The sequence below is a fragment of the Xenopus laevis genome, chromosome 1S, assembly GCF_017654675.1.
Source record: "Xenopus laevis strain J_2021 chromosome 1S, Xenopus_laevis_v10.1, whole genome shotgun sequence".
Lineage (NCBI taxonomy): Eukaryota > Metazoa > Chordata > Amphibia > Anura > Pipidae > Xenopus > Xenopus laevis.
Window position 1 is genome coordinate 117,441,642 of NC_054372.1, and position 72,089 is coordinate 117,513,730.

Sequence of the window (72,089 nt, forward strand, 5' to 3'; positions counted from 1 at the left end):
ATACCACAGCAACCTTTAGCAGTACAGATCTGGTGCCCCCAAAGATGCTCAAGTATCTCCCCAACGTGATGCGTTCCATCTGGGTTTGGCACTTATGTCTGTGTGAGTACTTCCCCGTAAGAAAAAATGAATTGCATTTTGTCCTGAACTCCCTTACGGTGGAATGCTTCAGAACTGACCATAGGAGACTGTAAGATGAAGCAAGCACTTGAAGGAGAACTAAACTTAATTGAAGAAGTAGTCTAGAAATGTTGTACATTATGTTTTGGGTTTCTGTACCAGCCAAAGGCAACCACACCCCTTTAGCAGTAAAGATCTGTGTCTCCAAAGATGCCCCAGTAGCTTCCCATCTTCTTTTCTGCTGATTCGCTGCACATGCTCTGTGTTGCTGTCACTTACTGAGCTTAGGGACTGACTCACAATATACAGTACACATAGAATATAAATGTCACAATATAAGGCTGATTAGTAATTAATACAGATAATGACTACATGGCAGCTCAGAAACCAGTGCAATTAGCATCAGAATTTAATAATCAGCCCTGTAGCATCAGCTTATATTACAGGCCAACCTCATTTTCTGCTGGATAATTTGTGACGACCCCTAAGCTTAGCTTCTCAACAGCTGATCAGAGCCCACTGAGCATGTGAGTGTCACAGACACTTGCCAAGATGGTGACCCCCTATGATAAGTTTGAAGTCCTGGATCATTGCTGCTATTGACAAGCTGAAATATATATAATATGGCATTTTTAGCCACATTCATTTCTAGAGTTTAGCTTTCCTTTTAACAGCCCAGAGCAGAGTACAAAGCAAAGTGGAAATAATCTGTAGTATAAAGAAGCAAGATAAATGAATTCAGATCTTACTGGTGCTATGGATTAGGGAACCCAGAGAAACCATGTTATGTAATGTATTTGCCCCCTTTCCATTAGCCGATAATAACCAACCAATCATTTGCTCTTTATTGGTCAGAATTATAACCTCTTATTTCAACTGAGCCCATTGCCGCAGAAGGACCGCATTTTGTTATAAAATACGTATTTCTATTACTGCTAAAGTAATGAAATGACCAGACAACTACACATTGGTTTATAGTCTTTGCATCATATATTCAATACTGAAAAACTTACAGATTTACATAGCTTTATTGTTTTTTTTTACAGATGTACAATCCATAGGCATGGTATATTTATAAAACGTATTAAAGGAATGCTTTAAGCAAAAGGGGGAAAAAAAATTTGGCACAGATTCAGGATTTCCCATTAATCGACATACAAAGCTCAGATAGCTACGGGTTTGCTTGAGATCAGATCGACATATTATTTCAATCTTTGGATTTTCTTGCTTGATTCACTATTAACAAAGCACAAATAGAAGTCCCAATAAACCATTACATTAAAAAATTCCTCTGGAAAAACTGTCAATTAAAATTCCAGTTTACAGAACCTTCATTTTTTTTTGTTTTCCCTTTTTTGAGGGTCTAAGAGATGAACATATTGTATATGAATATACAGTACATAATTCTTTTGATTCCCCCCGAACCTACAGTAAAGACTTTTTTGGCTCAGGTTGCAGTATATTACCATTGTTTAAGGTGCCATTGTCTTTCTAGTGTTTCTGGCACAACCTCCCTATTATTTCCTACAGCCCTCCATTTGTATTATAATTTGTTATAATGCCCTAGCAGAATCCAGAAGGTTATGTGGCCTAGTAAGCCAGGATAAGACAAATAGGAACATACACTGATCTCTCCATAGCAGGGGCAAATCTCACCATTATCTTGCAGGCTGTCCTGTGATATACCCTGAAAAGCAGCATATTTATTCCTCTGTACTAAGCACAAATCTGTGGGAAATTCTGAGAACATATAGTATCATTATGGCTTTTTATACAACAGTTCTATATAAGATGAGATGTTAAGACCATCTAACACATGCACAGAAAAGAAAAATAATCTTGGTATATTGGTTTGAGATTCAGAGTTGGCAATAAAATCTATCATTTTAATATTAATAATATCAGATATAAAAGGAAATAAAACAGGGGGACAATTGTACTGAACTAATATGGCTTAAAATGCCTTTTAACTATATCATACGACTGCATGATTGCACATCTGTGATATCCAAAGACGCACAGCTGATCATACCTATGTTGGGTAGTGAGCCCTCAGAGAGAAAGTGGGCATACCTGGGACAATCGCAGGCAACAGAAAGCATAACAGAGGCCACACACTGTATGGCTGACAGTGGCGTCACTAGAGTGTGCAGGTCCCCCTACAAAAATATCTTCAGAGAGGCCCAGCGCACTCCAATCCCCATCCTCCTGCCCACTTTCCACACTGCCTCAATCCTGCCCATGTGCCGCCCTGGCTCCACCTACTCCCGCCCAACTTGCTTCCCCTTTCCTCGCCAGTAAGAGAGAGCAGCAGGGGAGGAGGGTGTTTTCTTATTAGCTATAGAAGAAGCAGACAACACAGTCCGGGCAAACCCTGTTCCCCAGCCCCCCTGTGACTGTGGGGTCTGCTTCCTCTATAGTTACACCACTGATGGCCGACATCTAACAATGACTTGTATCTCAGCCTTCACATTCTATGGTCAACACGCTTTTCTCCATTTCACAATCTGTTAAACACTTTTTTCAGTTCAGTTGGTTTCAGATAGATCACCAGAAATAAACACTTTTTCCAATGACTTTCTATTTTCTACGTGTGACCGTTTATCTAATATTGAAGTGTAAAGTCTAATTTTTCACCTTCTAAAGCAGCTCTGGGAGGGGGGGGTCGACGACCCACTGAACTGTTCTAAATTGATACATTTAGTTGATACATTTCTTATCTTTATTCCTGCTGAGCAGAATCCCCGAGTTTCATTACAGGCAGCTGTTAGAATTGATACAATAGTTGCTAATACTCCAGAGATGCTGTTGAGAAATGTGTCAACTAAATATTTCAAAATTGTAACAGTTCAGAGTCTGCACCTGAATTACTGAGCTGTCAGATTCCAACACCAGAGACATGAACATTTAACTTTAAGCTTTGATTTTGGAAAAACGGTAAAAAATAAATAATGGAAAGTAATCGAAAAAAGTCTTTATTTCTGGGGAACAATCTAAAAACAATTGAACTGAAAAAAATCCCTGTCAAAAATCCCTGTCAGTGAAATCATTTTTGAATTTTATCATTCCAAATACTGATTTTGATCACATTATATACAGTACATTAGGAATGGGGTTCGTACTGGCTCACACGGACTTATCGGATTGCTTGCTCAGTTCTCATGCACTAACTCCCTGGCATAATCAATCAATAAGAATGACGACAGAATGATACATAATTTGTATGATCAAGGTTCAGTTGCTAGAGAAAAAAACAAATATTAATGTTAACAATACAACAATGCACAAGAAAGAAAGTTTTCATTAAAAACGTCATATGTTTTCAGTACAGGAAGCAATTACTAATTCATTATAAAAGTACATTCGTTCTGAACATTCAACCTTCTGACCTGCCACTTGTTAAAGAAAGCAGCCAACCCCTGGGCACAAGCAGTTTATTATTGATAATATTGGTGTGTAGGCAGCCATCTCAGGTCATTTTGCCTGTTCATGTGCTTTCATAAAGAGCCAGTGCTGCTTTCTGACAGGCTGTTGTTTCTCCTACTCAATGTAACTGAATGTGTTGCAGTGCGACCTGGATTTTACTATTGAGTGCTGTTATTAGATCTACCAGGGGGCTGTTATATTGTGCTAGGGAGCTGCTATCTGGTTACCTCCCATTGTTCTGTTGTTAGGCTGCTGGGGAAAGGTTGAGGGAGGGGGTGATATCACTCCAGCTTGCAGAACAGCAGTAAAGAGTGACTGAAGTTTATGAGAGCACATGACTGGGGGCACCTGGGAAACGGACAATATGTCTAGCCCCATGTCAGATTTCAAAATAAAATATAAAAAAAATCTGTTTGCTCTTGTGAGAAATGGATTTCAGTGCAGAATTCTGCTTGATCAGCACTAATAACTAATATGTTTTGAAAAAAACATGTTTTCCCATGAAAGCATCCCTTTGAGAATTCTGGATAACAGATGCCATCCATGTACGCTAAAGAACACAGTGACAACAGGTTTACACTAATAGCATTCTGTATTTGCAAGACTGCAAATCTTTCTGAGGTTTCAGCACCCGCTTACATATTGGCCTGCAGTTACGTAGTTCTTCCAACCAAGAACAAACAAATGTGTCATACAGGGAAATCTGTTGCTATGTGTGTTTTAGATGGGCTGTTACGTTCATAATGGCTACTCATATAATCTGTTATGAGAGGTTTATGTGATAAACAAGCTCATTATGAAGCAAGGGCTACACAGGCAATCGGCAAACCCAGTACTAGTGCTTGGGGCAGGAAGGGAAACGAGTGCAATAAAGTTATTGCTCCCCGCAATTGAGTGATGCTCAGGAAATGCTAGCTGCTATAGGCTTGCCACTCAGCCTGTATGTTACTCATGGCCAAGGTTAATAATATATTTAAAAAATAAAACAGATAATGAGGACAACAAAAGTATCAGATTTTGGAGCCCCAACTTGTAGCTCGCTTGTAAAAGGTTTTAATGTTTTCTGTAGAGCAGACTTTTTAGTGAAACTGTGAGGCCTAATGGAATCCTTGTTCCCCATACAAAGAAGAGTTCCTATAAATAGGTTCTAAATAGGTAAAAACTACAGCTGACCCACAATTTCATACAAGAACTGTGAATCCAAAACAGTTTCTTTTGGATTTCATACATAATAAAATAAATCCATCGCATTTGTTTTTGTTTTTGTTATATTATTTCAAGTAAAAGCAATGTAAAAACATAAAACCTCCTTGAAGTCAGCTACAAGCAGTCTGAGGTTGCTTACTATCAGTAAGGCAATAATCTTAAAATTGGCATTTTAAAGCTCAGAATTAGGCACAAAGAATGCATGTTTAGAAATAAAGTTTTCACTATAATGCTGGTTGTGTTTTATGGATAACACTGAAATACTCAAATATTCATTTCTTGAGTGGTAAGGTACCTCAATATTCCTAACAGCAGTCTCCTGCGTTATTCATTATGAATAATGGACCTGTGTAAGCAGAAACAGCAGGAATGAGTATGTGATATATTAAATATAATAGGGCAGATTCCCTAAAGGGCGAAGTGACTAACGCTATCGAAAATTTGCCAGCGTGATGTCATTTCGGAACTTCGCTGATTTCCTAACGGGCGCAGGCATCACTTCGCTAGCAAATTCGCTAGCGAAGGAGATAAATGCTGGCGTAGCTTCGCACTTTAGTTAATTGTCGTTGTCCTAGCGAATTTACGCCTCGCGAAGTTTTGCAATGGCTGAGAAGCTGTTGCTGTCGAATTTGCGCCGCTTATGGAGTTTGCCCCTATGACTGCACAATAGTTTTAGCGTTTCTAGTGATTGCTATCCAAAACCCAAATGCAATGAAGGGCTGGAGCTTTCAAACTTTTCTTTTTTTATATGTGCATTTTGTATACATTCCACCTGTCAATGCATGTGTTAAACAGTCTCCTGCTTCATACCAACAAGAGGAGACATAAGTGATACTAACAATAAATATTAAATATTGTTTATAAAACATGTTTAAATATGTTTTTATTGCATCAAGCTAGTTCCTGTGTGTAAAGACACAGAAGATCCATTAACACATGCGTTACTGTGTGGTATAAAGTATACAAGCTGCACTGCAGTGAAACACAATTAAAGCCACAGTGTATCATTCATTAAAGCCTCACCAATCGATAACCACACTTATGTATTAAGACACTTTTCGTTTCAGACCCGCTAACAATTGGGATCGTATTCTATTTAAGTATAAAAGTACAGACAGAAACAGCCCTGCTCTGCTCCTTAGCTATGATGTTGATTTTATATATAATGCATTGGACTGTTACACATTTTAGAAAAGCATTAGTGAGGAAGGCAAAGTATTTGAATAGTTCTGATCTCCTATCCTTCTCTGAGATTTTAACTCAGTCAGATGATTTAAAGTGCCTAATGCTAATGTAGCTCAGTGTATAAGAACTATACATTCAATGTATATATGTATACATGTCATTTTTCTGTTTTATACACTATTGCTGAAGTCATGGGAGTACCATATATTTTTGCACCTATACAATCAGCCATATTCTCATACTTTATTTTACATGTTAACTAGGTAGGCCATAAAATAACAATAAAACAATGCTGGTTTATGATGTTTATGATCCAATACATCAGCAACCCCTGTGCTATCAGCACATTTCTCTTGGGTTCTACAAGTGCACATAACTGTGTTGTGATTCTGTTACTAAAGGAAGCTTAATTATTAAAAACACTTTGGAAGACCTCACAAAATGAACTTTTTTTTTCATATTCTCAGTGCATTCCAGTCAGTCGAAAAAAGTAGAAGCAACTGGCACAATATAAAGAGCACTGTTTGTAATGTTATAGTCTAAAAAACATTAAAGGCAACCAGATGTACAGTACTCAATTGGGAGGACATCTTTAAAAATGGTTTGATGCTGTGCTTGGGAAGAGCGAATACAATAAGATTTATCTGACTGGCTTCCATTTGAACATCCAGACTATGAGCATGCTAACAGTAAATAAACATTCCAAAACCTTGCTGGTAGGATGGCACAGCTTAGAAAACATAGGCAACATATTATACAGCTGCCATTTCTATTTAACCCGCTCACATAGAGTAGAATATTTGGATCCCAAGATGAAAAGGGCAGATTTCCCTTGCAGATTCCAAGCTCATACTCTCAGTGTTCTTCCGTATCTTTAGTTTGTGTGATTCTGTCCCACTATATGTCTCAGAGCTTCGGTACACCAGTCAATCAGAACAGACTCAGAACTGTGATGTTTGGGTAAAAGATATGGCATCTGATTTATCAACAGCAAAGCCTCCATTTACGTAGGATTTTTTGACCTCACCGTCATCCTCATTAACTAGCACAGTTGGTTCAATGGCAAATGGGTTGGCGATATTTACTTCAGATGTTACATCCATTAGCTCAAGTTCTCTTTTGGAGAGTTTCTCAACGATGCCTGTCCCAAATGCGTCTCCAAGCACATTAACCATTGTTCTAAACCGGTCCCTAGGGAACAAGAGAAGTTGGTCATAAATGAGAACATTACTTACACACATATGAACATACATTACATGGCCAAATGAATGTGGACATGCGCCTGTCTAACATCACATTCCAAAACAAAGGACATTATATGAATGTGGTCCTCTTTTTGCTGCTAAAACAGGCTAGGGCCACACAACACAGATTCTCCACAGGCCAAGAATTCGCTGTCCCACTCCCCCCTTCTCCTCCATGCCAGATTTTGGTGTGAAATGCAAAATATCAGATTTCGTGTCTGCCTGCACCCAAGTGGAGGTAATTATTCCAGGCAGCCTAGCAAAAGAGAAGCAGTGGGACCTGTGAAGAATGTTTATAAGATGTTTGCACATTTCTGGTGGGATCTGCTGGCATTCATACATAAGAATTTGAGGCTAATTTGAGGCTAGTCAAGCCTGTTGGGCTGAAACTTGCATCACTGTTCCAATACATCTCACAGGTTTTCAATAGGATTGAGGTCAGGGTTCTGTGCACGCAGAGAACACAGGAAGAGCCACAAGGGGACTACACATGCCGGCAGGGCCCCCATACAGAGATTGCCAAGTATACAGTTGTGTGTGCTTCAACCACCTCACATAAGTTCCTTTCGGGCAGAGTGCAAAGCAGTGTATAGGCCCTTGCCATGGGCCAATTATACAGCAAAAAAGGAAAAACTGCAGCACCTCTTGTTTGCAAATGTGAAAAATTTATTGCAATTGGTCAGTAACAGGCAACGTTTCGGGCCTTGTCTTGCCCTTTCTCAAGCCCATACAGAGATTGCAGCCTGTGTAAATACATATGTGTGATCGTTCTTCATACTAAATCTGACTGCAAATTTGTTTTAAAAATATTTTTATACTTTTTAATAAACGGTGTTGCACTATCCTGGATTTATATTTCTCTATGGGGACATGAGAAGCTGACAGGAGAAGGAGGGAGAGAGACCTGCTAAACACTACGGGCCATATATTACACCTACAGTTTGTAAGTAGGCAATTTAGCCAAACGATGGTGGAAAGATACTGGAGAAACTATGCATGTCACCAATAAGAATGAAGGTTTAAAGGGGAAATACACCTCCGAAAAAACGTAGACACTGCGTGGCGGTGTGATATTGAAACATATTGCACTATTTTGTGTTTCTGTTTCTTTCTCTGTTGCCGTAGGCACTGATATACATTTTTGTATACTGTTTTTTTGTACAGCTGAGAGACTGTGGAAAGATCGGCAAGAGAAAGCGATTTTAGAGGACTTTTTTGTTTTTCCTAAATATTTTCTGATATTTTTCTGTGCAGGCCAGTTGAGTTCTTCCAATCTCAGCAAACTGATTCTTTCTGGACCTATGTATATACATTTTACACTATTTTTTTGCCTAAACAAAAAAAGACTTTCCCCAATCGGTTGCCACAAAACACAAGCCACAGTGACAAGAATTACACTGTATGATGTCAGCAATGATAGCCATTACTAGAGTGTTTTGGAGAGTTTGTCACAATCCATTATATTGCACAGTAAAATAATTAACTTTAAATTGTCCCTTTATTTAGATGGAGAGTTATGATTTTTACTTATAATTATATTTGTTTTGACATTTTTATCTAAAAGACAAATGATTAGAAAGGGGGATGTTGTAACAAATGAATGTGGCTTTTTAGGGAATGCTATGAAAAATAATAGCTATTCTGTAGTCCTGCTTTTATTTGAAGCTTGTGTGTTCAGATGCCTTTAAAACTGTTTTCAAGCCTTTCCGTATCTGTCCTTATCAATAAGTGTATACTGTGGGTTGTAAAAGACACGTACAATAAATGGTATCATAAAAAGGCAGTAACTGTGGGCAACATAATATCTACAAGCCAGGGATGTTATAGGTGGCAATTAGCAGAATGCAGCACATATTTATCATTTACAAGTTCAATGTCTGTGTAACTTAATCAGCATTACCAAGAGCTAAATCCTTCTGGGCATTCCTCCATCAGAACACTCTGTGACAAGGCGCATATATGTTCAAGTACCACGAAGCACAGCACATAAATACATATATATATATATATATATGTATACTTACAGAAGCCAGTCAACTGCTATGATAAGTGTAACATCCTCAGCCGGCAGCCCCACAGCACTGAGAACAATCACCATGGTAACCAATCCGGCCTGCGGTACTCCTGCTGCTCCCACACTCGCTGCTGTAGCTGTTACACTGCCATCCACACACACAGAGAAAGGAATATCAGTACAGAAACCCCTTGAAATCTCAGGAATTAAAAATTAGGGCAGGAACGTTGCACCTGAAATCCTCAGTCTGTTGTTAAAACTACAGCTCCCGCTATAATGTGTCCTAGGGCTACTACAAGCTGACCATTGTTGCATTATGGCAACCTTATTGCTTATGAAATACACAAAGTTTAACTTTCCAGAATGTTTTTCATTGTTCGAGTTAAAAAAAAATTAGAAAGAGACTTAAAGGGGTATATTTATCAAAAAGTGAAGTTAGAGGTCGTCACAGTCCTCTAGAGTGAAATTCCGCCACTCTCCATTCATTTCTATGGGATTTTGAAAGGGGTATTTATCAAAGGATAAACTCATACTTTCAAGCATTGACAAATACTCTTTTAAAAATCGCATAGAAATGAATGGAGAGTGGCGGAATTTCACTCTAGAGGACTGTGGCGATGTCTAACTTCAGTTTTTTAAAAATATACCCCAAAAAATCTAATAAAACAATAGCTCTTAAGAAAGAGAACTTCCACTTTAATGTATTTTCAGCTCCATTACGTCTAACTGTTTAAATGAACCATGCTTTTTAAATGGACAAACCTAACCTTTGTAATACATGCGCTATGCAATTACTTTCTTTTAAAATTCTTTTTATTGAATTTTTTGATAAAATACATTGACTTGACAAAATAATATTCATATAATGTTTCCAAAAAAAAGAAAATTTCATATGACTAATGTTCAGAGATTTTTTCATGTGAACAATAAACAATAAACAAAACATACTATGCAATTACAATTGCTAGAAAGCAATAATGTGGCATATGGACATAATACAATCCAACCTGGAGACCAATAAATACATTTATTAAGTGCTAAATGCAGAGATTTACTGATGGGTCATAAATATGGGCCACATGACAGTCCCAGTATCATAAAATTGATTTATATTTAGGGAATAGCATATCTGCCCTGAAAGTCCAGTTGTGATGCAGTAAATACAGTAAAAGTGTGGGATCTTTAGGAAAGATTCACAGTGATGCAAGGATGCCACTTTTTAAGGGGAACTGTAATTAAAAAATATTTATTTTGCGGTCATTTAGCCCAATTTTAAATTTCCCAAAATAACATGTCAACATTCTGCAGCCTTTAAAATTATGCCTCTTTATAGGTCCCTGGTAAGGCCTCATCTGGAGTATGCAGTGCAGTTTTGGACTCCAGTCCTTAAGAGGGATATAAATGAGCTGGAGAGAGTGCAGAGACGTGCAACTAAATTGGTTAGAGGGACGGAAGACTTAAATTATGAGGGTAGACTGTCAAGGTTGGGGTTGTTTTCTCTGGAAAAAAGGCGCTTGCGAGGGGACATGATTACACTTTACAAGTACATTAGAGGACATTATAGACAAATGGCAGGGGACCTTTTTACCCATAAAGTGGATCACCGTACCAGAGGCCACCCCTTCAGACTAGAAGAAAAGAACTTTCATTTGAAGCAACGTAGGGGGTTCTTCACAGTCAGGCCACTGAGGTTGTGGAATGCACTGCCGGGTGATGTTGTGATGGCTGATTCAGTTAATGCCTTTAAGAATGGCTTGGATGATTTTTTGGACAGACATAATATTAAAGGCTATTGTGATACTAAACTCTATAGTTAATATAGGTATGGGTATATAGAATTTTAATTAAAAGTAGGGAGGGGTGTGTGTATGGATGCTGGGTTTTCATTTGGAGGGGTTGAACTTGATGGACTTTGTCTTTTTTCAACCCAATTTAACTATGTAACTATGTAACTATGTAACTATATCTAGGGGCTGATATATTAACATTTGACTACCCATAGAACAGAATGCAGAGACAGATAGCAGATTCTGATAAATGTTCTTGACTGTCTGATTCCCTGGCTCTGAGCATCAGATATTATCATGAACTCGGAACACTGTTTTGGTGTGTAGTGGTTATAGGAGGCAAATGCCCTGCTTACTGATCTGCTTGTCTCCCCCAAACAGCCTCCTCTTATTCACTTACATGGAAAATTAGACATTCATTACAATCTTTGCCTTAACATGACAAAAACTCAAGTTCTAAAGCCCCCCTTTCCAGTGCAAATGCAGGAATGACCTTACCTTATGGTCACTATCTGACCAACGTCAAGATTCATGTCATTAAGTTGTGCAATAAATACAGCGGCTACTGCCTCGTACAGGGCTGTTCCATCCATGTTAATTGTGGCTCCCACTGGTAAAACAAATCTGGTGATTCTTTTGTCTATGCGATTTTTCTCTTCTGCACAGCGGAATGTAACAGGCAAAGTAGCTGAACTGGAGCAAAAGAAAGCACAATATTTACAGACCACTGGGAAAGTTTTGGAAATAAAATATGAATATCAGAAAAAAAGAGCTTTGCTATTTGCACAAGTGACTGCAACATTTTCTGTGACGGGTTTTATTCTGTGTATGAATGTTGTTTTGTATTCTGTGAAACATACTAGCTGTAATAAATACAGCATAATTCCAACAAATGCAATATTAACTGGATTTATAGTGAACACAGATGGAGCACGGTTGTTTTGTTGACCCTTGAATGAGAACGAATGTATTCTGTAACTCTACATTGGCAGTGCCCAAGCGATGACTTTTTGTTTCAGCTCAGCATTAGTATGATTAATGTACTATGGTTTGCCACTTCAAGCAATACAATCAACTTCATCAGTCTATGGAATAAAGTTTGTGAAGGGATCCAGAGCTTAATAAATAAAGGTAAGATTTACCTTGATGATATCATGAGTGCAGTAAGTAGAGCCTGGGCCATGCCCATTGCAAAGTGGAAGGGGTTCTTTCTCACTATTATAAGGTAGATCAGTGGCAGAATGACAATGGAATGGATTGCAAGCCTGAAATAGAAGAACATACACACTATTATAAACACCATGTGGGAAATTACATTGGAAACTGCATAAGAAAGTTTTTTATATGTAGTTTTATAATTTTCTGAAGACACCATGGGGCAGATTTACTAAAGGGCTAATTGTCGTCAGCGACCGTTTCACACACATCGCACCACTTCGCCATGCACAAATTCGCTACCACTACGTTAATTCACTAATATGTGAAGTTGCGCCCTGGGTGCCAAACGCTGGCGGCATTTCAACAGTGTTACTTTGTCAGCGCAAGCATTTCATAGCGTTCATTTGTGCCTAGCAAAAATTCGCTAGTGATCTTGTGCTTAGGTCAATTTTCATACGGCGGGTAATTTAAAGTTGTATGGAGAAAAGGAAAAGTCGGCAGTATTTTTGGAACTATAATGCATTTTTCGGCACACAGGAAATTATGTAAGTGACAGAAGATTGAGGAAAATCTAGCTTCTTTTAGCACTTTGCTTGGTCTGAGGTGGCAAAGTCAACTCTGGCGAAAGAGGTAACGTTCAGTAAAATCCGCATTTTATCGAATTTGTGGAGTACCGCCTGTTCACCTGAGTGAAAATATGCCTGGCGATAGGGTCCGAAACTGCGCTAGCGATGGTCTGGGTCACTAGCGAATTGGCGATGTCCCTGCTGGTGGCAACGCTAGCGAATTGTTAGCCACTTCGCTCTTTAGTAAATCTGCCCTATGAAGGCAGCTATGTCAGCACAAACTACAGAGATTTGTACCTTTAGGAGTCCCTTTTTGCATTTGATTAACAAGTTACTAATGCTATTCTAATGGTTTGTTCCTCCTCGTGACAACAACATTAACTACTCCATTTAAGAATTAGTCTTCTCATTACAATAGTTATGACAACAAAATATCACATACCCGCTGAGAACTGTTGCCATATAAAGGCCAAGCTTCCGAAAGATTTCCCAGTCATTAACTTCAATAATCTTTCCAGCAATCAGAAATAATATTCCCACTGGCATGTACCTATAATATAGAATATATAGTGAATAAAGTACCCCCTCTTGTAAAATATAAAGATATTATAAGTTACCGAGGAGTTTCATGACCATATAAAAACACGAGGCCGAAGGCCGAGTGTTTTTATACAGGTCATGGAACTCCGAGGTAACTTATAATATCCTCATATTTTACAACTGGGGGCACTTTATTAATTATAATACACAAATTTTAGTGAGTCATGTGACAGAAATTACATCACTACTCACCGTTTATAACTGATGACATCACTACTCACCGTTTATAAGGATATAATTTACAAGATATTCATGGCTTTTGTGTATTATATATATATATATATTAACTTGTTTAGTCATGAAATTAAAAACACAACTGGATTAATTTACAAACTACCACAATGCAATCTAAAAAAGTCACTAGTTTATCAAAAAAGTGCTATTTTCATTTTTCACCATGTCTATGTTTACTGGGCCTTCTCCCTGCTATTGATGCAGGAGAACCATGTAGCTACTACAGTCTGCATCTATAGATACATTGCATTAATCCTAAAGAATCGTGTGCATGCGTTATTTTGTCACCAAGATATTCTGACGATGAAGATTACACTGAAGAGTAAGTGTGTCTAATTTGTGTGACAGTATATACACAAGTGAACATTTTTTAAACTTTGATTACAGTCACATATAGTGCACCGCCACCTCCCAGCTGCAATTAATTCGGCATTCTAGGATAAAAAGCTGCATTGTGGGTAAATAACATGGTGACTTGCACCCCAAATTACACTGTGCACACTCCACTTGCAGTTGTAAATGGTGTAACACCAGCCACTCTCTATTAATTATTCTTCTGGAGAGTACCAGTGTTGTACTTAAAGCCATCACAGATGTCCTTGCTCATCTGTCTGCTGCCTTAGTATTTAGTAAATTAAAGATTTGTCCATGTTGCTTAAGTGAAATATACAAGGTATTGTGACATAGTAAACAGTTATTTGTATAGTCTGCTTAGAACATTACTGACCCACATATAACATTGCCCTATACACCAAAATAGTACCAGCATTGAATTCATGTAGCAATGTTTAACACAAATACACCCACATTCTGCAGCTGAACTGCACAACAAGAATGCAAGATGCTTCTCTTTTCTTGTTTTCCACTTACCACATGATGATCTGAACTATCTGCATTGTAGCATCGTTTAAGGCATTGAAAAAATCCACCAACACTTGTCCCTTCTCTCCCATTTTCCCAATCACTATTCCAAAGACGAGGCAAAAGACGATGAGACCAAGTACATTCACTCCATCAGTGTACAGGCCGACTATTTTATATTCTTTTGATTTGTTCTGTGGATGGTTCAATGAAATATACAAATATGTTAAAGACTTGTTAAGAAGAGTGACTGAACAGGGATCTTAAGAGACAGTTTATAAGTTTATATTAAAGGAGAGCCCTTCAATTACAAAAATGTCTGACAATAAATTAGGACCAAATACATCCTTATGTTTAGGAAGGACAGTGATGGATTTGATTTTAAAGATCCATATAAATGTTAAAGAACATGATTATGAATTTCAAATGGGAACTTTACTTTTAAAAAAATGGATTAGTGTCCTGATACCCAGTTGACTGTAACTGGACAAATGTGCGGAAGTAAAAAAATTACTAAAGGTGTGATTAGAGAGACTTGGCCTTTGCATAACATGTGTAATTTAGTTCTACGTAGTCTTAAAAACAACACTGTAATAGTTATATAACTACAATAAATAACACTACACATGATACTTAGGATTACCTCCCTACTGTTAAAATTTTGGAAAACTTTGCTGTATTACTTGCTAGGTCTGGGGAACTGTGAGATGATAACACTACGGGGTTATTTACTAAACTCTGAATGCAAAAATCCAAAATTTGTGATTTTTTTTTTAATAAAATCTGAATTTTTTGGAATTTATTAAACCCCAAGGATTGAAAAGTCAGAATCAGAAAATCCGGCATCTCAGACCTGTCGAAGTTGGATATGAGTCAATGGGAAAAGTCCCAATAATTTTTTGATGTGAGCTGGGTTTCGTGCAAGACCCCTAAGTTTTCAGGCAAAAACCATAAGAAATTTGAGTTTTCGGTTATAAAATTCGAAAAAAAATCACGAAATTCAGATTTTTCCCCACAAAAAATGTAATAATAAATAAGCGTCAAAAAACCTGAGCGGATTTGATAAGAGTTTGAAGCAGTAAATGTTGAGATAAAATCGGACTTTGATAAATAACCCTACCTGTTGATCAGCCAATGGCAATAGAGCCAAATCTATTGTGTAGTTCCCCTCTACAGTACTGTTTTTGTCAGGCTCCTTTGATGGCTTCAGCTCTTCCCGCTTGGTCTTGTACTGCAAGAGAGTAATAGTTATATGCAATAGTTGTATATCTTCTAAAGTGTTAGCTAGCAAGTCTTGACAATTTATAGCCAGGTAAAAAGAAGAATATACTCCATTTATCATATACTCTATCCTAAGAAAACTACATAATATGTTTGCATGCAATGCTAGCATCTGAATGTTATAGAAGCTTAGGGGCTGATTCACTATGGGTCGAATATCGAGGGTTAATTAACCCTCGATATTCGACTAGGAATTGAAATCCTTTGACTTCGAATATCGAAGTCGAAGGATTTAGCGCAAATACTGCGATCGTACGATCGAAGGATTATTCCTTCGATCGAACGATTAAATCCTTCGAATCGAACGATTCGAAGGATTTTAATCCAACGATCGAAGGAATATCCTTCGATCAAAAAAAGTTAGGCAAGCCTATGGGGAACTTTCCTATAGGCTAACATTGACTTCGGTAGCTTTTAGCTGCCGAACTAGGGGGTCGAAGTTTTTTTTAAAGAGACAGCACTTCGACTATCGAATGGTCGAATAGTCGAACGATTTTTAGTTCGAAGTCGAAGGTCGAAGTAGCCCATTCGATGGTCGAAGTAGCCCAAAAAATACTTTGAAACTCGAAGTTTTTTTACTTCGAATCCTTCACTCGAATTTAGTGAATCAGCCCCTTAGACTGTGAAGCTGCTGGAGAATAGCTGAAGTTATTCTCCCTTGGCATGCCAATTGTAATTCTGAATTGGTGACACAAAGGGACATCACACATCACCATGCTTTGTAGTGTTGAAGGTGTGAAACTTTTATGTGTTTTTTCTCATGTGACTTCCACTGGAAACAATGTAAAATAAAGGCATCGAATCTGGTGTTCACATGGAGTAAAATGACACACACCTTCGCTATTTATTTTACACAGCTTTTACACCTTTTTTTTCTGCGAATTTCGTTTTACACAACATAATAAATATATATAAGTGTAGTCCCCTCTGCCCCACAGCAATGCAACAACTCCCAGCATCACCCCTGAGATGGATGAAGCAACAGTACCTGCATGTTAAATTACATGTTCCTATGAAAAGCCATCAACACAATGTAAAAAATGTCTTACCTGTTGGAAGCAGGCCTGGACCAAATTTTCTGGGAACATATTTCTAAGAAAAAAAGACAACCTTATCAAATATCTTTGTGCAATTCTGTTTCTCTGTATTCTTAAAAAAACTGTTCTTATTCTTTAGAATATATTACATTAATACCTACAATTTATCTTCTTAGGTGTCAAACAAAGGGGAATTAGATTTGAATGAACTATTGGTATGATGTTCAGGGTCGGACTGGGGTGTCCGAGGCCCACCAGGGTTGCTGTCCAGGGCCCCCCTCTGGACCACCGGCCCCCACTGCTGCAGAGCCCGCACCAACACTCCAATGAGCGTGTGCACCTCTGCACAGGTGCACACGTTTTATGCCGGTCGCGCCAGGAAGGAGAATGAAAATCCCCTGCGAGCATACGAGAACACCGCGCGTGGCTCAAGCATATCAGGATATCTTCGGGACTATTCCTATTGACTTATATACAACCTTGGCAGGTCTGAAATGCCGGATTTTCAGATTCTGACTTTATCCATCCTCAGGGTATGCAAAATCATGAAAAATTAGAGGTTTATAATAAAAAAAACGATTTTTTTCAAATTTTTGGCATTCGGATTTTAATAAATAACCCCCCTTAGATATAATTTACAGTGTGTCTTCTTTTTCTTTTTAAGGATTTTTAAAATGATTTACCATTCTGCCTCTAACTAACATGAAATGATAGATTTAAACCATTGCCTGGATGTTAGGTAAGGTGTGACCACAGCAACTAGGAGGCTGTTTAAATTTAAAACAGCTGCACAACAAAAATAAAAATCACAAAGAATAGAACATAAAGACCAATTGCAAACTGCCTTAGAATACTATATTCAATAGCATACTAAAAGTTAGTTTAGGACAATTAGGGCTCATTTACCAAATGGAAGGCAGGCTGCAAAGTGTCAAAAATGGGCACAATGTGCTGTTTTTATTTTTTTACTTTGTAACCTGCCTTCTGTTCCATTTCAGAGAACAGAGACCTGTGGCCACACACGACAAGTTAAAGCTGCAACAGAGCCCTGTACTCACTGCCTGCCCTATTGCTGTCCTGTGCCCATTGACAATGCAATTCGCAGACAAACTCCATGCAGAAATTCTCTATGCAGTTTTACTAGGGGTGTGTATTTGTACCCCTTAATGAGCTTGCATTTCTGTCTGTGGTCTTGACAAAAGAGCCCTAATTGTGTGCATATATCTGCTTGAGGCCAAATGTGAAGCATTCTTAAAGCAGAATGTTTATGTGTCCCCAGTATTGGTTTTGGAGAAACTGTAGGGCTATTAAACAAATTTATCACAGCATACAACAGACATTATCTATGAGCACAGAATAGTCATAGTTGTGTAACTAAGTGTGTACAATAATACTAGGATATTATTTATTTGATTTGTGCAACAGCAAGCACTAACCACAGTAATGCTCTGCTGGGAAGACGCTGGCACCAAGCCTATACAACAGGTAAACGGATACAGTGTATTTCTCTATGTCCATAACATTATGATTTGATTTTTGCTACGGGCACCTAGTCTGAACATAAATCTCTACAGCGAAAGTGTCAAAATGTTCTGTCTATTTACTATAATGGACAGTTCCAGCTTCAAGGATAAATCAATGCAAAGTTATGACGCAGTGATTTTTTTTCAAAAGTAAATGTAGTTTAAAGGGGAACTCCACCCAACAAGTGTTTTTTTTATCATTCTGTTGTTTTAAGGTGCTTGTCTCATGAAGCGTAACCCTGTACATAATCTGGAACTTCAAATTTTCCACATTAATGAATAAGCCTTTTTACAGCTCTCCTGTGAATAACTGAACAACCTTTCACATGCCATCTCATATCTCTTTTAGTTACTCCAAATGACAAGCTTACTGTTTTATTATGTTCCATTATCTGAATGTGATAAAACCTTATCAATAATCTCATGGCAGATATTGTAATCTGAGAGCCATTACTTCAATGTCAGACAGGTAATGTAGACAATGACAACAAGGAAATGAATACTAAAAAGCATGAAACATTTACTGCAATAGTATGATGCAGTTTTCTGCCTCCATACAACTAAAACAAATTGTTATGTATATACTGATCTCCCGTAATGTAAGCGCTTGCTTTAGTCTAACAACAGCAGCAGAGAGCCATCAGCCTTAAACTTGCCACACTCAGAGTTTTGTGCTATCCCTACAATTGAAAGTACAAAGCACTGTTATAAATCCATGGATGGATATCAGTTCAGGCACAGAGAAGGTTCTAAGGGGCAGATGTAAGAAGGGTCGAATATCGAGGGTTAATTAACCCTCGATATTCGACTAGGAACTAAAATCGTTCGACTTCGAATATCGAAGTCGAACGATTTAGCGCAAATCCTGCGATCGAACGATCAAAGGATTATTCGTTTGATCGAACGATTAAATCCAATAAAGGCTTTTATTGGATTTAATCCAACGATCGAAGGAATATCCTTCGATCAAAAAATCACAGGCAAGCCTATGGGGACCTTCCCCATAGGCTAACATTGACTTCGGTAGCTTTTAGCTGCCGAAGTAGGGGGTCGAAGTTTTTCTTAAAGAGACAGTACTTCGACTATCGAATGGTCGAATAGTCGAACGATGTTTAGTTCGAATCGTTCGATTCGAAGTCGAAGTAGTAGTCGAAGGTCGAAGTAGCCCATTCGATGGTCGAAGTAGCCCAAAAAACACTTTGAAATTCGAAGTTTTTTTAATTCGAATCCTTCACTCGAGCTTTGTAAATCTGCCCCTAAGTGTGCCAGCTGGAACCAGGGGCACCCATGTTCCAGTTGGCCCCTCTTCCCCACTTGTTTGCTTGAGTCAGCTGAAATTCCCCAATATGAAAGCAGTATTAGGTGGTCCATCCTCCACCATTGATCCAGAAAAAAGTTTTTCGTACAGCACCGATAGATTAAAATGCCTTTATTGGTACATTACATGGCAAACAGCCTGGTCCCTCTTCCCCACCCCACACTTAAAACTGCACTCTTGGCACTAGCAGAGCCTAATTCCCACTTTAAAAATGGTGGCTTTTTGCCTTTCAATGATAATTGGCCGCTCGTTGCCACCTGAAGCAAGGTCCTCATCTTGCCTTATGGCAGGATATATTTTTTTAACACCACCTTGGAAGCTGTTCAGTCCTTAGGCTCCTTGACACCATCAACCTTCCTCCAGAAAGTAAAATCCAAAAAGAAACCTCTGCTGACAGCTGTAGTTACCTAAATAGGCATGCAAGAAGTTGCAGGAAAATACACCCTTATAAAAGCAAGTAAACATTTTAACAGGAAGGTTATTTTACAGATTTTTAACTTTTTCTGTATAACCTGTTCAAAGTTCATGAATCACTAATTATCTGTAACATCTTTCTGGTTTGGGTTATGCCTCCTTCACATAATAAAAGCTTCCAGGACAAGGGCAAAGTCTTGAGCTGTATTAAAAGGGGCATAGATTTGCGGGAGAAGGGGTTATTCTTCCACTGTACAGAGCACTGGTAAGGCCCCATCAAGAATATGCCGTACAGTTCTCTATTGAATTAGCGAGGGTACAGAGAAGGGCAACTAAGCTGGTAAAAGGTATGGAAAATCTTAGCTATGAGGAAAGACTGGCCAAATTGGGGATGTTCACGCTGGAGAAGAGATGTTTAAGGGGTGATATGATAACTATGTATAAATATATAAGGGGATCATATAATAATCTCTCTAATGTTTTATTTACCAGTAGGTCTTTCCAGCTGACACGAGGTCACCCATTCCGATTAGAAGAAAAGAGGTTCCGCCTAAATATTCTGAAGGTTTTTTTTTACAGTGAGAGCTGTGAAGATGTGGAATTCTCTCCCTGAATCAGTTGTTCAGGCTGATAATTAGTTACTTTAAGAAGGGGTTGGATGGCTTTTTAGCAAGTGAGGGAATACAGGGTTATGGGAGATAGCTCATAGTACAAGTTGATCCAGGGACTAGTCCGATTGCTATCTTGGAGTCAAAAAGACATTTTTCCCACTCTGAGGCAAATTGGAGAGGCTTCAAACAGGGTTTTTTTTGCCTTCCTCTGGATCAACTAGCAGTAAGGACGGTTATATATATATATATAGACTTAAAAGGTTGGACTATATGGACTGTATCTCTTTTCAAGCTAACTTACTATGTTACATGAAAAAAAAATCATTTTGTTGTGTTTAAGTTGCAGTTGCAAATGGTCACATGGTTAAAAAGGGTAATGTATAAACAGATGCAAAGTTTACTGTAGTCTACATAACCTGCAGGCAAAAGTTTCTGTTCTTCTATTCAGAGCAAATATCTGGCTTGCTGCAATGGTTTTTAAACCTGCCTATTTTATAAATAACTGCAATTGCTTTGTTTAGAATGAATCACTAGAATGTTTAAAGGGCATTTAAAGGTAACAAAAATAAAATCCTATTTCTACTTTCTTTAATGAGAAAGACACCTATCTCCTATACACTTTTACTGCTGGATAGGAATTGTCAGACAGTCCTTAACTGCTCTGCAGGGAAACAATCATACTTATGAACAACAGGGGGATTCCCCCTCTTACTTCCCAGCCATGCAGAACTGAAGCAGCTTTGTTTGTTTCCCTGTAGAGCAGTCAGCGACTGTATAGAGATTTGTATTGGATTTTATTTTGCAGGGACAAAGATCATGGTGCCATTTTAACAGATAAAACTGGGATTCTATTCGGAGGATTATTTTGCTGCATCCACTGGTTCTGTAGAATTGGAGAAAGTTTGTATTACACAATAGAAAACTATAAACTCCACAATAGATTACAAGACAACACAGGACCCAGTGCAGTCTGCCTATTCTGATTATTAATCAGTCTTGCTGAACTGGCTTCTGGCAGATTTTATTTGACTTGTGCTGATTTGATAATTTGTGGCAATCCCTAAGCAGCCCAGACCACACTGAGCATGTACACTGTCTTGGTCTTGCAAAGATGTTGCAAACAAAGTTACCAGATAGTGACCCCCTGTGGCCAACTTTGAAAGCATAAATCATTTGTTTGATTAGGCTTGTGATGCAGTAAGCTCATGTTTTTGTTTATACAACATACAACATTTCTAGCCTTATTCTATTTTAGACTTTCCTTTAAAAAGAAAGCTACGAAAAAAAGTTCACTATTCAAAAGCCAACCTGAACTAAGTGCAATAGAAACAACAACTAAATTTGTGTAAAATACAGATGAGTGCTAGATGAAATGACGTTCATAATCCAATGTGTTTTCCATTGTCAATACATAATGCATCATACAACACATTTGCAATTAAATATCAGGAAACATTCAGGGCACGATACCTTAGCAAGTCCAACATTGCATCCACTGTAGTAACTTCTGGTGTGCTGCCTGTCCTGTCAATTTCATCAGCACTCTGGGACACGCCGGGCTTGATACTCACCACCAATACAATGCCTGTATATAACATGAATAATTGGGAAATATATAACTAAAGTGATTTGCACAGATGTGCCATCTCATGTAAATAAACGCACAACTCATAACCTGTCAAAATATGTCTGGAGAAAACTATTCAACAGATCCTAATTTTAGGGACTAAAGACAACAATTATGCAAACTGAAATGAACAATTTCAGGTCTACATATTAGAAGAAACACATACTGCTTGCATTGGTTAAGGCATTTTCATATATTTTAATAGATTACCACCATTTAGTAGTGACAGATACAAAGTGCTGATCTTCCTACTCTCCCATCTCACATCTTCATTTCTCAAGCCTACCAGCCTCCTCTCCAAACCCACTTAGCTGTACATATCTGTGCAATTCAATGATGTTTTTATTACCCCATACCTAAAATAACAGCTATAACAGTGGTGCAAAAATAATACACAACAGCTCGCAGGCCAATTTTTCCTGAAACACTGGAGTCCAAGGCAGCAACACCTAAGTATAAAAAGAGAAAAGAAAATATCTCAGCTAAAAAGTGTGGTAGGATAGCCACAGCAAAATGTCTTCACATATTTCATAACGCTATCAAATAAAAGCATTGGGGATAATTAAAATTGTAATTAATGCCATATATCTTGCCATCCCATAGCAGCAATCACAATATTGTATTTCCTTTATTTCTTTCTAATACCTTTTGCTACATTGTAATTAGTGATGCACCAAATTCAGGATTTGTTCCTAGCTGGTTTCAGCCAATTCTATCATGAAGGATTCAACTGAATAACAAAATAGTGGATTTGGTGCAATCCTTAATTCTAATAACCAGCTACACCAACAAATTCACCAAGGTATCAGTGAAGCTTGTTTAGGAATAATTCTTCCCAAACAGCCTCTAAGGGGAAGTGCCTAAATACCACAATCCCCTTATACGTGGGTACAATATCACTTTGATGAAACAAATATAAAATTTTCTTGTAAAAATAAGAGATCAAGTGCAAAAATGCAAAGAATACATTAGCCTTAGGCCTGTTAGCTGACTTATCAGATTTGAAGTAACCTCCCTTTTTTGTTAACAAAAGCATTGGATTTAAAGTTCTCCAAATTCTTCCTTGGACACACTAGCATGTACATCATATGACTGAGTTTACCAGCTCCATGGTCATAAGATAAGATACTGATTGATTGCCAATAAATGATATCCCCATCCTAGTGCATAATGGCACAATAAGCACTGGTAAATGATCATTGAAAATTATTAAGTAGATGCTCTTAAATGTTGCCAGTTACACTCACTGTATTATAAACTAACACAACCTATTCATATTAGAGTTGTATACCATCCATTTAATTGTATAACACCTATGGAAGAAATGGACCCACTACAGATAACCAGTTCTGCTTACCAAGGTGGTCTATATAAAAACCAATGAATAAAATGGAAAGGGCGTATACCTGTAATCATACTTGACACAATTAATGGCAAAATGATGAGTTTCAACATTCTCATCAGAATCTCTCCAGGAAAAGCAAAATAGATCTTGTCCAGATTAGAAAGCTTGCCATATTCCCGAACCAACACTCCAAGCCCAATACCTGAAACAAAGGAGAAGAGCACAGATTACTAAAAAAAAAACGTCATGGATAAAAATGTTAATATTGTACCCGACTGTGTTTCTGGAAAGATAAAACATTCAGACTGAATAGGGCAGGTACATATAGGTTGTGTATATGACTTTATTAGAGATGATGCAAATTCTTGAAGTGGCCACTTATTACAAATTCCAAGGAAGCAAAATAAAGACAAAAGGGATCCTCTAATGCCCTAGACATGAGCCCACCCTAAAACAAATGTGGCATGGCCCTCAAATGGTTGAAAAAAAATTTTGACACAAACATTTTTAATAGTTAGAACTTTTGAAGGCAATCCCACAGCGTTATTTTTAGAACTTTTATGAGTTTCCGACATAAAGGATATGATGTCACTGACATAAGATGGAGGAGGATGTAGCTTCATCTTATCAGTTCGAAAGAGGTAACGTTCTATAAAATTTGCACTTTAGTGAATTTGTAGAGTGGCGATAGGGAGCGAAACTGCAATAGCGACAGTCTCTTTCACTAGCAAATTGTCGTCTACGCCTCTAGTAAATTGCCGATGTCCCTGCAGATGGGATTTCTGGCGAATTTTCACTATAGACAGCCATTTCGCCCTTTAGTAAATCTGCCCCCATATATATATATACAGATGAAGCCACTTGGATTTGTGAGTTAAATGCATCATGACTCAGGGTTAATTGAAGAAACTGTGTTATCTAAAGTCATCTTAATGCATTTAACCTATTCATTAGCATACCAAAGCACCATTGTTCACAATGGTGAATGCTTTAATTAGATGGGATGTTGTGACGCAGTTTTCTGTTAAATGAGATAAATGGGATATCTGTGTTTAGTTATTCTGTGTCAAACAGACAAACCAAAGTGGCTGCATCTGTATATACTGTATATATATCTATATATATAGCATATATATATATATCTATATATATGTATATATATATATATATATATATATCTATATATATGTGTATATATATATATATATATATATATATATATATATATATATATATATATATATATATATATATATATATATATATATGGGAAAGTTGTGCTCAACACTAGTTTTTAAAAACCATTAGGCGGGGGTGCAGCGAGGCTGTGACCACAAAATACATATAGACAATTACAAGAGTCCTCAGCACTTAACCCATTATCATATCTGGCCAGTCCTATGCTCAATTTTCATCTGATTCATTAAGAATTCTATAGTTTCATTATACATTTTATAAAAGGGACGAATACGTTTTACCTGCAATTTACTAGCTGCTTTCAAAGTAAAACTCCCAAACTTGGCTGCCCAAGAATTCTTAATGAATCAGATGAAAATTGAGCATAGGACTGGCCAGATATGGGATGACTTTGACGTAGTTGGCCAGCTTAAATATATTGCAATATATGGACAAACAATCGCTGTTTTGTTTAAAGGGTAAGGCATTTTTCAGTAGCAGTATGCACAAAATGTCTCTGTCTTAAATATATTGATAATGGGTTGAGTGCTGAGGACTCTTGTAATTATCTATATATATATATATATATATATATATATATATATATATATATATATATATATATATATATATATATATATATATATATATAGACCATTTGTTGTACAAAAAACCGCACTACCAGGTCTTTTCAAGGTGCAAAAAAGAAAAATATTTATTTCGACGTTTCGGCTTCTATACTGAAGCCTTTCTCAAGAGGTGTACACCTCTTGAGAAAGGCTTCAGTATAGAAGCCGAAACGTCGAAATAAATATTTTTCTTTTTTGCACCTTGAAAAGACCTGGTAGTGCGGTTTTTTGTACAACAAATGGTCTACATAATTTTTTGAATACTGCACCCAGGCGATTGCCATTATTTAGATGAGTGCTCCAGTTTTGTGTGTGTATATATATATATATATATATATATATATATATATATATATATAAATCCAAATGTTGCGACACGCACTCCGATTATTAACGATGATTTTTATTTATACATCATAAGAAAAGGCATCAACGTTTCGGTCCACGGTCTAGGACCATTATCAAGATGCATATACTCGTATTACAAACACAAAACAAAGACAACATTTATAAAAATTTAAAATTCCCGCCCTCATGGTGACATCACACTTCCTTTTAGACAAATTTAACCCTTTGGATGTATAGGGTAAATGGATAGGAGGAAAATGGTTTAAAGAAACCACTAGAGCACATAAATAAGTTACTTAAGAAATATATTTTATCGTTTTGGAAGAAAACAGCTATAGGAGCAGTATTCATTTAGACCCTTTGGAGATATTGTATCCAATGTTTTTATCCAATATGTTTCGCGCTGGAGTAAAAGTCGAGAGCGATCCCCTCCACGTTTAGGTAAGGGGACATGATCAATGGCTGTGAATTTGAAAGTCGGCAGTCGATGCCCAACCTCCAAAAAGTGCTTTGCCACCGGTTTAGTGGTGGTTTGATCGCGAAACGCCACTTTGATCGCCGACCTATGGGCATCCATACGGAGCCGTAGCATTTGGTCTGTTTTGCCAACATATGACAGTCCACATGGACATGTGATCAGATATATCACATGTGTGGTAGTGCATGTAATGTGGTGACGTATCTGGTATCTGTGTCCAGTATGAGGGTGCACGAAGCTAGTTGCTGGTGACATGGATCTGCAAGATAGACATGTGGGGCACTTGAAACATCCTGGTTTTTGTGTAGATAACCACATAGCAGTGGTCTGTTTAGTACTATAGCAGTGTACTGGGTCGTTTAGAACTAATAGATCCCGGAGGTTTCGACCCCGTCTAAAACCCAACATAGGCGGCTTGGGACAGAGGCGTCCCAGTGATTCATCAGCTGTAATAATTTTCCAGTTACTTTTGACTGCATGCTTAATGGGAAATGAAAAGTTATTAAAACATGTGGAAAAAATCAATGAGCTTTTTTTATCAGTCATGTCTATATGTGATTCCGACAACTTAAACCTAGCTCTTCGAAGTGCATTATCCAATGTCTTGTTGTCATAACCACGTTCTCTGAAGCGCTCCCTCATTTGTGTCAATTGTAATTCACATGTGACAGGATTCGAGTTATTCCTTAATACTCTACAAAATTGAGACACTGGTAAGGAGCGCTTCAGAGATGGTACATGACAACTTGTAGCATGAAGGAGGGTGTTGCGGTCTGTGGATTTGCGGAAAAGAGAATATTCAATTGTGTCCCCCAAAAGATTTAAATGCAAATCCAAAAATTGTAATTGGCTTCCACAATTGGCTGTGAATTTAATATGTTGCGAGGTTATGTTTATTTCATTAACCATTTGATCAAAACTACACTTGTCACCCTTCCAAATTAGTATGATGTCATCGATGAACCGTTTGTACATCATAATATTCTCACCGTATTTAGATAATATATGTTGTTTCTCAAATTGGTACATGAATAAATTAGCGTATGAGGGCGCCATCGGCGCCCCCATTGCGGTCCCCGATATCTGTTGGTAATAGTCGGTTTCAAATCGGAAGTAATTAAAAGTCAAACACATTTGTAGTAATTCTATTACAAAGTGAATCGGTGGGCCGATGTAATTAACATGATCAATGAGTGACTTTTCGATAGCCATCAAACCCAGGTTATGTGGGATGCTGGTGTAAAGACTCACTACGTCTATTGTGGCTAAGACAAAGGAGGTGGTATAGTCCTGCTTAACTATAAAGATTACCAAATGGAAGTATTGGGACAATTGGCTGATACAACTATATACAAGAAACTTTCGGGCGATCCTGTTTGGACGTTTAAGGCTAAAATTGACTCATTGTTAAATATGGCACTAATTAATGGGTGGATTACTAAATCTTTATGTGATTACCTTACCCAAGACCACCCAATATGTCCGGTCTTGTACTCTCTACCCAAGGTTCACAAGAGTCTTATTGCACCACCAGGGCGACCGATAGTTTCGGCCAGGGATGGTTTACTGCACCCCTTGGGTATTTACTTGGATAATTTGCTGCAACCCATTGTTCAATCTACCACATCATATTTACGTGATACCCCACACTTCATTCGGATTTTATCTGATGTACATCTGACCAATGATGTCCCAAAAGTCTTAGCCACAATAGACGTAGTGAGTCTTTACACCAGCATCCCACATAACCTGGGTTTGATGGCTATCGAAAAGTCACTCATTGATCATGTTAATTACATCGGCCCACCGATTCACTTTGTAATAGAATTACTACAAATGTGTTTGACTTTTAATTACTTCCGATTTGAAACCGACTATTACCAACAGATATCGGGGACCGCAATGGGGGCGCCGATGGCGCCCTCATACGCTAATTTATTCATGTACCAATTTGAGAAACAACATATATTATCTAAATACGGTGAGAATATTATGATGTACAAACGGTTCATCGATGACATCATACTAATTTGGAAGGGTGACAAGTGTAGTTTTGATCAAATGGTTAATGAAATAAACATAACCTCGCAACATATTAAATTCACAGCCAATTGTGGAAGCCAATTACAATTTTTGGATTTGCATTTAAATCTTTTGGGGGACACAATTGAATATTCTCTTTTCCGCAAATCCACAGACCGCAACACCCTCCTTCATGCTACAAGTTGTCATGTACCATCTCTGAAGCGCTCCTTACCAGTGTCTCAATTTTGTAGAGTATTAAGGAATAACTCGAATCCTGTCACATGTGAATTACAATTGACACAAATGAGGGAGCGCTTCAGAGAACGTGGTTATGACAACAAGACATTGGATAATGCACTTCGAAGAGCTAGGTTTAAGTTGTCGGAATCACATATAGACATGACTGATAAAAAAAGCTCATTGATTTTGTCCACATGTTTTAATAACTTTTCATTTCCCATTAAGCATGCAGTCAAAAGTAACTGGAAAATTATTACAGCTGATGAATCACTGGGACGCCTCTGTCCCAAGCCGCCTATGTTGGGTTTTAGACGGGGTCGAAACCTCCGGGATCTATTAGTTCTAAACGACCCAGTACACTGCTATAGTACTAAACAGACCACTGCTATGTGGTTATCTACACAAAAACCAGGATGTTTCAAGTGCCCCACATGTCTATCTTGCAGATCCATGTCACCAGCAACTAGCTTCGTGCACCCTCATACTGGACACAGATACCAGATACGTCACCACATTACATGCACTACCACACATGTGATATATCTGATCACATGTCCATGTGGACTGTCATATGTTGGCAAAACAGACCAAATGCTACGGCTCCGTATGGATGCCCATAGGTCGGCGATCAAAGTGGCGTTTCGCGATCAAACCACCACTAAACCGGTGGCAAAGCACTTTTTGGAGGTTGGGCATCGACTGCCGACTTTCAAATTCACAGCCATTGATCATGTCCCCTTACCTAAACGTGGAGGGGATCGCTCTCGACTTTTACTCCAGCGCGAAACATATTGGATAAAAACATTGGATACAATATCTCCAAAGGGTCTAAATGAATACTGCTCCTATAGCTGTTTTCTTCCAAAACGATAAAATATATTTCTTAAGTAACTTATTTATGTGCTCTAGTGGTTTCTTTAAACCATTTTCCTCCTATCCATTTACCCTATACATCCAAAGGGTTAAATTTGTCTAAAAGGAAGTGTGATGTCACCATGAGGGCGGGAATTTTAAATTTTTATAAATGTTGTCTTTGTTTTGTGTTTGTAATACGAGTATATGCATCTTGATAATGGTCCTAGACCGTGGACCGAAACGTTGATGCCTTTTCTTATGATGTATAAATAAAAATCATCGTTAATAATCGGAGTGCGTGTCGCAACATTTGGATTTAGATTACCTCAACATTGACACGGCACCCGGCAATTGCTTTAACCAGATGAGCGAGTGCGGACGCCAGGGACAGAGTATATATATATATATATATATATATATATATATATATATATATATGTAGAGTAGGGGAACCGGCACCCACGAAATGGAGGTCTAGCGTGCCTGGGTGCAGTCCAAGATCAGTAACATCGAATAGGCAAAGTAGAGATCGCACTCGCAGGACTTAGTATCCGCAGTCCAGTCAGTATCCGCACTCCAAGGCAAACACTGTTGTGGCATGTATAGCCGGGGTGCATGGTTAGGGTATATATGACATGGTATTCAAGAGAACCGGCACTCCCATATAAAAAGTCTCATTTATTTCTGTAGCACCAATGTCCAACGTTTCGGTATATATATATATATATATATATATATATATATATATATATATATATATATATATATATATATAATTTTCTTTAACTCCTACTAAAATTATCTTGCTCATTTTTCTATGCTAAGCATATGCCACTGGAGCATTCTTCATCTTTGTATACTATCTAAATAAGTGATGCATATATCAAGGGGGCACAGTACTATGAACAGGCAGAAGATGCACAACCATTTAGGACAAGGGGAAGTGCCGTTTTAGATTTTTTGTCTTTTGCAGTAAGCAGAGCATCATTCTTTTTGAGAGGCTCATCATTAAACCAGTTCCGTGTCTGTCCTTTCCCAGCCTGTCTCAGCTGTTTCTAGCTCTTTATTGACAGAGGGTAATGGTGTGGTTAGACTGTGGGGGGCACAGATTGCCACAATTGACTTGGGTGCCAAAGCTCCTTGGTTTGGCTCTGATTTACAGGGCACAAGTTCACAGAGATAATATCAATTTGGCCTTGGTAACTATACTGTTTATTGCTCATTTATCATGAGCAATTTATCATGTCAGGCAGATAATACTTTTATAGATTCATCACAGATAAAACTGACAACAGATGTTCAAAAGAGAATAATAAAGTTAATCAAAGTGGTTTTCTTGTCTGGTTTATTTACATTACTGTAATAGTAGTGTAACTGTAGTACTATAATATACAAATGGAGCTTTTTTTCACGTTATATGCACACCAATGATTTTAATGTCACACCAGTGATTTTAATGTAAAATGTTGCGATCGTGATCTATATTACTGAAGTGACATGGTAGAACATAGTGAGCTATATGAGCCAAATGGACAATTAGAGAATGAATGTAGTTATGTTTATGATAGGGACCTTAGATTTTAAGCTCCACTCGGGCAGGGACAGATGTGAATGGTGATGTGCTGACCATGGAAGTAGGACTACTGAGCCGTGACAAATGATGCCGATTACTGGGAGGGAACAGAATGGATGACAATGTGTGCGTATGGTGCATAGGTACAGATGTTCTGATAACTGACATAGAGATCTGACACAGTTACAGTAGGATAATCAAATCCCCCCTATGATAAAAAATATATTTACTGAAAGATTTAAATATACACAGGAATGGAACCCGTTATCCAGAAAGCTCCAAATTACAGAATGGTCATCTCCCATAGACTCCATTTTATCCAAATAATCCAAACTTTCCAAACTTTTTCTCTGTAATAACAAAACTATATCTTGTACTTGATCCCAACTAAGATATAATTAGTCCTTATTGGAAGCAAAACCAGCCTATTGGGTTTAATTAATGTTTAAGTGCTTTTCTAGTAGATTTAAAGTATGAAGATCCAAATTACAGAAAGATCAGTTATCCGTAAAACCAAAGGGCCTCAGCATTATGGATAACAGGTCCTATACCTGTATTTATAAATAATTTGAGCATATTCAAAAATATGTAGTGTGTTTAAGATGGGTCCTTTCATGTTGTTCTCTGTCCAGATTGTTGTATTTGATGTTTCTGCTAAACCTTATATTGCAATATATACAATAACATTGTACGAACGTCTCAAGTGTCCTGGGATGATTCATGGCAAGGTCCAAAAGAGATCAGATAAAGAGAAGATAAGTAAAGCACTTAGGCTCACAGCTGGGGAATAGAGTACATTTAACTCAATTTACATTGCACACTATACATACTGTATGTTTCATACTGTAGTCTCTGCTGGCATCACTTTTCTTTTAAGTGATTTGTATTAATTAATAAATAAGTTTTAATCAAACTGTACACTTCCTACTATGAAAAGCAGAGGGCCTCAGATAAGGTCATCAGTCAAACCAAGAATTGCATTGGAGCCCACTTCTTTGTAGCAATTTTTTATGGACAATAAAAATGATCACTTTGACTATATATTTGCCTATTTGACCCTCAGGTCATTCAACCTGAAAGAAAACTGCTCATGCTGTCAGGCTTGGGAGAGAAGTCAAAGGCAATGTTAATGCAATTAGTATACTTTTTAAATCATCTTTAAATGTAACAGTTTATCGCAAGGCATTATGTTACTTCATACGCCAACATGAAACTTCTGTCTTTCTTTTGTCTTATTATTGACTGACCTTCTCTCCTATTGCACATAAACTCAGCAATTAATAGGATCAATTGCAATAAAATATTCAGTGCCTACATTAAATGCACATAAACTCTAATATTTTCTTACTGAATTACTGTAGTAATTTCTTAGTGCAATGCAGAGTAATGGCTGAGGTAAATATAATTTAGCTGTCTCTCTTAAATGGCACAGACACGCAGGGCCGGATTTACATAGTGGGCACCCCCGTCCCCTCCCTTTCATTGGCTCATCACCGGGATCAGAGCAATGGGGATTGGCACATCTGCTGCTCATCCTCAGTGTTTCTGACCAATGTGGGGGTGGTTCGGCAGCATGCCGCCCCCTAAAATCCTGCCGCCCTAGGCCCAGGCCTTGGTGGCCTCTCCACAAATACAGGCCTGCAGACAAGAATCAATGAAACTGGCAGAGCACTGCTCAGGGACCTGTGATGCAGGTCCGGACTGAGAATTAAAATAGGCCCTGGCAATTCAGGTACACAGAGGCCCAATCAGCCCACACAGAGGCCCAATCAGCCCCCACCAGCCCACTAAATACTGACTTTCTATGGCACCTTATAGTAGCTCCTTTGGCATTTGCCAGAACCCACAGATTGCCAGTCCAGCCTGCTGTGATGGCAAAGGTTTGTACCTGATCTTCCAAGCTCCCTGACTAACTCTACGCCCAAACACATGGGACCAAAAACATGCAATCTACATGCTGAGTTTGTGAGCTGAATTATAGAATCGGCAGTGGTTTTGCCAGTGTGCAAACATTTTTTAGAACCTAGGTAAAGACAGTCCATGAACTAAGCACCCTGGGGTAACCCTTAGTTTGTCTTTTACAAATTTTGGTGGTTTTGGAAATTTCAATAGTTCTTCAATATTGTGAGTGTGACCAATTATAAACCTCTGTAGAAGCATATTAAATTCCTTGAATTAATAATTATACATTCACCTATCCATGTTTCCATTAGTCAACTGCAAAGGAAACTGGTCAAAATAATATATGCCTCTTTAAACTGCCTGAAGGCTCATTTTTGATTATTGGGAGGAAGCTTGCATTGACATTTGTTAACGGGTTTGATCCAATTAATTTATTTACATGAAATGAGGAACAGAACTAATAACAGATATAATATCCAAAGAAGAGAAGGAATCCATACGGCGAACCCTACCACTATGCATTTGTGAATATGGCTAAAAATGCTATATTTTATATACTGAACTTTATTGCACCAGTCTAAAGCTTCTCCTCACTCCAAATATATTGCCCATCATATTGACACCATTTCATTTTTAATGTTGAGAGGTTTCATTCTTTAATGGGAATGTTTTATATCAAATATATGAATTAATAAAAATATGAATTAATAAGATCCACATATATGTGTTCTAATGACACTGGAAACACTATTGAGCAGGTTGTTTGTATCTATAAAATGCAGCATAACATTCGCCAGAATAGGATGAAATGCAAATTGACTTGGTTAAATCAAGTTGCCATTTTCCTTTCATTGACTGACAGACATTCTTGAGTATAAATAAAATATGGATGGCCAAATTCACCAAAAACTATCACTGTGTACAAAGCAAGAATGTTTATAAAAAATAAAAAAAAAACATTTTTTGACATAAGCTTATTCAGTAGGGCTTTTGTAGAAAGGGTGCCCAAAGACTATCAGAACTATCAGGAATAAATATATTGTGTTTGTACACAAACATACATAATTTTCATTTCTGAATGGAAACCATGCTAAATATATATATAAATATAAATACATTTATATTCACTTTTACTAAATAAGCCCAACTAAACAAGCTCATGTCAAAAAGGGGAGGGGGTATATTTTCTCTAAAACTGGGTGTATTGTTCTCATGCCCAACAGCATATCTTCAATACTTGCAAGCAAATACATAATAGGCTATTCATTCTCACCACTGCTATAAAACAGGATGAACTGATACTGTTACATGGGGTAATAATGAAACCACTCCAAGGTTTCTAGTCATTGTATGCACTTGGCATGTGGTGAAGAGTTAGTCCAACATTAATAAAACACAAGGCCCAGGAAGATATTTGGAATAGTTTAATGTTTTCTAATGAGAAAAGACTGCCAAGAAACCAGCAAGGTCTTTAATCATGCTCATTGAAATAAAAAATGTTGACGTATTAGCTTTCCAGTGCTTTTAGTGATTAGCTGTATGGTCAGTTTGTCAACCTACCCCCTTTCTGATAACTTATGGGTAAGGCTGATCAAACGTGTCAGAGCAGAAATCAGTCTCATGGTTATCACATGAAGATCCTAATGCTTTTGGCTATAAAGATGTAATTTTGTGAGTCACAATATAAGCACACCATTAAGAATTTATTCTACTGTACATTTAACAGATCAACATAAGGATATAGGTAGAAGGACTGCTGCTATTAAAGTACATTTATAATGTAAATGGAAAGAGTGAAGCTTTAATAAATATACCAGCTTTGCCAAAACTGGAATACAATAGCACTCCGGTTGGATTTCAGTTTAGTTCAAACAATACAAGCAAATCACAAAATATTGAAATCAGAGAGGTTAGTACATGAAAAAGCTTAAGGGCCATGAAACAAAGCTTTTCCCATGGATAACTGTGGATGTGTTTTCTTGACTACCAATGGGAAGTGTGTGGATTAAAGTTGGCCATAGACGTATCATACGGTGCATGTGTGGTGGGAGACAAGGTGACAAATATTGTAAAAAGCTTTGGATATCGGGCAGGACTGAAAATGTTGATGAACCCGAACATTGTAACGTTAATGCTGAATCATCGGATAGAGCTAATTATATTTGTTTTACCTGCAGATCTGATGATTCAGCTCTTAACGTCAGAAGAGTGGATGAAAGATCTTTCATACGACTAATGGTCATGGTAATTGTAGTATGTATGGCCACCTTAAGGCATACCTCCCAACAGTCTCGTTTTTCACAGGACAGTCCCGATTTTGACAGCTCAATCCGTAGTCCCGGGTTTGTTACTGAAATGTCCCGACTTTCTCTTCTCCTGCACTGAACAGCCAGATACAATGTTTCTAACTTAATTGGTTTTTGGCAGAGAGCCCAGAATACGTGGCAGGTGCAATAATTTAGGATAAGCAAAGAAACAATTGTAACTATTTAAGATAAGCAGGTCTCTTGGGGAAACTGTGACTTGCAGCTTAAAGGGCAATTCACCTCCATTAGCAAAACTGTAATAACACATTTAACCTGACCCTAAAACCCCTAGAAATGTTTTCAAACTTTCCATAACCTGCCAAATTTTGTAAAAAGCATGTGGTGTTTAGGGGGTGTGGCCATAAAAAGGAGCGTGTCCCATGTCCCAAGAAAATACATAGGAAACTACTGTGTGGTAAGTCACCTAAAACTAAACAATACACTACCTGCATTCAGACATCTGGTATTCAGACTGGTCACATAAATGATACAATTTTTAAAAACGGTTTACAGTGCACACATAAAACCTTATAGTTACAGAAAATGGAGGGCACTCAATGCAGGACACTACCTGCAAATTTAAAGAAGTTAGAATATTCAGCTGCAAGAGCATATCTCCCCCAAATGAGTGATTGAGTCACACAATCCTGTAAATCATAAACTCTGCACACTGATAAAAAATGCCAAACCAAGGTGGTTGGGTAAAAAAAGCTATTTTTAAAAATCAGAACAAATCATAACCAGAATTAATAACATCACAGTTTACAAAGTACAGTACTGTAATATGTAAATACTGCCCAGCTATAATGAAACAATTTGCTACTAGAAAGCGGATATAAGATGTACCCAAATGTTTTGGTGCAAGTTTTTATCAAGGGAAACTTTTGTAGATTTTAAACTTCAGAAAATATATAAACCTTTATGCAGCTCAGTGATTAGTGTTCATTGAATCTATTATGTGGAATGCTTCAGACCTAGGTTTCTATATATATTTTATAAACGCTAAGATGCAAAAGCAAATAACAAGAAGCATAATAGATTCATCACAGTTCATTGCACTCATTAAATCAGGAGCATAACAACAGGGGCAAAAGACTTGAGGGTGGGGAGAATACTAATATAAAGGGTCCTGTGGGTTCTTGACTAATGTGCATTTTCATCAAATCTTTAGGAAACAGGTAATATGTTTTAGAGACCCTTAAAGGCTACTGCAGGCCCTGGAATTTTTAGTTACAGAACTGCAAAAACCCCCACCTACCCGGCAACTCTGTAAATCGTTGGATCATCTTCATGTAAAGAGTAGGGATAAAATTCTGTACTTTTATCTCTTACGAAAAATAAGATGAAGAACAAAGTAAAGCTCTGTCTGTTAGAGAATCTATATAATAGATAAAAAATTGCTAGTCTATAAAAGATGGTTATTTTTAAAAGTTACATATGTAGGAACAAATAAATGGGAACTGTTTAAATAAGGATCTATTGGCAGGCATTCACTGCAGGGAGTTTATGAAACATGTATACAAGAAAATTCAGCTTGTTCTTAGGCGACCACATGCCAAATGAATATTTTATAGCACTTCTACACAAGTATATCATAAAAGGCAAAAATTAATGAAAGAATATGAGCTATTCCCTTAAAAAGAACAAATGGCTAAATTATCGCTATGTACAAAGCGAACAAAGTAAAAATGTCCCCTTTTTGGACATGAGCTGATGTCCAAAGGAACAGAGTGTTTTTAAATAAACTTTATATTATTTATACTTTAGTGCTGTTTATTTTTTTAAGTTTTTATTTCGGGTCATAGGTCTGTGGCTATGGGCAGAACCTTTGAATGCTACCCACTTTTATCACTTTGCCCCATCTATGTTGGGAAGATGCTGAGACACGTGCACTAAGTGTTGCTAAAGTTTAATAAGTAATTCTTGGTGATAATAAAAATGTCATCCTGTCAGTACATTCAGATTCTGATTCCTACCCTTATACAGGCGAGTTTATTATTGATGGGATCTGCATGTTTATAAGTGCATGTTTTCACTAAATAAACAAAGCTTTCTTATAAAGTTAAAGGTTATCTTAGTAGGTGTTAGAATGTGTTGTTCGTGTTAATGTTTCTCATCCCTCTTCAAAGGCACCTTTTCAATAGAACATCCGTGTTGGCATATTGTTCTCTGTGCAGAAAGTAGCTTCATAGATGTTCTTCCGTAACACTCAGGGTTCATTTTGGGTACGGCCAAAATACCATATGCTCTGGGCCATCCAAACATATTTGCATACAAAGGATAAACTATATTGAGTAACTGTTAGATATTGTCTTTATTTATTCCAGAATCAATTCCTATACGCCTCAGTCTGTATTTGAATTACATTTCCCAGCATCCTCTAAGAATCAAAGACAAAGCCTGAATTATGAACTTTATAATTTCTTCTTTTCATATTTACCTTTACATATTTGTACAAGACATGCCATATTGCAATGTTCCCCAACCAGTGGCTCATGAGCAACATTATTATTTAATTCCAGGCTTGGAAACAAGATTTGGTTGCATAACAACCATATGTACTGCTAATAGGGTTGCCACCTGTCCAGTTTTGACCCGGACAGCCCGGTATTTTGAAGGGCTGCCCAGCTCAAAACTGCCTGCCTGGGTTTACAAATTAGGAAAACCGGACAAGATTCCCTATGATGGCCAATCTCCAATCGCCACGTCTCGACCCCTCAACTTCACTGCCCGCCCCCTCCGCATTACGGCCCTGCCCCCTGCCTGGTCTCCACCGGACTAAAAGGTGGCAACCCTAACTGCTAAATAGAGTCTGCTGTAGGCTGCCAGTCCACATAGGAGCTACCAAATGGCCAATCACAGCCCTTGTTTGTCACTCCCAGGCACATTATTCATTCTTGTGTTGTTCATGAACTCCTATTACTTCTGAATGTTGCTCATGGGTTAAAAGGGTTGGGGACTCCTGCCATATTGTTTTCTATGGTTCATGAATACTCAAGCAGAAACCACATTTGTGACCACAGAATGTGCTATATTGCAGTCTATGCAAAATATCTCTATAACAGTATTCCATTAAGCATCTCCAACTCATAAGTGTAAAAGTGAACGTGAAAAGGATACAGAAAAAAACCTTAACCGTAGTGTGAAGGCCTTTTCACGTATCTGTCGCGCTGCTCTCATTTTAAAATTAGATATGAGGGATCACAAGTGAGTGGTAAAAGTCAGAAAAAAGTTCTGAGTGTCAACCCTTGTACCAAAGTTGAGGTATTCACACAAAAGGGGGGCTCTTAGGCTAAGTGAAATAGAAGTACAATGGAAGTGCAACTGATTTTGCTGAAATTTAGCTTACTTTTCAGGGCATACATAAGTTATTAGTTTTTATGTGTTTGTATAAAATAATAATACCCAGCCTGTGACTTATTTTTTTTGTGGTGCCCTGGGCAGTAACTGAAAGTTGAAGGCCAAAATGCCAGCCATGCTACTACATAATCACAGATGCCCAGTCTTTATACTTTTAGGATTAGTTAAAGGGGTTGTTGACCTGTAAATAAATACTTAGTGGGACATTCACTAAGATTCATAGTTGCGCCAGGCGTAACTTCGCCGCACTTCGCCAGGCGTAGTTGCGCCAGCTCTCCGCAAATTCACTAAAATCACTAAGTTGCGCTCAGGGGTAGCGTAAGGTTGCGAAGTTGCGCTAGCGTTGATTCGCTAAGCGAAGCGAAGTTACGCTAGCGATGGTTAATTTGCATACGGCGCCAAATTCAAATTTCAATGGAGGAATATGTAGCATCACTACAAATGCCTGGGAAACCTTCAAAACATCAAATAAAATTTTTATTTTGCCCTACACATGTGCCCACTGTATAGTTAAGTTGCCATGAGTTAGGAAATGTAGGGGGGAAGGAGGGGAGCCCCAAAAAATTTTTCGATCTTTTTCAGCCTATCACCCATAATATAGAAAAAACGCCTGCGTTTTTTGGGACTTAGAAAATTTTTTTACTTTTTTTGAAGAAATCCCTATCTACTCTATTGCGCTTCGCCTGGTCTGAGGTGGCGAAGGAAGTCTAGCGTAAAAGGTAGCATTCAGAACAATGCGCGTTAGTGAATTTGCGTAGTTACGTCCATTGCGCAAATTCGCCAGGCGTAAGGGTGCGAAGTTACACTAGCGAAGTTATGCCAGCGTCCGTTAGTGAATTTGCGAAGTAACGAAAATGCCCAACGCTTTTTGAATTGACGCTAGCGTTAGGCGCTTCGGCGCATAGTGAATTTGCCCCTCAGTATGAGGTAGAGAGTGAAATTCTTAGACAATTTTCAATTGGTATTATTTTTTTAATATTTGTGATTTTTTAGTTATTTTCATTCTGCAGCCCTCCAGTTTGTAATTTCAGCAATTTGGTTACTAGGGTCTAAATCACCCTAGCAACCATGCTTTAAGAGACTTAAATATGGATTGAAAACTGTGTGAATATAAAGATGAGTAATAAAAAGCAGCAATAAATAATAACTTTGTAGCCTTACAGAGCTCTTGTTTTGATGGGGCCTGTGCTCTCAATCTTATAGCTAGAAAGAATCGGAAGAAGGCAAATAATTCAAAAAATATATACAAAAAAAAAAAATACTGAAGTCCAACAAAAAAGTTGTTTAAAATGAGCCATTTTATAACATACTAGAAGTTGACTTAAAGGTGAACTACAAAAACGAAAAATGTCAGTATTCCAGGGACTACAATATCTAGCAACCATTGCCAATATTCCAGCGATCCTTGCTGCGAATAGATAAGCCAAATGTTATTGGACATAATATACTGTATTTTGCAATGACTCCCCTATTTGTACGGCATTTGCACTGATATTCTTAACAGTTAATTCCTTAAAAAGAAAAAGAAATGAGTAGGCAATAAAAAAGAAAAATAAATGAAAGAAAAGAAAAAGTAGGCAATAAAAAAGGAAGTGCGCAATGACCCAGTAAGAACCATTTACATGGGAGTCATAAGTGAATTAAGTATCTAAATGATAATTATAGCTCCTCTGTGAATTACAAGTAAATAATTAAAAAATACATTTTTTAAAAAACTTGCTGACGAGCTGAAATCACAGTTCTCTAATCATATCCAAAATGAAACTACAGATCTAGCAAAATATACCTGTTAATCCATTAATTGCATTGCACTGAAGATGGCACAGCATCTTTAATAACACCATACCTCCCAACATTTTGGAAGTAAAAAGAGGGACAAAATGTTTTTTTCCGCATGTAGCGCAGCAATTTTTTGACCACACCCCTTTCTGTGGCCACACCCCCTAATTACCATGTTTGTTTTACAAAACTTGGCAGGTTATGAAAGTTTGAAAATATTTCTCCGTATCTAAACTGTGTTTTTGTGTCTCAAAATTGTTACAAAGTATCTTATTTGCACCTGTTAGCTGTTCTGGGCTCTCTGCTAAAAGCTAATTAAGTGAGAAACTTTGGGTTGAGCTGTCAAAAGAGGGACTGTCCCTCCGAAAAAGGGACAGTTGGGAGGTATGTAACACATACGAACATCCCCTTGCTTGCTTTTCATGAACAAAAACTATAAACAATATTGGACAAGTCATTAACCCACTCAACCCATGTAGCTATCAATGTATATAGCAATATTTGTATAATGTATTCATTGTAGTCCTGTTTATATGAACTTAGACCTTTCAAGAGTATGTATTTACACATTACTTAATCCCTCTTTCAATGCAGCATTGACATTCCCAGGAGGCATTTACTGTTGTCGCCAGTGAAATCAAATATACTGGCATTGTGCGTGGGTGAAACCGGAAACAAACCTTACTATTTGGTTTCTAAATTCCCAAAAGGACCAGCCAGCCCTATGCTAAGTAAAATATAAGTTAATTGGAAGACTAATTTAATGCAGACAATGTGCCAATACAACACACCTCACTTGTTTTTAAGACTGCAAGCTCAGCCAAACTCGAAGAGCGTATTATCATAATAGTCACAGAGGTGAGTGGGATACTGTCAAGGTGCAAGGAGTCAATGCATTATCCTAACATTTTATATTCTCACAGATAATGTTGTTAATAATAGTTATACCTGCCTAGCATCTGCACTGCCATGCTAGTGCAGCTCCTTTATTAAAGGGGTTGTTTACCTTCAAACACTTTTTTCAGTTCAGTTTGATTTCAGATAGTTCACCAGACTTTTTCCAATTACTTTTTATTTTCTATGTGTAATCGTTTTCTAAAATTTTAATGTAAAATTTAGTTTTTCACCTTCTAAAGCAACTCTGGGAGCGGGGGTCGCAGACTCTAAACCCCCCTTTAGGGCTAGTCCACACGGGGAGATAGCCCTGCGTTTGCGGTCGCGGCGACAAAGCGCCGCGCCAGTCGCCGCGACCGGCGCAGGCGACAGTTTTGTATGGGCGCCTATGTAAAAACGCCTGTGCTAACCACACGAGGCGATGCGCTTTTCAACAGTCGCCTGAAAAAGCCTGGCGAGGCATTTTCAGGCGACTGTTGAAAAGCACATCGCCTCGTGTGGTTAGCACAGGCGTTTTTACATAGGCGCCCATACAAAACTGTCGCCTGCGCCGGTCGCGGCGACTGGCGCGGCGCTTTGTCGCCGCGTCCGCAAACGCAAGGCTATCTCCCCGTGTGGAATAGCCCTTAGGCAAAAGTCCCCACTGTACTAGCTGTACTAGTGCCAATTTATTAAATTAGCACCTTAAGCAAAAGCCAAACACTGTATTTTTAACTATTTTGATTAGATTGTGGCAAATTTGCACCAAATCATTGCAGGAAACAACTGCAGCATTTTAAAGGCCTCACCTTCCGGTCTATTCAGTTCAGGTTACTTTTTTTACCCCACTAACTATTTGCTTTATTTAAGAGCAGTGTGAAGTGTCTTGACAAGAACAAAATCAGAAAATGTAACCCGAACTGTGGGGGTGCACACCGAGAGTTCTTTAGAGGTCAATTTATTTCTTGCCAAATATCTGTATTTATTTCAGTTTTACTTTTTTCCATCTAATATATTCTAGTCTAAAACATTAATTCCCTATTTAAAGTTTTAACAATGCAATCCAGAAATTGTCAACAGGAAAGTATAATGTTGGGAAAGATCAAAAAAAAGAATAGTAAAGGTGTACATTAGCACGCTGTGTGACTTATGCTAAAGGCTTATGTGAAACGGGGGATAAGTCAATGCTACTTTGGGTAAATAGCACATGGGGCAATTTCCAGTGTTTTGCTGTCCACATGATCAGATGGTCTATCAGGGTACCAGGAAAAATCCTGATCACCATGTCACCAGTCTCACCTCTGACATCACCAGTCCGGCCCTTGAAATCACCAGAACTGGCCCTCAATGTCACTGGTCCTGCCCCACCTCCAACGTCATCTGCCCACTGCCCATTTTCCAGCCACAGAAAATGTGGTAACCCTAACCTGAAGTGTCTGATACTTTTATATGCATTTTACAAACGCTCCAATTTCCACAGGCAGACTGAGGCCTCAATTCAATTTAAGTACAAACCTGTTATCCAAAGTAACATATAGAAATCATTGGTAGAGAATTATAAAAAGAAAAAATATGTTCATTACATGTAGAGTTGCATTATTATGCTCATTTTAAAAAATTAGAATAATTTTATTAAAATGGACTCAATTCAGAGCTGTCTGGATAATGGGTTTCTGGATAACAGATCCCTTACTTGTAATGTGTGAACGCTGTGCCCCTTATGGATGAAATGAACTTAAAGGTCAGGGCACACAGACTGATTCAGGGAGATTAGTCGCCCGGCGACAAATTTCCTCTTCTTTGGGGCAACTAATCTCCCCAAACTGCCTCCCCTAGATCACCCCCTCACCTCTGGTATGCGCTCGGAGGCACACAAACAAGTGAAACTAGCCGGACTGCAGACCGGACTGGGGTAGGCAGCAGTGAAAGGTACGTGCCTATCGGCCCCTAAGTTTTGCCACCCTAGGCCTACTCTGCCTACCCCTAGTTCCGGCCCTGCTCAGTGGCCTCAAAGCAGCTGCATTTTTTTGAATTCCTGGCTTGGAGGCATGTTTTGGTTGTATAAAAACCAATTGCACTGACAAACAGAATCTCCTGTAGGCTACCAGTCCACATGGGGGCTACTAAATAGTCAATCACAGTCCTTAATTGGCACCCCAGGAACTTTTTTCATGCTTGGGTTGCTCCCCAACTCTTTACATTTGAATGTGGCTCACTGTTAAAATGGATTGGAACCCCCCCCCTCTAAACAATGTTCTATTATCTCCTGTTAACAACAATGAATTTGTTTTGAAAAGTTATTGTTCCTGTGGCCAGAAAGTCAAGACAACTAGGTCTAGGACCTAAAAAAACAATAGAAGCTGGGCTACTGTTGACTTGAATCTCCCAGAATTCTTATGGGTAACATTTTAGCTGGCTGTCCAAATAAGCAGCAGTATGGCTAGTAACACCCAAATAAACAATTGTATGCAACTCAATTGAAATCATTGTCCAGAATAAGTTTTACTGCGCATTTATATAAATATTAAGCCGTTGGTATGTTCCTAGCAAACAACATAAGCCTGAAAACAGAATTCTTGCCAGTTCCATATACAAGGGAAAGACAGATTCTCTATCACAGCTACGTGGAATCATATAAAGACCAATTGCAATGTCTCCACAAAGTGATTCCATTTGCCTGGCTGGAGCACTTTAAAGTAATGTGCAACATCTGCATATCTACCAGCAGATCCACATGGGCAAGAATACAAATTGGACTAAGAAAGGGGCGGCAATGTCCCCAGAGAGAACTGACCAACTGAATTAAGCACATGTATGTAACACACAAGTATCTATACAGCAAGGCACATGTGAGGTGAATAATTAAGGGAGTGCTCTGATTTTATATATATATATAAATATATATATATGAGAAAAGGGAAACATTGATGTCCTGACACACATTTGCATACAATACATGTATATTATATATATGACAGTGACTAACCTAAGACGACAGCCACGACAGTGGTGATGAGCAGCCAGTTGTTCTTCAGAATCCTTTTACAATCGCAGCCTTTTTTCATTTTCTTGCCCATGGTGCTGCAGCCTCGCTACTTCTACAGCCTGTGATTATGTCTCCCGGGAATAGCGCGGTGTGAGTGGGGGGCTGGAGGCTGTGAGTACTGGAGACAATGGCAGGGTGAGAGGGAGCCCAGCACTACTGTGTGTGTGTGTGTCCTGCAGGCATCCGCGTTGGATACAGGTGTCTCCTCTATACACACATCTCAGTGCTCCTCTCACTGCAGCAGCGTCACTGTCAGTATATGCGTGTCCGCCTGCCGCACACGCTCATTGGGCTTGTTACACAATTACACTGGAAAAAGTGTTGGCTTATTCTATTGTGTGTTTTGGGGGCAACTATCCACAAAACCTGTCAGATCAGCCCGCAGTCTATGGCTGTCACTATAAAGCAGAGATTACTGTGAGATGATTATCCAGCAGGCTCCTCCCTCTCTTGTCGCTCCTCCTCCCCATCATTACCGCACTCGATTAAAGGGGACTCTGCCCTGTGCCGCCTCACTGTTTGTTTTAGACTTGTCATTCACACTGGCCCTTACATTCCAACGTCGTACCACTGACATTATACCTCCCTGCTGTGTGCCAAACTGAAAATCACTTTTACTTTAGCCCCCTGTCTAATGTGCTAACATCTCTGACTGAAAGTGGCCTCTGTCAGTCAGGTCTGAACTGGGAGTCAAAATAGGCCCTGGCATTTCAAGTACTCAGAGGCCCAAATAATCCTCCACCAGTCCACTCAACAGTGACTGTCTATAGGACCTTACAGCAGCCCCTCTGGCATTTGCCAGAACCAACAGATCCTCCGGGGCCTGCTGTCAGTTGCACAAAGCAGCCGCTACTTTGTAGCATCACTTAGTAGCGGTTACTCATTTGCTGTCACTTCAGTTCCCTGTTTTTTAAATGAATATATTGTTTAGGGGGATTGTTCTCAGAATGTACAACTTGGCATATTCGCCCATTTCTTTTTTCATCAAATGTTGCCATCCCTTTACTAAGGTTCATTCACCTGACTATACAGCGACTATGTTTATTAAAGTACTGCGTATCTTGTCGGTGCTTTGTAAATAAATGAATGAAGATGATAATATTGGACGTTATCACCTGAAGGGCAAGGAAAGCTAAAGTCAATTTTTTAGGCACCCCAAGTGGTTTTAATTGCTAACACTATGGAATAGCTTTCCATAGAGCCAATGGCCACCACTTCTCTCTTCTTCTCAGTGATACCTTGCCCCAGGTCTGGGGATCATGTATCCTCTGACCTCACAGAGGGTATGCCAGGGCAAAAAGAGAGAAGATGGTTTCTTCCCGCCCTAAGGACAACTTCCACTGACCATTGCAAATTATAAAGAAAAGGCACAACGGTTCAAAGTATAGGGTATGCGGTTCAATGCAGTGCAGGATACAGAGAGAGTGTGTGTGTATTAGTGTTTGTGATTTGTTAAATTCTGGGTTCTGTACTTTCACAGCATCCTTCACTATCTAATTCGTAATCTTCTGCATGTAGATCTGTGTGCAGGTATGCTGCACATTTTGCCCATTATGGCCTGCTTGGCAGCCAGTCACTGTGGGGTTTCTAACAATACGGTTACTCCCAGTGACCCTTCTTTTTCTTTAAAGCATAATGGCTTTTGTTAAACTTTTTTTCTACCACCCATTTAGATCAATATTCTTGGTTTAATTCATATGAATGCTCACCAATCATGTTAAAGGAGAAATAAAGTTAAAAAAAAAAGGGATACAGCTAGAAATGCAGTATTTTATATACTGAACTTGTGGTACCAGACCAGAGGTTCAGCAACCATATAACAGTAATGATCCATGCGTTCAAGGTTGTCCACAGAAGCTTCCCTTCTTTGTTAAACCATCTTTTTCTTTGCAAATGACACTGCATATACTCAAAATGCTCTCGCTAGCTGCTGAGAAGCTAAGTTTAGGGGTCTTGTGAAATCATCCAAACATTGACAAAGAGAGAGAGGGGTTACATTTACCAGAAAAAATGGTGTTCTGGTGCTACAGGGCTGGTTAATAATCAGAACAACATTGCATGGTATATAATTATAATGCTACTCTGCAGGGGGTGATAGCAGTTGGCAGGAATTTTGGTGTGGCTGCATTTTTCTCTTGTTGATTTCTGCTCTGTGTATCTGCGTGGAAGCTGACACAGTGTTTGCTCGTGCAGAGACATCGTGGAGCAAATGGGAGCACATTAGCTTGTCTCTGCCTGTGGATAAAACATAGGCAGAGAAGAGCAGCCAAGGCTACACTTCATGTGACAGTCTAATATGCTGCCTCTGGAGGCTTCCCTTTCATTATTGGGACACACATTATTCTCACCCTCCATTGCATTTTAGTAAACAAATGTTTTAGTTTAAAGGCTTCCGAGCAGAAAAATGACTGTTGAAATTTACAGCCATTCATAAATATGTCCATCCCATTCCCTTCCCTTATCAACTCATTTCTTGCAAAATCCTCTTTATGACACCCAAGCGGCAGCTTGCACTCATGTTGTGTTCATATACAGGGTTGTATTGTTATGTACATACCTACTATATACTGCCAAGAATTTCTTATCTAGTAATGTTATCTGCTTTTTGTTTTATACAGCCTGGCTGCAACTATAGCTGTTAACCAAACAGGGTCCCTAACCCTTTCTAACTTATTAAAGGGGTGGTTCACCTTTAGTTTGACTTTTAGTATGTTATAGAAAGCTTAGACCAAGAGAAAAGAAGTAAAACCCCCCTTCCTTCCACATCCCAAACCAATTAGGAATTAGACAAGTGCTTAAGACAATAATTCAATGGGATAAATATTTAACATGGTACCAGTAATTACTGGGTTAAAAGGTGATATCCATGTGCTTAAATCATTAAATAATTGCTTGTAAAGCATTAAAAGTGCTGTGTGCTAATTCGTTCTATAAGACAATTTTTATATTAAATTCAACTATATAAAACACGATTCAACCACCATAGAGTAAATACTTAATATGTACTAGTGCCACAACATAGATGCAGTCTCAGATTGCCCATGTACAGAGACAATTAATTAAAATTAGTTTTGTAAAAGACAGTCAAAGCTGTCTCGTATAGGAAGTGAATTAAACCCAAACCGGCATTTGAGAAAAAAAGTAGGAAATGGATTTCAGTGCAGAAGTCTGCTGGAGCAGCACTATTAACTGATGCATTTTGGAAAAAACATGTTTTTCCATAACTGTATACCTTTAATCTATTAAAGTTGCAGTTAAACAAATCTCCTCTTCTTCAGGGCGACTAATCTCCCAGTTGCCACGAAGAAGAGGAGATTTGTCACCAGCGACTAATCTCCCCAAATCTGACCGCGTGTCTCTGCCCTAAATGTTTATGGCCCCCAGTGCCAGGCCCGGATTGACAATCTGTGGGTTCTGGCAAATGCCACAGGGGCTGCTGTAAAATGACATAGAAAGTGACTATTAAAGGGACCCGTCATGCAAAAACATTATTCAAAATCCTATTTTATCACATTAGTCAGGCAAAATGAACTTTAATTACGCTATATAAATTATTTGAATCTTGTTTCCTTCTGTCTGTGAATTCATAATTATAGCAAGCAGGCAGGCGCCATTTTGTGGGCACTGTTATTAAGATAATCCATGCATCATCTCAGAATCATGTTTGTGCACCAGAATGGAAAGACTTGATGTCCATCCCCATGCACTGGCTACACAATTAAATGGTGAAGAGAACTGGGGCCTAGGCATAGAGGAGGGGCAGACAATATTTGACAGCTGAGATTTTTAAATGAGCTAGCAACAGCTATGCATGCTTTAATAAAAAATAGAAATTGGATTTCATGTTTAATTTGAAAAGGACTATTATTATACAGATTTTTGTCTCTGGGTAACAGGTCCACTTTAAGTTGGCTGGTGGGGGCTCTTTGGGCCCCAGTGTACTTGGAATGCCAGGCCTATTTTGAATCCCAGTCCAGTCCTGCCCAGTGCCTAGAGCCATGCAAGGGAGTTGCATTAGGCAGCTTTGTACAACAATGCACAACATAGATGATTTCTCTACTCACCACTGGCCAGAGGGTTCAGATGGAAGATTGGATGGTCCAAACCTACACAGCCCAAGACACAAAGCAATCATTCTAAAGTCAGATTATTTCATGGCACAGAATGTGCTTAGGTGCAAATTACAAAAATGTTGTGCACACTCTTAACTTTCTGTATCATAAACCTAGTGTTTTTATTTTTGCTGAAATGGCATGTGAGGCCTTAATTAAAACAAAAAAAGTAGAACCACTAGATAGTTTTTAGTCCCTGTGTCATTCTGCTGCAAGTGCAGACACAGTAAGCTCCTATAGGGAAGTGTAACTGCAATACGTTTAGGCTGGATGGGCAGGTAATACTGACCCCCACTTGTTGTTATTATTTCATAGATGTTGATTATTCCTATGCCTGGATGAAGTAACCTTCTGCAAATCAGAGACATTAACAATTCTTCTTTTCTTTTAAGGATAACAATTATTTTCTTCTTTGAATCAGAATATGTCTAGAGTGAAGTCTATTGATGAATTGGCTAGAGGGTCAGCAGTTGCAGAAGACATATAGTGAAGTTCATGGCAAAAGTCCAAATATTATTAGCTATTACACTATGAGACAGCTATTCAATTGCAGTGTTCTTTTCTTTTACCTGGAACCATGCAGGAGGTAATAATGTACAAGAAATTGACCTTCAGGAATGATGGCTGTGGTGGCAGGAGTAAAATGCTTTGCATTGCAGGTTTATTATGGGATATAATATATATTGACTGATATATCACTGGACTCACAACATTTCCTGTTATTAAAGTCTCAAGGGCTCAACAGATCCACCTGGGATCTAAGTAAAACCGAGGCAGGTGTTGCTCAGATCCCAACTACAGCTAGTGAGCTCAGTGGTGCTTATGCTTACAGGAACAATAACAACAAAAAATCCAAGTGTTTTAAAGTAATGAAAATATCATGTAGTGTTGCCCTGCACTGGTAAAACTGATCTGTTTGCTTCATAAACACTACTATAGTTCATATAAACAAGCTGCTGTGTAACAATGGTGGAAATTGAAAAAAGGCTATATGGCACAGGATAAATAATGGATAACAGATAACATTATGTTCTACAGAGCTTATCTGCTATCTGCTGTGTAACTTCAGCCTTTCCTCTTTTTAATAGCTGCCCCCATGGCTACACAGCAGCTTATTTATATAAACTATAGTAGTGTTTCTGAAGCAAACACACCAGTTTTACTAGTGCAGGGCAACACCAAATTATATTTTTATTACTTTAAAACAATTTTGTTTTTTGATGTTACTGGTTCTTTAATGCATGCTTAGGTGGTGAAAAACCTCCCCTGCTAAAAACCTAATTTCTTTTTTATTTTACAAGAAATTTGACCTTTTATTTTGCCAGGATATACTAACAACAATCATTATAATGTATAGGGCCTTTACTGGCTTTCTACATTCCTGTAGTGCTTTCTCTGTAGTTACACCCCTGGATTTGCTGCCTCAGGTGGTGGAAAGACCCTAATGGGGCAAATCAAGGGGTCAGCATTGGGCCATATAAAAGTTTTTCATCCTGGTGTAGCTTGTTTGAGCAGGGTAGGCCTAAATTGCAGTAACATTGGCCTGTCTGTCAATGTATTGTTATCTGGTATCAGTTAGTTGGCCCACTATATGGAAAACATTGGACAAAGTTGCCAAGGAAGGGCATTGTATCAGGCAACCATGATGAATTGTTTTGATCAATGCATTGTTTTTAGAGCATTCTGGTTAAACAAGTTTCCACATAATAGATTTTATAACTATGCAAGTACCCTTCTTCCATGGTAAATCAAATTTGTTATTTAAAAATAACAAACACCATAAGTCTAAAATACAATTCTGGTATAACAAACTGTTTTATGGAGTGCTGGAAAACCTGCTTAAATCTGTTTTGAAAATTTCTGACGTGGTCAGCGAGATCGAAATACATCTGCCCTTGTGTCACGCCAATGTAATGAAATTCATTTAGACATGCAAGCATATAAATCTGAAGCAATCCAATTTTTGTAAAATTCAGTTAAAGATCATATCCTCAGTCTAAAAGGAAGTTCTGTTTTTACTCATGCCTCTTTTTCAGGCAATGTACTTATGCTCCTTCAAGAAACAAAAAAATTTCTGATATGTTACACGTCTAGTATATGATCTAATAGGATTGTAATGTTCTTTATAATGTATCATTAGGTACCAATATGTACAGTAACCATTAAAAAGGATTGCGTCTGAAATGTATACATTATCAGTAACATTACCAGAATCAGTCTGTTTTCTGTCACTTATCCCTGAATTGAATAAATGTTTCCAGTTTTGTTACAGTTTTTCTATTGATTAAATAAAGAGGGATTTCCCTTCTTTAGATTAGTGTTTGTGTTGGGGGGGGGGGGTTACAAGAAACATAAACTAGCATGCTTCCCTTTAAAATGAAAAGTATTTTCCATTATCCCCGTTCCCCATAGAAGGTGAACTATTGAGTAAGAACTAAATGGTGTGAATTTTGTTATTGCATTTAACTTAATCAGATAAGGGTCTAGGAATAATGTCACCTGTGTCATTTTCTCCACCAGTAGAGAAATTGCTGATATGTTGTGATACACCAGGGTAGATTTTGGTAAAAAAAAAGTGCTGGACCAAATTGTCATCTTTTTCACTGAAAGAGAAAATGAGTGCAGAAGCAGAACTAAAACCCTGGAGCATGGGTGCAAATTTTACACTGCTATGACACTCTGGGAGGCATCAAAGAGAGAGAGAGGTCCTGAGGAAGTCGTACCCCTGCCCCCCTGGTATTTTGCCACAAATGTGTCATTAGTTTAAGACAATGGGTTTAAAACATTTTGCATACATGCCTCGCTTTATGGTCCAACTCTTGTTAACAATTAATAAGACCAATTTCTGCAGTGTATTCTCCATATAAAATTAAAGAGGTTTAGGAAGATGCTTGATAAGGTGGCCACAAATATTCACAAACAACCAAACTCCAAAAAGCACTCACATAGTGTCCAATGGTTTTGTGTATATTTTAAATGAGAGCCCAAGAATATTTTGGGGTTGCTTGTCTTAGCTTATGACATAGTTACATAAAACATTGTTTATGCAGACATCCAGGTAGAGTTCCAATAATATTTAGGATAGCATTTCCCCTTCATGCTACTCTAACTGGCATTTAAACTTTAACTTTTTAGCCTTCAAACAGTGTTGTTATCCATATACACTGTCCTCGTAGCAAATACCAAACTATTTTATAAACAGTCTGGTTCCATTTATTGCCGTTTGTAGATTCTACAACTCTGTGCCACACATAAATTGGAATACAGCGGGCAGGACCGCCGTCAGAAATCGCAGGGCCACATACGCAAAAATTTCCTGGGCCCCCTGGGCTGCACCCACTGCAAGCCCCACCTACAGGTCTGCCCCAACCCCACAGGTCTGCCCCCCACCACACAGTAAAAAAAACAAAAAAAATATTGGTGGCTAGGGTTCCCATATGTTAATAAAAAATAAAAAGATATTGGTGGTCAGGGCCCCCCATAAAAAAACATTTGTGGCCAGGGCCCCCCCCATTAAAAAAATATTGGTGGCTAGGACCCCACATGAGAAAAAAAAATTGTTGGCCAGGGCCCCCTCCCCCACATAGAGAAAATTAGTGGCCAGGGCCCCTTAAACGTCCATGCCTTCCAGCAGCTCTCAGAAAGATGGGGGGCCAGCTAATCAAGTAAGTGTGGCGTGGCCGGGCCTCCCTTACCCTCTGGGGCCCCCTACAACTCTCCCCCTGTCCCCCCCTGATGGCTGCCCTGACAGTGGGTCACTGACTAATTTCACTTAATGGAAACCCACTCCTAGGGTGATGAACCCCATGGCACATACACCTGTTACATTTCTTACTTTGGCCTGCATTGCTGTCTACTTATATAAATAACAGCCATATATAACACCCTATTTAGAGGCCCATGTCAGTTCCATGTCATGTTGGTTCAGACAGAACAAACAGAATATCTACCTTTTCTGGTTAAATAAACCAATATAGCAGTTAAATAATAGTTGCAGCTGTTTATTATCAAGTATATTTATGCCTGTTGTTCTTTACTTTTCCTCATGATACACTCCTGTGGACAAATAGAAAACATTTGAAAAACAAAACAATGGATTTTTAAGTAATACTTCCTATAAAAATAGTTAGATAGGTGTCACTTGGGGTTGGGGACACTCACTTCAAGTCTGTATTTTAACCAATGGTCAGTACTAGAATTATTCCACAGCACTCAAAACCCTTGATTTATTGATGACATTCTAATTGTGGTAGAACAGCATGTAATACTAAAGATGGTCTAACCACATCAGTCATCGTCAAAAATGTCTAAAAAACATTCACAGAAAGCAAACCAGAGCAAGGGCTATATGCATAAAATATTATAAACTTCAGAGTTGCTTTTGTATTCCAATTCATCAAAAAAAGATGTAAAAAAACACTCAGAGCAGGGATCACATTGGTACAATTCCTTATGGGATGACGGTATTGCATTCACTAATGAATTTGATTTTCCTGGTCTACAATGAAATTTACTCCTGACTAATTTCTTGTAAATGAATATCAATGACAAACAGATTTTTACCATTGCCACGTAATTTGATTATTTTTTAAATTACTGTAATGTAGAATCTGTTGCTGTGATCTTTTGCTGCACTTTGGGTACATGCTGAAACATACATTCATAGTCATCCAGGAATGTAGGGTACTCATTTACTGTAGGCTGTCAAGTTAGGTTATGCAAAAGTATTATTAATAACAATAATGATAGTGTGTGGAATATGGGTATTACAGTTGATTGTAGAATACAAACTTAGTGTTTAATACGAAATTGAGTTTAACACTAAAAATGCATTGGAAACAGTTTGATCTATCCTATAGTACATTTTTAACCAGCCAAAGAGACTGATATGGGGTTTGAATCCTATTTATAGTCTATGTTTTTTTTCTGTTATATATACAGAATATCATGTAAAACAAGGCACTCACAGTTCTTAAAATATGGTGAAAAAAGATAAAGTTTATTTGTTATTCCAACATTTGAGTCTTCCTTGATACCTTTGACAAAAGCTTTTTCTCACTGAATTTAATCTGTCCAAAATGTGCATGAGATCCATGTTTAGCACAAAAGATCCAAATCCTTTTTATGCTATGTGTAATATTTCAACACAACTTGTTATATATATTATGGTAGCATATTGTGCTGTCTTCTAGGGGCCCCCATGTAGTGTGATTTCTCTAACATGAAGTACATGGGGCCCCATGACAAAGTATGTCTGTGCATCCTTGTGCTCAGGGCTGGATTTGCATAGCTGGCCCCACTAGGCATGCCATTGTTCGTCACCCCGTCCGTTAACTTTCATTCGCTATATATCATCGGGACCGGAGCAATAGGAATTGGTGCACAGGAAAATTAAAAACCTATAAATCTCCTGCACATCCCCAGTGTTTCTGGACTAATTTGGGTGTGGTTGGGCAGAATGCCGCCCCATAAAATTCTGCCATTCTAGGCCCAGTCCTTGGTGGCCTTTCCACAAATCTGGGCCTGCTTGTGCTGTCAAATGTACATGCACAAACCCTCCCCATGAATGGTGGCCTTATGCATTTTAAAATGGGTGACTAGTAAGATGATGAACAGCCTGTAAAAGCAATGAGCTGGTCAGGCGGAAAAATATGACTGGTGGTAAATTGTTAGGGCCACCATATGGGGTTTATCTTGACACAGTGCAGTGATCATAAAGGAAACATGCATTGAAAATCTCTTTTTTTAAAGCAATTTGGTCAGATCCATAGCATTCAAATTTACTTTACATATACTATAATTAGCCTTGGAATACTCCGAAAAGAACTTTGTATATTTATGTTATGTAGTTGTATCAACCCCTAAATATGCAGTGGCGGAACTACCGGGGGAGCAGGGGGTGCGAGCGGGCCAGGGCCCGCACCCCCTCAGGGCCCCCCGGCAGCCCGTGCACCACTGAAAATGCGGGCGTACGGAGGGGGCGGGGCCTGGCTGCGCGTCAAGCACCAGGGCCCGCCCCCCTCTAGTTGCGCTACTGTAAATATGTGTGTGCTTTTGGAGATCTCTTTGTTGTAAAAAGTCCTCAGTGGGGAGAATCAGCCTGTGAAAACATTATAATAATAAGGAGAGATATTAATTACTACACTGCAAGCAGGCAGTTTGAAAACTATGAAACCGTGACTAAAGTAAACAGGACAACATATAGAATTTAGCTTGACATGGGCATGTCATTTGTTCTTTGCAAGAATATACTTTTAGTTGAAACTTGCAAGTTGAAAAAATTTCAACTTGCAAGTTGCAACTAAAAGTACATACTTGCCAACTCCAACCTACTTCAATTCCGACACCTGGAGGACTTCCTCTTCTGGCCAAGACAGGGCATCAAATACCTGGGCGATCTTCTGCAAAACCGTACCTTCCCTTCACATACTGAACTTCAAGCCAAATGTACCTCTCAGAACCTCCCACTTTTTAGATATTTCCAAATTCAGCACACTTTTAAGGCCCAGTTTGGTACACTTTCTCCTGCCCTTACCACAATGACAATTGAAGAGACCCTCATAGCTGAGCAACCGATAAAGTTGGTGTCCAGGCTATACAGAAATCTTCTAGCCAGTGTCCCCCCTCCATTCCATACAGCTCAGGTACGATGGAAAACAAACATTCCAGAGCTGTCCCAGGATGACTGGGACAAAGCAACAGAAACTATGTATAAAAGCTTAATAGCAATAAGGGATAGACTGATACAATACAAGGTGTTCCATCAACTATATATCACCCCACTTAAACTAAAGGCAATGGGTAAGAAGGACAATGACTCCTGCCCCAGATGTGGAACTCCAGAAGCCAACTTTCTACATATGATCTGGTCTTGCCCAATAATAAATGCTTACTGGTCGCAGGTAATGGCTTCGCTAGAGAACACACTGGAGTTCCCACATGTACTCTCCCCCACTGTGTGTCTCCTGGGTGTAGTGGAACAACTTGTACCCACTGTCTGTGTGAGATTAAGGTTTAGAGCGTTATTGTTCTATGCTAAGAAATGTGTGATTATGCACTGGATGGGACCGACCCCTCCCACAAAGGACTCCTGGATTAACCTAGTTGATTCAACTATACCCAAAATAAAGCTTACCCATGAAGCAAGAGGCACAGCAAATAAATTTCAAAAGATATGGAGTCCTTGGTGGGAAATGGGCCCGGGAGTGCAACCCAGAAATGATCATGCAACCAGTTAATACATATGCTTACATGGTACCCGTAATGACTTCTGATGTTAATTAAACCTCAATCTAAGCTGCAACATTTGAAAGCAAATAATTCAAGACCAGTGCCACATGTCTCAACTGTACACATGCTTATTGATATATTACTATAAATTTTTTCTTTTTTGTAATGTTTATTAAAGCAAATAAAACATAACCTTTAAAAAAAAAAAAAAAAAAGTACATACTTGAAAGAAAGAATTACTTGTGAAACATGTTGCCCAGGAATATGCATTTATCAATCCCTTTTTGTGTTTTTATGCAGCAACTGCAAAAATGAGCAGAATTTTACCTTTCTGCTGGAAGAAAGTACACAGTTCCTTATTCTGTTTAGGATAATATGACAGTATAGTGGCATCTTGTGGACGATCTGCTTAGCTGCAGTTACTGAATTTTGAGTTGGAAGTGAAAAAATCTGTGATATTCACCATTTTTTCCATACAACACAGATTTCTTTCCAGAATTGTTCCCAGTGTGAATTCCCCACAAAATTGTGCACCTGCTGTGCTTTAATACAATAGCGATATGTGCTTATATGCGTTTGTCCACATCATTATGGCATCACAGTGGCATGGGATGGGCTTACCCTTACATGCTTTGATGGCAAAAAAACATGTTGGCACAGCAAGTAAGAAGACCATGTACTTTATACCAGGTCATTGACAGATCTAAAGTACAGGGTTCATTTATAAATTGTAGCTCTACATTATAAATGGTGCCTAAGTGACAAGACAATGACAAAGCTCAACAATAATGCACAAAATAATGGAAACACCTTTAGAAATTAAATTGTATATTACAAGTTACAAATTTAAGTCATATAGTCACGTAGAGGCCCGTTTATTAAAGGTTGAATTGTAGTGGCATTAGAACTTTTTGAAACCACGAATGCCATGAAATATATCAAAAGATCTACATATCAAAAGTGTGCACAGAAAAAACTCTGGAAGATGATCTACAAAATCTGAATACCACCAATACCTTGAAAATGTGATTTTTTATTTTTTTTTAAATTTTTTTAACAATTACAAGCGAATGTTTAAAATGATGATTTGGTGAATGTTTAGCACTGCTCACAGCGAATTCGCCAGCGAATATTACAGTGCTAAGCAAAGGTAAGAGTTAACATCTGCTCTGGAGTTTCGTTAATTTTTTTGTCGTAAAGTACAATTGTGAAATTTTATTACATACACACAAGGAAGCCGTTGAGGTCTTTAATGGTCAAAAAGGACGCAAACATGGTTGTTAACACTCTCATTGGTCTTTGTGAAAGTTTTTTGTGCTAATGAAACATATTACATCCCCCACCTTAAAGTCTAAAAGGCTATAAAAAAGGTCCAATAGGATCCGAGCAGCTCTCACTTTTACTTTGCATCGTTATGTATTAGAGTGTTTCTTGGTTTTTACACTTAAATTCTTTTACATTTAAAAAAAAACAAAAAAAAAACCCGCAAATGTTTAAAGAAAAAATAAAATTCATGACAAAAATAGAAATCTGAATGTTACTAAATCAGCCTCATAATGTGTTTTGATTAAATTTCTAATTCTCAATATATTTCAACTCTCCTCATGTTCCCATAGAGTGATATAAAGCCAGGATAGTGTAACACCATTTATTAAAAAGTATAAAAAAAATTTAAAACAAATTTGCACTCACATTTAGTGTGAAGAATGATCGCACATAGGAAAAGATATTTGCACAGGTTGCACTCTCCATCAAGAGGCCCTGTCGGCTTGTGTATCCCCCTCGTGGCTCTTCCTGTGTAACGTCACTTCCTGCCTGATGCGGACGCGTTTCGCCAATCAGCTGGCTTCCTCAGAGGCTGATTGGCGAAATGCGTCCGCGTCAGGCAGGAAGTGACGTTACACAGGAAAAGCCACAAGGAGGATACATACGCCGACAGGGCCCCTAGATCCAGAGTGCAACCTGTGCAAATATCTTTTCCTATGTGCGATCATTCTTCACACTAAATGTGAGTGCAAATTTTTTGATACTTTTTAATAAATGGTGGAAATTTAAAGGGGAAATACACCTCAAAAAAACAAACCTGAACACTGTGTGTTGGTGTGATATTGAAACATATTGCGCTATTTTTTTCTGTTTCTTTCTCTGTTGCCGTAGGTGCTGATCTGCATACACATTTTTGGATACTTTTTTTGTGCAGCTGAGAGACTGTGGGAAGATCGGCAAGAGAAAGTGATTTTAAAGGACTTTTTTCATTTTTCTTTATTATTCTCTGTTACTTGTTTCATACTATTGCATATTACATCAGAACCATACTGATACTGGCTGTTATACTGCCTCGTCCGCTAGTAAATAATTTTTTCACAGGCTTACAACCAATGTAGCCTGGTATTCAAACTCCACTTGTAAGCCTTGAATTTTTTATGACTTGTCAGCCAAATGTTTAATTTCTCCTGAACCACATCCTACCTTCAAAGACTCTTAAATCAATGATTAACACTTCCAAATGACTCAGATAGCTTTACTCAGTATGTTAATGTTTTACAGAAGAACATTCCAAAATCTATAGTACAGTTGTAATTGTCTCCTTTAGATGGCACTAGACACCCTTATTTAGACAATAAAAAAATAATTGTAATTCCATGCAATGATAGAGTTTTTTTGGCAGCACAAATATGCCTATCAGTTATACCATCATTTATAACTTGAACCTGACTTTTGCAAGTCGGTAAATGAAAACTATAATTGAAGACATGCTGCTTTTGTAGGAAGATCATTGTGGAAAGTCTATAATACTGCCACCCTGCTTGAAAATCCAGAAATTAGGTTTGGAACCTGATTTAATAAACTCAAACTCAAGCCATTATATTTTCTTGACGTACCAGTTTATAAAATGGCAAATTTCAGTTGTTACTGCTTAAAATCGAATAATCGCATGGGCTGTACTTTTGTTTCTGTCACTCTTGCCATATATTATGCTATATTAACGTGGTTCTATAGATGCTTACTTGTTTATAAGAAACACATAATCATCTTCATGGTAGTGATTTAACATAAGGCATGAACAGTCAAATATCATGACCCAATATCATCCATTTTTTCTAGGGATAGTTCGAAACTATCAATGAAATACCGGTAAATTAGCATTGTGGGGATTTAAGGAAAGAGTTAAGAACACAAAAACATTACAGATCGACACTAGCAGATTATGTGGCTAATTGGATACAGTTTCAATTATTTGTATTATTATTATTATTGTCCTTAATTTAGCCCTGACATATAAATGATTATTTACACTAGTAACTGACCAAATGGATCTTATACTCTAAGTCAAATTCACACACACAATTGTCAATTTTATTAGAAGTCAGTTAACCTGCCTGGCAGGATATTTAACAGTACATTTTACTAGATATTTCATTGTTGGAGGTTAAAATATTTGCACAGCGTTTCAGTATTTGACCAGGTGGTTCCGGGATTCCCTTGTCTTTAAAAAGAGAAGTCCCTTGTTCTTGGGTTCTTTCTGTCGATGCCCACTTCCTAAACAGGGTGGTTGGTGTCAGAAGAGCCTGAGGTGGATACATGTCTTAGCTACAGAAGACAGTGTTAGGACAGTTTCTGTAATTGCTTACTCTGGCAGGGAGGGGCAGGGTAAGGGTAGTAAGTAGAGCATCCAGAACCTCCAACAATGAAACCAGGAAGGGTGATTACCCTGCAGTGTCATCACCTGCATAGGGAATCAAGAAGTTAGGCTCAAGAAAAATAGATTCCTGAAGTAAGGGGCAACTGTGAGCATCTGCTGGTGCTAGGGACTAGGCAAAGGAAGGGAATCATTTTTATATAGTGCTTCTTTCACATGGCACTCAAAGTGCTTTTACAGCAAGCAAGTCAGCCATATTACAACAAGCAAGCAAGGCTCTACAGGTGCACTAAGTAGCCAGGACACCCTACATCAAAGGCTGATCACTTAACCTCTAGACCAGCTTTTCTTCCCTAACTCACCATTAAGTGAGTAATACCTCTGTAGAAACACAATGCTTGTACTTAAGAGTATCATCCACCCAAGAGATGAAAATATCTGAAGTAACTGTGAAGTGACTGATGCTGGTACCATCTGAACAGTATCAGTATTGTTTAACATCCAGCAAATATAGATATCATTTTGCTTCAAGAACAGCTGGTGCACAAGTTTTTTTTTAAAAGATCAGCATTAGTACTCTTTGTGTGAGTCAGTGGGGTAACCCTGTCTCTACTAGTAAAGGGAGGCCCATCGGAGAGAAAGAGTCGCATGTAACACATCCTCTACCAGCAGTTTAAGTAGAGTCAACGTTGGGCATGAAAAGGAAGGTCCTAGGTGCCTGAGAGTAGATACCCTGTTCTTAATATCAGTCTTATTCCAAAGACATACGGCTGTATCTTAGATTCTGTTCTTGATTTATTGAAATGGAATTCACTGTAGGGACAGTTATAATCCAACAGATACACCTGCACATTTCTAATAAAAACATTTGTGGTTACAGCTTATGTACTATCATTTTAATATTGTAACTCATCAGGATACAATTTCAAAGTCATCCCTTTAGCTGTTGTTAGGACACAATCAAATCCAATCATCTTAAGAGAGCTTCCTCTCAAAATCACCCTGTGTGTCTAAGCCCTAAAAAGTTGAGTAGGAGGATTAGAGTACCATCAATATGCATTTATGCTATCTGAGTTAATGCCAAGTACAATGCACTGTTATATTCTTACAGATAGAAAAGTGGTCAAAAAATGGTAGTGCCATGTCTGGATAACTGGCTGACAGATAATAGATTTCATACTTGTGCATGTTATAATGTTAAAATAGGCTGTTAATTAATTTTGGGTTAAATGTACCAGTTTATTCCTGGGCAACCAATGTTTGAGGTGAAAAGAGCAAATTAGAAATTTTGTATTTGTTTAAATTATTGATTCGAAACTTGAAATGGTGTGAGTAACACTGATGTGCACTAATGCTGAATATCTATGCAGTTTTGCAATATGAAAGCAGCTTCGGGTGTGCTTGCCAAAACTATTCATTGTTGCCTAAGTAACTGTAAACTGTAAAGCAGTCATGGAAATTCTTACCAGTTGAAGCATGGTTAAGGATGACTTTAGTTAGTATGAATATTCATTCATGTGTATACCCTGTATGTATTACAACGTACCAATACCTATAAAAACTGTATTAAAACACATGCAAGATTGTGCAAGGAACACGTATTGTGAAAACAAAAACTCCTTTAAAACATGTATAAAAGAGGTTACCTGGTTTACCACCATGAATCCAGCCCTAAAGACAATGATATCTAAATACCCCAAGAGAAGTTTGTCACTGTGATACTCTCCTCCAAGGCCATTATTACTTCCTACTAGGAATGGACGAATTTTTTCGCCTTGTTTCGGCACGAAAACGACGACCATAGACTTGTATGGCGGTGCGCAACAAAAACATTTTGACTCCCATAGACTTTAAGGTTGGCCAGAGCTAGGCTTGTGTGAAACAGGAAATATGACGTTATAAATCAGGTTTAATGAAGAAATCCACACAAAAAACTGCTTATTATATTTTTTGAAGCATGCAACAATAAATGGGTCATTGTTCCAGTGATTTCTACAAAATTAAGATATAGATACATATCTGAATTGTTTGGATAAGCATAACATAAGATTGGGTGTACTGGACAAAAAAATGAGCCAGATCAGAAAGTAACACTCATGCTAAAGAAATATAACACCTGGTATAGTATATTAGTCAGGTCCGAACTGAGAATTAAAATAGGCCCTGGCATTTCAGTTATATAGAGGCCCAATCAGCCCACAAAGAGGCCCAAACAGCCCCACCAGCCCACTTAATACTGACTTTCTATGACACCTTATAGCAGCCCTTCTGGCATTTGCCAGAACTCAGAGATTGCCAGTCCGGGACAGATATTAGTTCTGTTTTGTGAAAACTGTAGCATTTGAGAGTTGAACAAAACTGAATTCTAAATCTAATGTATTTCCTATAGTTCACAGTTTTTTTTCGCAAGTATAATATTCATTAATATTTCTGTGTGCAATGACAAATGCAAGCATTACCAAGCTACCTTTGCAATTGTATCCTGAGTTCTACTTCAGCCTTAATGGGCAGAGCTGGTCCACGGGGCTTCAGCACTCTTCCTTCCACCAATACCCTTGTCAAGAATTTAGTTGTGGAACTAGACCAGCAGACACAAGAAGGTGAAGTAGAGACAAAACAGCCACAGCAAAGGGAAAGGGAGGGGGTTGTATACTGGTAATCTAACTTGCAAGAACCAAACATGGATTAGCTTCAGTCTCTCTGGTGAGCTTAAGTAGTAACAAAGAACATATATCTTTCATTATGAAAACTATAGGCAAAAAGTATGTTCAGCAAAAGCTCTATTCATTGCACTTAAATTAAACAAGGGAGTGTACTGGCTCTTTAATACAGGGGAACACATCTGCTGAAAGTGATTTTTGGTTCCTGTATATACACTGTATGATTAAACTCAGGGAATTGTGACTCCTATGGATAAAGCCTTTTATCAGTGGCGGAAGTACCGGGAGAGCAGGGGGTGCGAGGGGGCCAGGGCCCGCACCCCCTCAGGGCCCCCCGGCAGTCCGTGTGCCACATACAAATTTGTCCAAATGCGGCTGTACAGAGGGGGCGGGGCCCGGCTGCTCGTCACGCACCAGGGCCCGCCCCCCTCTAGGATCGCTAATGCCTTTTATGGTCCTTTAAGGCCTCCTACTGCCTTATAATGGGATAATAAGACAATAGCAGGGCATTATGGAAGCTTTTGTCAGCCAATGTCTGCTTAGGAGAAGCAAGTAACACCTAATTGGATGGGGAATATGGAAAACAGAAATAAAATACATTCTACTATGTTTTTTTATTTTACTAAGAGAACAATAGACTATTTATACCCTGCTTCCACATATATTTCTGCTTTTATGCAGAATAGTTTTTGAAAAATGGTTGGCTAAAAGGTGCCACAATCCTACATTGCCCTATAATATATGATACATATTATGTATGATTTTCTATGAGTAAGTTTGATAGTAGCTGTATTGTCTGTTTAAGGAAAAGCTTATTTGTTTCTCATAGAAGTTAATGAGTAACACAATTTACAGGGTAAATTTCTCTGCAAACCATTATTTGGTGGCACATTATAGCAAAAAAGTCTTAATTAAAACAAGATTCCCCTTAAGAGTAACCAGCAGTGATTATTCAGTTTCTGAAGTTAATAAGCTAAACAAATGTGACTAGACACAGTTCCTACCTTGCAGCATCCTAAAGTCTTTCCCATTGATTAATTTCAGTAAACAGAAATGTATTCATTAAACTTTCTGCTAAATGAATAAACTGTGTTCATTAGCAAACAATGTAAAGATCTGTGTACATAAGTAGTGTCATATAAATAAAAATATTCATACAGGCAACGGGGCTGATTTATTAACACAGGTACTAAATTGCTCTGCATAAAAAGTTGACTTTAGGGCATTATAAATCACTAAGACTCATTTCAAGAACTGCAAATACAAAATCATATTTTGGGCTACTTACAATGATGTAACTAGCAAATCCTGAGGACCCATTACAAAATATAGTGTAGCATACAGCCCAACATCTGAAAAATGTAGGAACAAAAACATTAGCAAAAATGTTTGACCATGCCCATTTTATGGCCACACCCCCGAATTACCACGTCCACTTCATAAAATTTGTCAGGTTATGAAAGTTTGAACACATTTCTGGGAGTTTTAGTGCAAAGTTTTATGTGTGTTATAACAGTTTTGCTACTGAAAGTAAATTGCCCTTTAAACTGTGAGTCACAGTTTCCCCAAAAGACCTGCTTATCTTAAATAGTTATAATTGTTTCTTTGCTTATCTTAAATTGTTACAAATGTATCAAAGTGTTCTGGGCTCTTATTTTAATTAAGTTTCAGAAACTTTGTATCTTTTTCTGGCATCAGTGCAAGAGATCAAAGACAAACTCTGGACTTTTCAGTAAAAAAACAGGAATGCGGCTCAGCTGTTAAAAATCGGGACTATCCCGCAGAAAACTTGACAGTTGGGAGGTATACCTGTAGTATATGCTTCTTCTTAGGCTCAAGCATCCAATTCTCAAGCCACCATGATCCTTCAGTCAGTCCATATTCCTCAACATTACCAATGGGATTTATTATTAGTTCATTGTATTTTATTTTTTTTATTGTGTCCATTCATTGTTGACAGTTTTGACACTCCCTCATGGTACTCCTAAATAGCATCCACTCTGTTTGTTTCAGCCTTCCAACTTTCAGTTTCTCCTTGCTAGTGGCAATATCACTATTTGTTCAGATTAGCTAAGAGCCAGGTGAATCAGGCATGGGCAAATGTTAATTAAACCTTTGGAAAAGTGTTCTGAGGCCATACATAAGAAATTGGAACAGTATTTAAAATGCCATGTGTCCGGTGCTGTATTAAATTGACAATGTATTTATCTTGTCATATGTTCTGGGTTAATCCATATGAAACTGGCACTGCATTTTTCCTGCTTTTTTGGAAGGCACAAGTGGCATAACTATAGAAGAAGCCTCTGGCCCGAACAACAAGGACAGTTTCCTCTGTAGTGTTCAAATCCCCTTCCCCAACGCCCCTTTTCTACTTTTAATAGACAAATTGCTTGAAGACAGGCACTGCTTTGCGAGCTGGAGCAGCTATGCACATTTGGGTGGGGGGCACATTTGTTACACTCCTGGGAGGTGCTTTATATGAAATTCTCAAACCAATGTAGACTTAAAACTGTAATTATATTGTCAATCCATGTGGATATTACTGAACGCAGCAGGAAATTGGCAACATATATTCCCTTACTTCCTACATATATTACACAATGTAAATATCAAAGACACGGCTTTGATTTTATTAGTATAAAACTAAAATGCAGTTTCTAATGCGAAGAAATGTGCTTGCGTCAGGAAAGTTGGCTGGATATAAACAGAACAATGTAGCTTCTCTTAGCACTGCAGATAAAAGATCGGCCTTTGATAAAACAGTAGTCCAAATGTTTGAGATCAATATAGCTTACAGTTTAACTTATTTGGAACTACTCATTCCTTCACAAGAATCTAACTTGCCTAACTTTGCCTGTTTTCTTTACACACCTTGCCTACCTGTTTTTTTAATAAAGAACTATTCTGTTTTGCAAATACCAACCTTGGCTTTGCCCCAGTTCCTGGTTGCTCCTCAGTCTGCACATACAATCTAGAAGTCAGTGGCTCTGACTAGAGCAGCCTAAAGTTATTATATCTTTTGGCCAAATATAACTAAGTAAATAAGTTGGACATGCAACTACTTGATTATAGCTTTAGGTTTTTCAGTCTTGAGAACCACTGGCTGTGCATTAGATATGTGGATATTATTTAAAGGGTTACTACTAATATCCCATATCCCGTACGTCATGTTTCTTTTGAAATAGCAAAATAGCAAACCCCTAAGGTAGATTCACTAAAGAATATACTCTAGGCAAATCTCTGTGGTTTTTTTCCATCTTATTCTCCTATCCATAAACGGCTAACTTATAAGGATACAATTTCTGTAAGTGTAGGAGTATTAAAGGGCCCAAAACGTTCATAAAGCATTTATACCCCTGCCCAAAGCAAGTGCTAGATGTACTCTATAACTTGTTTGCAATTGATTTTATGACAATACAAATTTCAAAAAACATGTCAGCAACCACAGCAGCACTGAATGCAACCAACTGGCACACTGGGGATTTCTGCATGCTTACATTTGTTTAGTTTATAAAATATGATACACCTTTAATTGCATGCCGATTAAAGGGGATTTAAACTAAAAAAAATTTAGATTTACTGGATTCTGAGATATTTGGCGTTTTAGAGTAGGACTCCACGAGCGATTTTGTCGCGATCCGACGCGCTGCGACAAAACGCATGCAATTGTCACATGCAACAAAAATAAGGTAAGAGATAGAATTGTCACATGGTGTTGCATCGTTGATCCGATGCGACACGACTGTCTGATGCATCCGACGCAGCACGTCGGATCGCGACAAAATCGCTCCTGGAGTCCTACCCTTAAACAGCTGAGAGTGACTGCAAAGAGTGACAGCAAACAAAGCTGATTGTCTGAGCTACCTGGATTCAAATTAACCCTAGGGTTGCTGACTCCTAGTTGAGCCAAAAGCCTGGTAATAAGTCTAAAAAATCAAATATCTCCGAATCAACTAAAAATAAATTTTAACTGTAAAGGTTGCTAATTGCAACGCGGTTGTTTTTGGTATTGCCACACATGGATTAATTCATGCTTAAGGGTATTTTAAACCAACTTTTATATCATTTTGGTCTGAAATATCTTACATGCTATAATAGAAAATCTTTTATAATTTTTATAGCCGAGAAGTTAGAACATAAAGCACTGTACTTTAGCTATGGTAGATATTGTTCACCAAAACAACAGTGTAAACTTTCGTATGTGTATAAATCTTAAGTGAATTAATCTTAGGTCAAGTAAATTAATACTTTTATAATCACATAAAATCAGAGGGGATATGTCACATGCCAAATTTAGGATTTGGCCAAATCCAACAATTTTTTTTGCAGGACCTACATTTGAGCAAATCCTTAGTACCTAAATGAACTAAATGCAGATTTGATGTAAAAACACTGAGCAACTCAAAAATAAATTTTCCGGCAATCCACACAGTTTTTTTGAGGAGATTTTGCTCACAACTGAATATGCAAATTGGCTGACTTGATTGATGTCTTTGTGCAATCCTGGAGGTAAAGTGGTAAAGTAAAATATCATGTATTCTAATTCCTATGTTTACACAATATAAATATGAAGCAATGTTCGTCTTCTGCACATCTTGTGTAAGATGAAATGGTATCACTATTTAATACAGGAGAAAAAAACAAAAGGGACCATGGAAAAGAAGAAAATAGGATTTTAATATCTATCTAAGGTTTTCTTCTCTACATATAAGAGGAAATTATTCTGAATCCATCTGTAAGTTTGATCAGTGCCATGCACACACAAACACAAAGGATTGAAACCTATGATCAATTAATGAGGAAAGCATTTTATATGAATAGTGATGTTTCCCCTAAAAGAATTTTGATTACATAATATTATTACAGACATACAGTAGGTGATGCAGGACCCAAAATTACTTTATGTGGCTTTGCCTTACTCTTAACTTACATTATAAAGCTAACAGATATTGCAAATGTAACCTTATGAGGCTGGTCATTAAGAGTTACAAATAAAATGAATTAAATACAAACACTCAGTCCTTGTACTTTAATGAGCTTTCACATAGCCACTTAGATTTTGCCACGGTAACCGTAGGACATCACACACAGTTACTAATAATAGTGTTACCAGATTAATAACAGCCTATTTTACTCAGCACACTAGAGTAGTAGCTAGTAAAGGTACAACAAATTCATTTCAATATAAAAAGGGCATTCTTGATTCAAAGCAATTTAGAGAAATGTAACCAAATACAAAAAAATCTGAAAACATTTACTATTTATAATGTTAATGTCCAGTAAAATGTCAGAGGTATGTCCTCCCAAAAGGATGAGAGCTGTATCCAAATCTCTTCTGGAATTTAGCAGGCATTTAGCATTAATAGAGAATTATCAGAGGAACAATAATTAGTAGCACAAAACTATTTGCAACTAGTGACATCAGGTGTACTTACAAGATTAAATTAAAGATCCAGCAGAATAGACATATGCTGTAGATTTAGCCACACTTTCTCAGAAGGATAAGCTACAAACAGCATTTTGTTCAAAAGGCCATCTGCCAATGACTAAATTACTGGTTAGCACTATATTGCCCATCAATAAGTTAAACAGAAACCACCTGTAAGAGATGTGGCTGAAAAGGGCACAATATTGTGTATAATTCACCAGTATTGGACTGGTGAATATAAAACTCCAGGGAAAGATACGTGTGTTGTTGCAGCAAGCATTGCTGTATTTGTGTACTGGCTTAGGAAAAGCAGGATAATGGGTCCCTGGAGTGAATGGAAGAGAGCAGGGTGGGCCTTCCATTCCTAGCTCCATTAACTGTTTTGCAGCTGCCTAAGTAGAGGTGGCTAGGTAATGAGGCTGCAGGTGAGCTGCAGATAATAAAGAGGTGTGGGACTACACCTCAGTGCTTCCCCCTTAAAGGAAGGTGCTTCAAGTGGGATATACTTTGGCAAAAAAGTTAAACATTATATACATGTTTTTTTTGTTAACCACAGCTACTATTTAACTATATTGATCTTATAATTGTACAATGTTTTACTGCCCTGGCTTGGGAAATCACTATAGTATATATTTTTATGTCTTCAGTGTCTGCTTCTCAATTGTAAAGAGCAACATAAAACTGCAAGCTCTCTAGAAGAAAATAAATATGAATACCCAACTGGTATTTGTGTTATTGCTTGGGGTATCTATGTGAATTAGTTCCAGGTGATTCTTTGGTGCGTGTCAATTATGAATAAGCATTGTAGAGCCACCTTGAACATGCATGCGATAAAGTAAAGGAAAAACCTTTTTTGTCAAACTTTTCAATTCCTGTGTTTTATAATGAATATAGTCATTAAGGTGTCAGAAAACAATCCCCATCTGATTCATTGGGAGGAATAAAGGGATTCCACATTGCTTTTGTATAAGGAAAGAAGAAGCTTTTTCATCTTTAGAAAAGAAACACGGATGGTAACGTATGAGCATCTATGAGGTAGAAAGAATACTTACAGCTGATATTTTATATACCATGTAAAGTGATGTATGATGCAAACCAAGTAATATCCCAAGTAAATAGAACCATGCGGTTTGAGGGACATCAATTTTATGGCTGAAGACAGAAACTTCCTCTGAAACATTCCTGCCCAGGCACATTACAACTGTTAAGTGAACAGACAGGAACTTCTGCATTAAAAGCCGAGTTGTTCCCAAAAGACATTTTTGTAAATGCTTTTTTTAAAAAAAAAAAAAAGCTGTTTTACTTTCATTTAAATTGCTGTTGGGACTTTATTTAATTAATTCAGTTAGAATTAAAGTCACCAAGTCAAAATTGTCAAGGCAAAAAAAGTCACCATAAGGAAAACAGCTCAAAAAATAAAAAAACAAAAAAAACAAGCAAATTCTTTGGTGAAGCGAAATAGGACACATTCGCTTATAACTACTCCTCATTTGCAAAGAGCAATGACAGATTTGCTCTCAAAGATTTTATGCAAAAAGCCTTGTCATGTTAATGTCTAGTATCAATATTGTGTCTAATAACTGTCTCTTAGGAGCAATTTACCTGCCATTGACCAACCAGTAAATCCAGGGTTCTTTTTGCATCCTCTGCTATTTTTCCTTTGCAACAAATGAATCAGATGCAAATGCAGGGCATAAGAAAAAATGAAAAGAAAAAATGCACACCTATGTCCACAAGGGTCCTAACAAATGCATGAGGTTTACAAAAGGACCAACAGATTTTGCTTAATGATGGGTGCAAAATGAAGCAGGTACAATGAAATTGGATTTTTTTTCTAAAAAATGCAGCTCTGTGAGAAAAAAACATGGCTGATTCACCAGTTTCGAAAATCACATTATTTTGGAAAGTTCCCGAAGGTATTTTGTTAGCTGCCATATTATGGTTACCAGATTACTTGAATAAATCAGGTTTGAAAACTGAAGACCAAAACAACTCTGCATATTCTTGATATGACTTTACCAGTATTTTGTATAAGAACAATTAGCCTCTCCTCCCAGTCTATACCAATTTTAAACCCTTGTTTTCCCTTGTAGCTGCTTACTGACATTGCTTGCTACAGCCAAGTATATTATTCACAAGTACCACTAGATTATTTTCATTTGCAAGCAATGAAACATTACAAATAAAATAAAAGTAAACCCAATATATAAGCCTGTGGGACCCAAGTAAAAAGCCTGCTCCAAGCAGAGAATGCATCATTGACAACCATGCTCATTGTATACAATCATTCATCCATGTGCAAATAAAATTAGCAAAAGCAAAAGCAATCCTTTAAGTGGCACTATTTTAAACACTTTGGCAAAATCCAAGGCTATTACATCTAAATCTACTGCAACCCCACAGTCTATTAAATTTGATATTAAATTTGTCCTTCATAATCTGTCCTTCATAAAGTCATTCTGATTACTACTTATAATGTCATTCTCAAGAACAGTGATCCCCAATCAGTGGCTCATGAGCAGCCGTTGAGAGTTAAATTAGCTTTCTTTTAATACTTTGGTACTATACTTGATGAAAGTGAGTCTGAGATCAGAAAAAGTGGCATGGGTAAAATTGAACTTAGCTCTTCCTAGATTGTATAACACTGAGCCCTGGTGTCTTGTTCACATTATCTTTCAGTAAACATGTAAGTATCCTATCCTGCACCAGTCACTGTCTTGATTGAGCTGAAACATCTGTGTTTCTAATGGTTCTAAAACCTATGTACACTGAAGAAAAGAACTGATTAAGCACATTTGCTTTTTTATATATAAGCAAATTTGTTCCATTTTTTAATGGAGCCACACTTTCAACCTACATCTTTTTTTTTTACAGGACCAGACTCTATTATATGGAGTGCTTGCTACCTGAACCTGGGTTGAATCACCATATCTTAAGTCTGCCAAATATCATTTAAACATTAAATTAGCATTGTTTTGCCACCAATATAGATTCATGCAGATAAGTTCATGATCAAGTACAACCTATTGTTTTAGTACTGCAGATAAAAATTTTTATAATTTTTAAAGATTAGAATTTATTACTAAAGTAAAACGTGGGAGATGGCCTTCCTATGATTTGGAGCTTTCTGGATAATGAGTTTCCAGATAAGAGATCCCATACCAAAATTAAAAACAATGTTATGGTGTTAGTTTTATCCTGCAAGGCAATCAGTTCCTCGTTTTTTTACCTTTGCCTTTCTAATTGCTGCTTTACAACACTCTTAGGGGCAGATTCATCAAAATATTGGGATTTATCTGGTATTTATTAAGCAAAATAAACCTTGAAAATTCAAATGTAAATATTCGCCATCTAAAAGCTGGCGAGGTCATGTAGAAGTCAATTCAAGTTGTCCTAGGCAAAGCTCATGTTTTTGGTTGATTTCAGCGTTTTTATCTGAAAATTCGATCCATTTGAGTTTTCCGGACATAAACCTGATCAATTTGAGTGATTCAAGATTTTTCGGGGCATGAACTCAATCTTTATAATTTTTTTCCCTGTTGTTTTTCATTTGAGTTTTTGACATTCGATAATTTCATAAATTCCCAAACATTTCGAAATTCAAGTTTATCCGAGGTATAAAAACCCTTACACAACTCACAAATTCGATTCTTGATAAATATGCCACTTAGTATTTATATTCTTTAAATGCAGCTTCTGTCCAGTGACTTGTATTTAAATTCTTTCCTTTTGATTCCTTCCAAATTTCTTAGTTCCAAGTTAAGTCACATTGTTAGTTGTTATTCTTACATTTCCTTCTTAATGTTAACCCAAAAACAATGTTTTGCCTAAGAAAAGATAATTCTAAGCACCTTTGCAATACACATTTGTTACAATTTTTCTATGGTTTTTAAGTGTTGTAATGTTATGCTATTATAAGTAGTTTGCCTGTCCCTTTCTATTCTCTGCCTTGGCGGCTCAGACTTTTGAAAAAATGTAAGAGAAGCCAGCTGATTAACAGACCTGTCTTTGCTGGGGTACTAAGACTTTGCAACATTGTTTAAAAATTAACAAGCAGGAGTTAAGCAAATGCTGCTTTCAATGGCAATTGTTTTTACAAATACATTTTTAATAAATGTATATTGTAAAGTTGCTTATAATTATGTTTTTTTTTATTTTGGAATTGACTTGCCTTTTATGGGAATACATGAAGATCATTTTTATATTGAACCAATTTCTTTTTCTGTGTTTTTAGCTTTAAAACGTAATGAATATGCACTGAATTACTCATTTTAAGGACTATGGTTTTCCTTTCCTGCACCAGTGTATAGTTGCAACAAACATTAAATTAGATAACATTGTGGTCACTATTGATGTCTTGGTATTACTGTTGCTTCAGTCAATATCTAGATAATTAAAACACTTCATTCTCAAGACTTGTGCTAAACTAGCAGTCCTTTTTCTTTGCAATGGGAGATGAACCTCCTCCTCTTCATTAACTTGAGGGTTGAATTTAATGATCATCTTTGTAGCATCAGCTTATATTACAGGCCAACCTTTTCTGCTTGTAAATTTGAGACAACCCCTAAGCTTAGCTTCTCAACAGCTGCTCAGAGACCACTGAGCATGTAAGTGTCATATACACATTCCAAGATGGTGACCCCCTGTGACAAACCAGAAACCAATCATCAGGAACCTATTTAAAAGTGGTAGGACTTTGCAAAAGAATAAACAGTATTCAAATGAGTGATGCAGCAATTGGGCATGGACAGTGCTGTGCCGTTTTTATTGATGGTTTTCTACCTGCTGTTAGCAAAACACATTATACTAATAGTATCGTGCTATACCAGTGTAAAACCCTTATGGACATTTTAAAGAAATTATCGTTGACTA

At 37.9% G+C, this 72,089-nt stretch overlaps 1 protein-coding gene across 1 annotated transcript; it reads right to left on the reverse strand.

Annotated features, from left to right (window-relative positions):
• Positions 1 to 3,976: 3,976 nt before the first annotated feature.
• On the reverse strand, positions 3,977 to 44,631 carry slc1a1.S (solute carrier family 1 (neuronal/epithelial high affinity glutamate transporter, system Xag), member 1 S homeolog). The gene is made up of 12 exons (XM_041580128.1): positions 44,088 to 44,631; positions 23,619 to 23,759; positions 22,569 to 22,661; positions 22,056 to 22,170; positions 16,732 to 16,774; positions 15,522 to 15,632; positions 14,411 to 14,595; positions 13,149 to 13,256; positions 12,125 to 12,247; positions 11,481 to 11,675; positions 9,206 to 9,340; positions 3,977 to 7,128 (listed from the first exon to the last, which is right to left on the reverse strand). Exons 1-12 carry the CDS (start codon positions 44,176 to 44,178, stop codon positions 6,879 to 6,881), a joined length of 1,590 nt encoding a protein of 529 aa, XP_041436062.1. The 5' UTR covers positions 44,179 to 44,631; the 3' UTR covers positions 3,977 to 6,878.
• Positions 44,632 to 72,089: the final 27,458 nt, after the last annotated feature.

Bases quoted from the DNA above. Each gene is read 5' to 3' on its own strand.
- slc1a1.S (XM_041580128.1), bottom strand. From the start codon at position 44,178: ATGGGCAAGAAAATGAAAAAAGGCTGCGATTGTAAAAGGATTCTGAAG. The intron at 22,171-22,568 runs GTATGGGGTAAT...TGTTATATACAG, and splicing joins TGTTATAGCTGTTATTTTAG to GCATTGTATTGGTGGTGAGT. The intron at 7,129-9,205 runs GTAAGTATACAT...CTTGTTCCCTAG, and splicing joins ATAGCAGTTGACTGGCTTCT to GGACCGGTTTAGAACAATGG.